Genomic DNA, 60948 nt, shown 5'->3' with positions numbered 1-60948 from the left:
TGGTGAATTTCCATTGCTGATGGTCTGTGACATAACAACAGGAAATCTCAGAATAGAGACAGTTCTGGCTGGCGGGAGGAGTCCAAAGCAACAAAAGGTGTTAATCGGATATGATAAGGGGAGAGGTTGCTGCTCAATCTTTAAAATTCTTCAAGCATTGTGTAGGCATGTGTATACAACTAGCACAATGCCTTGATGGGTGAAGTCCCTCTGAAGACTTCTTGGAACCTAAATTACACTTCAGGACATTTCAAATCAAGTTTTGCTTTGGTAGATCTATTGTCCCTAGGTTATCAAGCCTAATTTCATCCAACTACTTCACACTACTTCTTTTCAAAATCATACTGGGAAATGTCCTTCAAAACATGGCTGAGAGTAAAACATAAATATCTGCAGATACCATGGTTGAAGTAAAAACACAACGCTGGAGAAACTAAGCAGGTCAAACAGTGGACTTAATATAGCAAAGATAAAGATACATAACCAACATTTCAGGCTTGAGACCTTGATCAAAGTTTAACAAAATATGGACAGGCTCCCAAACAAAATGGTAGGGGGAGGGAAAAGGAGAAAAACAGTCATTGATGCTGTCAGGAGGTAACCGGTGGATAAAAGAGGAAGGGCATGTCTGCAAGCAGGGGGAGCGGGAAGGGTAAGGGGGGGGGGGTGGCTGGCTCTATGAATGGAGGGAGAAGGGGGTAAATTGATGGAAGAAAGAATGCATAAGGAATGGGAAAGCAGCAAGAACAGGGTGTAGGGTAGTGGAAAATGAAGAAAACAAATGTTAATACCGTCCAACTGGAGAGTGTTCATGGCTGGGCTTTTTCAATTGGCAAACTTGCAAATGGAACATTGCTACAAATGGTAAACAACAATAAGTGTGGGTTGCCAGTAAAGTTCTACCTCTCTGTTCCTAAATCTCCTTATATCTTCACCCTTCATGCTCCCAGCAATGAGCACACCACCACTCGGTTCCTTTATCCCTCTGTCACTTGATCTCATTGTGAACCGGCTTTATTTTGCTTGCCTCCAATTAAACTTGGCCCCTTTTGGAAAGCCTATTGAACCCAACAATCAACAGTAAGCAGCTTCAAATAAATGTTTCTATTTGTGTAGAATTATTTGAGAATAATTATGTTATCCAATGCGTACCAAAATATAAGTAATGCCAGAGGACCAATGATATAAAGAAACAATATGAAGGGTCATTTCTGAGAATACCTGTGTCTAAATCCCAAATCCTTAAAGCAAGTTGCAGCTCCATTTCTTAAAGTTCCCCTGTCTGATGCTCAGAATATATTTGAAACAAAAGTATATTGTCCTACTTTTTATATAATTTAGATATATAGTCAAAGGAATAATTCATTCAGTCTGGGTTTGCCCTCATCTTTATGCTGCAGTAGGAGTGGTCACGTTAGAACACACATGTCAAACTCAGGCCCGCGGGCCAAATTTGGCCCGTGATATAATTATATTTGGCCCTCAAGATCATATCAAATATGTATTAGAGCTGACCCACTAGCCGCCGTGCCAGTATAGCGCATGCACAGCGAATACTACAAATCCCAGAATCCTTTGCAAATGTGTTGGCGTCAGCCCGCTAATCGCCCCCACCTCCTCTCTTTACTTTCATTAGCACCTGCGACCTGTCACCCAACTCACATGTAATAAACCCCTTACGAAAAATGGCCAAACGAAAGACAGAAAACAGGACCTTTCAAGACAGGTGGGAGGCAGACTATATGTTCATCATTTTAAAAGACAAACCTGTTTGTCATTGAAGCAAGTTGTTATGTTTTTGACTTGTTGGCTTGTGGAAAAAAAATACATTTAAAAGGAGCTTAAAGGCTATAGAGAAATATTATTTATTGAATATTTTATTTCTCATTTGTTAATGCTTCTTCTGGAAAGAGTTTAACCAAAACTATTATTAAACATTTATTTTAATAAGAAAAAGTTTAACATTACATATGTTGAAAGAAGAGAAAACATGCAGATGTTGTTGAAAATTTTCAATAAATATTTAGTTTGGCCCTCGACTTAGTCCAAGTTTTTAATTTTGGCCCTCTGTCAATTTGAGTTTGACACCCCTGGGTTAGAATAATCAACAAATGCAGTGCGGTTTCTAAATATCGATGGACACGTAGGTGTTCGGTTCCACATTCAGACAGATTTGTGAAATAGGACCAGTAGGGCACAAGTTTTTAGTTCTGTTGCATTTCAATAAATTGAATGCATTGGATGGCTCTCGGTGTCCCCATAAACTCGCAGCAGCGAGGTCAGATTGGTCTCTTCGATTTATGCCGGCAGGACTGTGATTCTGGGATATTTTATTTCATTTTTATTCCAGCCCGAATAAAATTCTCCATTAAATCATTCAAGTTTGTCCGAATTTTATTTTTTTTCAATTCACTCAATTCGAAAATAAAATTACATAAACACATATGTGAAAAGACTTTTAAAAATCTCCATTGGTTGAACAGTTTCTCGGCTGATTGGAAGAGGATGGATTTGACTCGTGTGGCTGGTATCGAGGCTGGTACGTGATGGAAGTGGAGATTGTAAATGTGCGCTGTCTTCACAGCGTTGCCTCACACCCGATGGAAGTGATGTAGACAGCATCAATGACAGAAACAATCTTCTGAATCGCGTCGTTCCAGTAATGCAACGTCATTGAGTTCCCTCGGTCTTAATGCTGGCCTGAGCATCATTTAAAAACTTGGCAGCCTTTTAGGAAGGTATTTAATTCTAATTCCATGGACACTTAAGTCGAATAATTAAACATTAAGATAATATTTGAACAGTTGACTTCCAGCGTGGCATATTTACTGTTGGGTAGAATTTACCTGGAACAGGCTCAACATGCTGCATTTAGAAGGTCTTCTGAAAAAATAAGTCAAATATATAACCCCCTTTCCCAAAGAAGATACAGTAAACCTAGTCGTATATGAACTAAACAGCGTCGTTCAGTAGTACAGTAGAAATTTAGATAAGTGTATTTAAGTCTTTCGGCTTTAAAAGCTCTTAGTCACCATAGACTAATGGAGTTCACTTTTTGCTAAAAAAAATAGAACCATTCGTGCATGGGCAAAAATAATTTATGATATTGTTCACAACTACAGTTGAGCCTTCTTGCAGGTGAGCAAGGGTACTTGAGTGACTCTGTACCCCTTCATCCAAAGAGATTGAAACAAGTCCTCCCGCGAAGCGAGGCTTTTCCTCAAGATCACACATCGTGAACGTGGCTATAATTTCACAGCAGAAGTGTTGGCAACTCAAGTTCAGAGCGAATCATGGCACAACAATTACACGTCATTTTTTGTGGGGTTAAATGAGCGCTTTTGTGGTAAACTCTATGAGCTCACACGGCGATGTCAGAAATTGCCAAAGATAACTTTCGGGGAAGGGGTTTCTTTGTTAAAGTTGCTAAAACAATTCAATATATTTCGAAGAGTTCAGCACAGTCCCCGCAAATGATCACCCTGGGGTGGGGTGGGGTGGGGTTGGGGGGGGGGGGGGTCGAAACTAATAGCCTGTGCCTGGAATGAATAGATGGCTGGGTGGGCTCCAACTCTACTTTGGATTGGTCTGAAAGTTTTTTTCTAAACCTCCACTTCGTCCTCAAATTCAGATTATTTTAGACGATTATTCGCACAACCAAGGGAGAATATTATTACAGAATGATATCGCTTCAGTTCGAAGGGTAAATGCCAACGGGTTTGAAGTTATTTATTTAGATACATATCGTTCCAAAAGCGTAGACAAACTTTGAAGGCACTGTTGCTATGTTTAACCAATTCATTAACTGGAGGGTGGGGTTCATACCTCATCTTTTGCTGATGACTCTCCTTCCTACCTAATTGGACGAAGTCGCAGCCAATCAACCAATCAAATGTCGCCGAGATTAAAGGTCAGTCATGATCTTGTCGAATAGGGTGCAGGCACACTTGGCCCATTGGATACTTTTCCGCCCGCCTGTTTATTGTGTTTCAAGAATTGAAGAGATTTTTGCACTGCTTTCTCCTCAGATACGGCATGATCCTACTGAGTGTTTCTGGTTTTTTTTCAGACTTCCGGCATCTGCAGTCAAATGTTCTGATGAGGAATCTATTCTCGACGGAAATTTTGTTTTCAGGAGTAGAAGGTGCCGATTAAGTCAAGCCGATTCCTGCTTCCTTAATTAAACGAAAGTAAAACTGCAAAGTCAGCACATAAACTTGCGGCAACTGTTACACTCTCCAATTGGGGAATGAACCCACACTTCAATGTCATTAGCTTCTTGTTAACTGTGTGGTCTGAAATCGTGTTACATTGTGGGTGTGGGGGGATCTCGAATGCGCCACATCTAAAGTGATCGCACCATCTGCAACAGATGGGCCACGTTGATGGTACTGCGGGAAACCCTTTTACAATTTGACCGTCAATATTTGGGAGTCAGGATGATTATATTTGCATCCGCGAAATAGGGTTCAGTGCACACACGAAGCAAGGCCCGATATCTTCTTGTTAATGCACTCTTTTGGCTTGCACATTTGGCGCTGCCTTTTTATTAACCTAAATAAAGAGATTATGACAATCTAATACTCTTGGGGCCCCATAACGTTATCTTAATAACTCAGAAATCAGGACACATCTTGAATGTGTTTGAGTCTTAATCTTTCCCTCCCTGCCACTATGAGCACAGGTTGAATTTGCCGTGTATGATTTCTGGGACGCAGTTGCACGCAGCGTTGAATGGCTGAAGCAGAGCGATTGCGAGTAAGACGGCGAAATGGACTTCGCTGATCTCCCTTCTCTCCGTGAAAAGGCTTTCAAATAGGCCATTTTCATCATAACCGTTATCCAGGACAGGACCGAGTTATGAATTGCTATTTAAAACGGAATATTACATGAAAGGAACAAGCCATATATTCTTGTGACAAGTGGCTGTGAAATAACATGTGATTTCAAATCAACTGTAGCGGATTTTTTTTTGGGGGGGGGGTGTTGAGATGAAGGAGGATATTTATTTCTCGCTATTCCTTTACACATACCTCATCTGGCTTGTGCTGTACAAATCCAAAGCCTGTGCATGCACATTTGCTTGATTGTGAGAGCAAGGAAGACCTACACATTCCTTCACTAACACAATGAATCAATCTGTCTGATCTTAGGTTGGCTAGGAGTTAAGATCCGATCTCGTCAAGCCGAAATAGATGAACGTGAAAGAAATTGTGCGGCGGAGACAGAAAGGCTACGTTCGGCGGCGGATTGGCTTTCAACGTGTTTACGTTGAGTCGTGGTACCGTGTCCCCCCCCCCCACCTCACTCAAAATCAGAAAAAAAATCTGCTTGATTTGAAGTCACGGCTTATTTCACATCCGGTTTACAGACGGGCATATGAGTATTGGCTTGGTGGAGTAAAGCTTCCTGGAACCTGCAGTCCCCCATCCTGTAGATACAGTGTAGATGAAATAATTCGCCGCTTCTCCTTCCACACAAGAAGGCAGGGAGACTGTGACGGCTTCAGCGGGGGGTGGGTGGCTGATCACAGCCTGGAGAGATCGAATCGTTGTGTTTGCTACTTCTGATTGAAATGTTGGTCCCCTCGCTCCAAAATAAGGGAGAGAAACAAAAGCCATCCAGCCGTAAGACCTGGGCATTTTGAATTTCAACTCAACAATTTAGGAACTCGGAAGAGAAGTTTATTCAGTATCCCAATCTTTGAAGGTGAGAAGTGGGGGGGGGGGGGGGGGTGGGTCCAATGATCGAAAAAGCCACGTTAAGGTGCCTTTTAAAATGATGCTAAGATGTTGTTGCATTCGACGATCCTCTATTTCTTTGTTTTTGCATTCAATTAGTCATTCACACTTGAAACTTTCCAGGCTGATAATCGATGTTGTAAGAAGGGTATTACAAAATCTACCTCTGTAGACATTTAACTCATTCAGTGCTGCACAGCTTTATCCTGCATGTCCTCCAAACCAGTTCTTGGGTTTCGTGGGAATATTGTAATCACAGTGTATTCTGTTGCGATCTCCTTTGGTCCACGACTGCAAGATACAAGGTGCTGTGAACGGCGTTAATTGTTAGGAGCTCTTGCCGCATCTACTTTACGTTCAGAAAACTCGTATATTCAATTGGTGATGTGTCGGAAGAATCCAGTAATAATCACCATTTAACTTCTCTAATTTACATGTTCTGTAAACATCTTTTTAAGATGATATTTTGGTGCTGTTTGACTATTCACCTGATGGACATTGATCCGTTTGCCTGGATCTTTAATCTGAATTACGGGTTTTGTGTCCAATATTTGAGCCCATGACCCTTCCATTGTTTATTGTAACATAGTAACGTTGTGGCGCAACCAGAAGCAACTGATGGACCATCACCTCATCCAGGTGTTTCGTCCATTCACCGAAGGGAGGCAATTGCGTTATTGTGGCTGTTTCAGTCGGCTGTGCAAAGTCAGGCGGCCAAATGCTACAAGGGTTAAACCATTCAGTATTACAGATTGTCTTCGTCCTCAGCCCGCAAAGTAATGCCAATATGTGGAAATGCAGATTTGTGATGCTTTTCTGGGCGAAGCAACACGGGCTTGCGACATTCTCCCCGCCCATAATACTCACGGCAATCTTGTGATCTAGATTTTGAAGTATGTCTTCTGAATATTTCATTTCTGTCGGAAATAAGTATGGCGATATTCGGTTACAGTTACTTGTGGACTCAAAATGGTAACTTTATGTGCTTGCATGGTTTTGCCTATATTATTTATGCCTGTGTTATTTATTTATCAGTGTGCTTGCTTGGTGGACCTGCTGCTATGGAGCGCGTTGCTACCCTCGGTAGCTGCGTATCAGCAACATTCTGCCTTCTCCTTCTAAACACAGCGATTCGCCCAAGGTGAGTAGCCCATCTTGTTGCTTTGCGTCTTCCAAACTTGTCTGTTGTAAACGAGTTCGAATGACTGTATTTCTTTCTTTGTGGACGATTCATGATGGCCCTTCGAGTCTGTAATTCGTGGTCGTGATGTTGCGCTAGATGATTTGAGTTGTGTTACATTCCAATTGCAGATTTTAGCCAGAAGGAGAGAGAATGTGTATGTGTGAACAATTAATTTCATAAACTCTTTCTCTCCAAGTTTCACCCTAGAAAACGACGCCACATCCTTTCTTATCTAAGTGACAGAACAATAAATTTATTAAAAACATATCACCACACATGCTATATGCTCCATTTCTGCACGTGGAGTGGGTTGTTTCCTCTCTTAAAACCAATGGGCACTGCATCAAACGAGTTGGTGATCAAGATGTCCATTATATCCAGAAACCTTGAACAAGAATGAATGGTTGCTAAAATTAAAACTGTCCGCAGGTAATTTACTGACAACGTAGATGGGAGGGCATTTTAATGCCAGGAATAGGTGTCGGATTTCTTCGAGTAAATTTCTTTCGCTTGTAACATGAGTTGCCAGTTTTGCTTTCAAAGTATAGTTTTGCCTGTGCCTACCCCGTCCCCATCCTCAGCCACACACTCAGACACAAAGACACATGGATAGAGATGCATACACACGCACATACTTAAAGAGAACTGAAGTTCTGATGTCGGAAGGCTAAACCAGTATTAATCTGTGTAAATATGCAATAAGTTTTTTTTGGGGGGTGGGGGTCTATAATTTATACGAGCTCTTTATTTCGTTGTCACTGTACGCGTGGCCTGTAGATGGAGTTGGTGTACAGTATTCCACAAAAAAATAAAGGTCTTTCTGGAGTCTAAAAAAAATCGTTACACTCTATAATCCAGACCAGATTAGATCTCATCCCGTACTCTAATAAAGTGTTGTACCAGCTCAGGAGGGAACAAAAAAACAAACATTCAGCTGATAGGTTTGTGATGTTGGTCCTGAGACTTTCGAACGCCAGCCTCTTCACTCAGTGATGTCACTTTAAAATATTATTCGTGGCTGGGTTTTGCACGACTTTGTTCAGTCCATGGAACAATAATGTATCCTAGCGTACGGCTAATGCAAATAAGGCACGTGAACCATTCTCCTTGTGAAAGGTCATTGGATTTGTCAATTTCCCTTACACCGCTCTTAAACAATAACCGGCTTCTGTATAAAATATTCTTGTACACACAAAACACTGGCCATCATTTCCATTTACTTTGAATATTATATTTACAATTCTCTATTTTACCTTTAAAAATATAATTGACGTAAGGTATGATTATTCAAACTTTCTCCTACGATGAATATTCATTGCAAGCATATAATCGAATAAAAACGATGCGATATACTTTAGTATGAAGGCATGAAATGTTTTCTTAAGTATGTATTTCATTTCTAGATTGATGGCAATCGGCATAGTTTCGAACATTGCCCTTTCTTTTATATTCTATAACCAGAATATATTTTCATTGGGCGTTTCCATTTCTAACCAACCCATTTAAAAAAATCTAGGTTTTTTTTTAGTGGTGTAACATCGCCGGCATTAGTTCAGGCAAATGTTGCAAAATAGTTTCAATCCTCCAGAAGAATGCAAATTAGCATATTTTTTAAGACGAGTTGTGAATTATGTAAATAGAGTTGATCATACAATGTAGAAGATTGTTCAGTGAACAACGGAGAGGGTGCAACCTTGTCAGAGGATCCGCCTCTGGGAATTAAGACTGTGTCTTCGGAGACGACAAAATATGCTTCTACACTCTGAAAAGCCCTTAATAATACTTAACCGAACACTTGCCGGATTATTTTGTCACAGGTTTCTTTACTATTTGAGCTCTTGAAAAAAATGATTTTGTGGGTTTACGATATTAAATAAAAGAAGCAAATATTGACTTAAAGCAAAACTTATTAGGAATCTTGGTGTATTAATTCAGTAAGCACCTTTACTTATTTGCTTCACTGCTTTGTTTTGCTCAAAGATTACGCCTGTTGATATTTACATTGATACCACAATGTTTTATAAGAGGCCCCAAGAGTTTGCACGTCCGTCAAGATATAGCAACGCAGAGGATAATGGATAACCAATGCAAATCGGAACACAAATCTCATCATTAATATATTTAATAAGCACGTTTCTTTATATAAAAAAAGGAAAGACTTGTAGGAACTAAACTGGGATGGGGGGGGGGGGGGAATTCCGTTCTTCTGTTTTCTGGAAGAATAATGACGCCTGATCATAGTTGTTCAGTGTAAGTCCAAGATGTTCTAAATACCTTCACAAAGAGTTATTGCTTTAATGTAGGAAAAACAACACTTTAAAGTTATAATTCAGGAATCCTGAATTTGAGAAAAAATAATGCTTAAAAGTATATTTATTAAACTCTTTACCTTAATGCCTGAAAATTGATACTTATCATCTTCTCAATCTTATTTCAAAATACAATTTCAATACAACTTTTGCAACATTCCTTTTCTGAAATGCAAAGGGATTTATCTTTGACAATTCTGATAAATTCTGAATTTAACAAGTTTTGGACAGTAATCCAAAATCTGATTGAAAAATACTTGATTTGACTCTGAAATAAAGTCATGAGATAAGTAATAAATGATAGTCATTTTTATAGCATTAGGGCCAAAATTAGGTAAACTAGAATGTTTATAAGACATCAAGGCAGACTCGTGTTTCGCAAAGGTGTAGAGGTATATGGATTGAATGTGGGCAAATGGGAGTTGCTCAGGAAAGCAGCTTGATTGGCATGGATGAGTCAACAAAAGGGCCCAATTCCATCCCAATCAAGCTGCTTTCCTGAGCAACTCCCATTTGCCTACATTCAATCCATGTACCTCAACACCTTTGCGATACACGAGCCTGCCTTGATGTCCTTTAAACATTCCAGTTTACCTACCTCTGGAGCTGAAGGAACTGGTACCTGGTTTCCTCCACTGGCCTTTTTCTGTGTGAAAATCTTGCCTCTTGATTCACCTTTATTATCTTTCCTCTCTCACCTGAAACCTATGACTTCTAGTTTAGTCTCTGCATATCCTGGAAAAAAAATCCAGAATGTGATATTTAGCTTATCTATGTTACTCTTGATTTCAAAAATCTTTCTAATATCACCTCTCAGCCTTCTTTGATCCAGGAAACAAGTCTCTGCCTATTCAGTCTCTCCATGTAACTCAAGCCTTCTATTCCAGGAATCATTCTTGTGAATCTGTTCTGAAACTTCTGGAGCTTAATCAAATTCTTCCTATATGGCAAGCAGAACTGCACATAAATATTCAAGGAACTGCCTCACCAATGTGTTGAGCAGCTGTAACATGACATCCCAACTCATTGCTCTGTCCCATGAAGGCAAGCATGCTAGATATCTTCTTTGCCACCTTGTCTACTTGTATCACCTCTTTTAGGGAATTATACATATGTAGCCCTGGCCTTTGTTCTCAGAAACTTCCGAGGGTCCTATTATTTACTGGACATATTCTGGTCTGACTTAACTAAAAAAAAAATCACCACTTTACACTTGAATGAGTTGAATTCCATTTGCCATTATGGTTTGCTCAGAGTGGTAGATTTGTGGTCTGTGGAAGCAGGCCAAGAATCCAATGATATTTGAATATTTAATATAATATGTCTTTTGTTTTATTCCTGCTCAACATCACCTCCACCATCACAGCTTTCAGATGTCTGATGAAGCCAAGAACAACATCACAATCTTCACTAGAATACTTGACAGTCTTCTGGATGGCTATGATAACCGGCTGAGACCAGGTTTGGGAGGTCTGTATTGCGGCATGACTGTAAATGAAACTTATCTGCATTAGAGTACTGTTACTTGTAGTGTAACGCATACACATAGGTAGTTGTTGCCACTAACATTCAGAAAATCAAGCCTCATCCTACAAGTGTCAGTTACTGAATGTTGAAAATAAGAATAAAAACTCCACTGGCACTCAATCCTGGAAAGAACTTTTATAAATTCTTTGGGTTTTACCTCTTTTAGAACTGGAGTAACATTTGTTGTTATGAAATAGCATGGAAAATGTCATTTGACATGGCAAGTGTAAACTGTGACTATAACAGAATAGTCGCATGCAAGTGGTTAGTGGATGGAGCGAGAAAACTGAAAATGAGGTTAATTTGCTGCGCAGCAATCAAACACACAGATAAACAATACATTACACTGCTTGGGTTGAGGGCCTCATGGTCAAAGTCGAATACTTCTGTCAGATGCTGCCTTGAATGTTTAATTTGGCAGTTGGTTATTGAGATACATGCAAAATGCTCTAAGTACACTCACAAGGCAAATAGCTCAGGTCAAACTATCAAAATATGGGAAAAGACTAAAAATGGGCACTCCACTTTAAATATATGGTTATGGAGATGTTGAATTTGTCCTTACCACCAACCATTTCCTTCATCTGAAACTTTCAAGATTGTTCCATATACTTATCTAATCCACCACCCCCACCCCCCCCCCCTCAAATCTTTAAAAGTCTCTTTTGATTAACCACCTGCCTTCTACTGTCTAAAGAGCACCTTTGGTTTATCAAACACATATGATAATTTAATTGATTCCACACATTTGAACTTTGTAAAGTGCACTGATATGTCATTGCCACTGATTTCTCTTTTAGATTGCAAATATAAAATAATGGATACAGGCTATTTTGTTTTTAGATTAATCAAAATGGGAGATGTTTGATATTTTGGTGATTATCCTGACTTAATCTTTCAAAAGCAACAGAACAGCCTCTTCAGGATAGCATCCTTAGTCACTTGAAGCAAATCAGATAATTGCTCATCTGGTCAATTTTCAGAGCGTATAACACAAGTCAAGACTGATATCTATGTAACGAGTTTTGGACCGGTCTCAGACACAGACATGGTAAGTTGCAAATTTTTCTCAATTTGGATAAAACTCACCGCCGGCAATTATCAGTACATAAATAAATGTTACCATGTTAATCTATTCATATTTTTGTTTGATAGTTCAATGTGCAACCTCCAATTAAACTGCATTCTCAAACAGATTTTGCTTTCTCGATGTTTAGTAGAAAACATGATCTTTTATCATATTCACGTTATGTAATTATTATGAGTGAGCCTGAACTGATGCAACGTATCAGCTTTTTGGGAAGAATATAAATTTATTTTGTGTACATTTGATATGCTTCAGTGTTTCCACCAAGGGTGATGGAAAGTAATCACTCATAGATCATTAACCCAGTCAATGGAATGCATGGAGATAATATGTTCATTTATAATATATAACACATTTACTAATTAACAGACTGGCAAAATATTCCATGAAGAACAACAAGGCAATGTACAAGAAATGAGTCTTAAAAATTCACAAAGAATATTACATTGTCCTTCTCAAGGAAATTCCTGCTATTGGGAATGGATTATGTTGTCTGCTGTGCAGTGTTTATATCACCCCAGGAATTGCACAAGTTTTCTCTTGTAATGTTCTGCTAGACCCAAAAATGATGACTTCATTGATGATTTCTGCAGGAATATACAATAGACGTGTTTTTTCGTCAGAGCTGGGAAGACGAAAGGTTGAAATTCAAAGGGCCAATGACCATTCTACGTTTAAACAATTTAATGGCCAGTAGAATATGGACCCCGGATACCTTTTTTCACAATGGGAAAAAGTCAGTGGCACATAACATGACCATGCCCAATAAACTACTGAGGATAACTGAAGATGGAACACTTTTATACACAATGAGGTGAGTAAATACATTATTCTGACACAAGATTAACTTCAGGAAAACATTACTGGTGGTACTTTTGGATGTATTCCAATAAAGTCTGCAGACACTGGGGTTGAGTGCAACAGACTAAAGTTCTGGAGAAACTCAGCAGATCATGCAGCATCGACAGGATGTAAAAGACATCCAGCATTTAGGGCTTGAGCAAAAAGCAGGAAGGGTCTGAGTAATTTTTAAAAAAGTGGTGGGGAAGAAAGGAAGGAAGGGAGGGAGGGAATATGAGGTCATATATGGATACAACTGGGAGGATAAAGATAAAAATGCTGAGAAGTGATCAGAGAGAGGGTAGTTCTCCAATAGGAGAGGGATGGGAAAGTATTGGGGGTGTGTTCTTTTTGATATGCATGGCTAAACAAGTGACTGGCGTATTTAAAAAAAAATAAAAAATTATGTTGTGCTCCTCCCTGGGAATGTAATAGGCAAGGTGGGGAACGACGGAATTAGCGTCCTAATAATAATCATGAATTAATTCAATTATTTTGCAACATCCTCTCTACCATCACTATTTAATAGAAGATTCTAGAGATTCTGAAAGAATAGATTTTCCCACGGGTTCCATCTTTACTATTGTTCAACAATGCAATTCAAATGTATTTCACCTAGAAAGGCAGTTTTGAATGTATTTAAAATAACCAATTTAGCACACTGAGAATGTGCTCCAATTTAATAGAAATCTGATTCTTCTGACCTGTTTTGTTTTATAAATTGATACAATTGCCAATCTTTGCAGTGGCTTATTGTTATTCTGCTAAACAGCTGTTGGGCTATTTTGAGAGTTGACAACCCAGCTCTTCCAGAGACTTGACTGAATATGCAACAGGTGTCACTGACTTCATCAAGACCTGTGTGGATGAGTGTGTCCATGGGGAATTGCTGAGTGTTCACCAACCAGAAGGCCTGGATGAATCAGAGAATCCGCAACCTGGAGAGGGCGAGAACAAGAGCGTTTAAGGCCGGGGATCGAGATCTTTACAAGAAGTCCAGATACGACCTGCGGAAGGCCATCTCCGAAGCAAAAGGGTAATTCTAAAGGAAGCTAGAGACCAAGATAGATACACACCAGCTTTGGCAGGGAGTGCAGGCCATTACAGCCTACAAAGTGAAGGTGAACACCATAGATGGCTGCGACGCTTCACTACCCGATGAGCTGAATATCTTCTATGCCTGCTTTGAGAAGGAGAACCAAACAGTACCTGCTAGAATCCCTGCAAAGGCTGAGGACAGAGATATCTGGTTCTGAGAACAATGTCAGAACATCATTCAAGAGGGTGAATCCTCGCAAGGCGTTAGGTCCTGATGGTGTACCTGGAAAGGTACTGAAATTCTGTGCTAACCAACTAGCTGGAGTATTCTCGGATATTTTCAACCTCTCATTGCTACAGTCAGAGGTTCCCATCTGCTTCAAAAGCGCATCAATCATCCCAATGCCCAGGAAAAGCAGTGTGATTATCCAGTTGCACTAACTTCTACTGTGAAGAAAAGCTTTGAGTGGCTAGTCATGGCCAGAATTAACACATATTAACATGCAATTTGCCCGTCATCACAATTGCTCCACAGCAGATGCAATATCGACGGCTCTCCACTCAGCTTTGGATCACCTTGAAAACAGAAGTGTACTGCTGTTCATTGACTACAGCTCATTTTTCAACACCATTATTCCCTCAATGCTAGTCAAGGAGCTACAAACTCTGGGTCTCTGCACATCACTCCCCCACCCCACAACTGGATCTTTGAATTCCTCATTTGGAAGACTAAAGTCAGTACAAATTGGAAACATTGTCATCTCCTCACTGATCATCAACACAGGTGCATCCCAAGGATGTGTGCTTACCTACTCGTTATACACCCACAAATGTGTGGCCAGGCACAATTCCAATGGCATCTACAAGTTTGCCCATGACACCACAGTTGTCAGCAGAATCTCAAACAGCAGTGAGCAAGCGTACAAAAGAGAGATAGATCAGCTCATTGAAAGATGTAATGACAACAACCTTTCGTTCAACATCAGCAAAATCAAGGGGATCATTGTGAATTTCAGGAGGAAGTCAGGGGAATACAACCCAGTTCTCATCGAGGACTCAATAGTGGATAGGGTCAAGAACTTCAAATTCCTGCATGTCAATATCTCTGAGGATCTATCCTGGAACCTCCATGTTGATGCAATCACAAAGAAGGCTCACCAGAGGCTATACTTCGTAAGGTGTCTGAGGAGATTCGGTATGTCACTGAAGACTCCCATAAAGGTTTATGAGTTTATCGTGGAGAACATTCTGGCTGGTTGCGTCACTGCCTGGTTTGGAGGTGCCAACTGTCAGGACAAGAATAAACTCCAGAGGATTATTAACTCAGCCTGCGACATCAGAGACACCAGACTTCATTGCATCAAGAAAATCTACATGCAGGAGGGAGGGGGGAGGGAGAAAAAGTCACTGTAAATGTGTGGAAAAGAAAAAGTGTATACCATGGCTATTGTGATTTATGGTGTGAAAAATAAAAAATTTATAAAAAAAAAAAAAAAAAAAAAAAAAAAGAAAATCTACATGCAGCGGTATTTTTAAAAAGTAGCCTCTATCCTCAAAGACCTCCGCCACCCAGGTCATACCCTCTTCACTTTGCTACCATTAGGAAAAAGGTACAGGAGCTTAAAGACGAGCACTCAATGACATAAGGACAGTTTCTTCTCTGCTGCCATCAGATTCCTGAATAATCAATGAACCAAAGACACTGCCTTACTTTTCATGCACTGTTATTATTTTTTTTATATAGTAATGTCAATATAGTTATAATATGTATGTTTGCTCTATGATGCTGCAGCAAAGCATGGAATTTCATGGCGTTCCTGACAATAAATCTTGATTTTGACTCTGATTCATTGTACATTCAGATAGCAGTCTTTAAATAAAATATCAAAATATTCCAATATCTGGTTTTTATACAGGAGTCAGTGAAGACTAGGATTACCTCAAATATAAAGCAATGACACCCCCCCATAAATCAACGCCATTCAAAATGTTATGAGCCCAGAGGACCCCAAAATCCAGCAGCAATAGATATTCACCAAGACAAATGGTTACTTAAACAAAATTGCTTTTAATTATCTTTAAACATGAAAAAAAATCACATTTTAACTTATCACTATTAACTTAACTAACCTAACTTAACCCCCTTCTAATTCTAAGCACATGTGTGTGTAAGTTTAGAAAAGTTCTTTGATTCACAGTCCAATCTCACTTCTCATTTCTCCAAGTTTACTGGTTGCAGGCAATTCTTATAATATGCACAGAATTTAACATTTATGAATTTTCACCAAGCTCTGGTGCTTAAAGGTAATTGGTGACCACTCAGGAAAGTTCTTGTTGGTTTCAGAGTTCTTTCATCTGTTGATTTTCAAAACAACAATCCATTAGTGAAGACTCTTGGGCACTCTCCAAAGCTTTTGCAAAGGTTTTTGGAGCCGTCCTGTCTGGCTTGAGCAGAGCTCCAGTGTTTTAAATGGGATTTGTTTTGAAGTGTTTGTATGTGACCTACACTAAAAAACCTGCCCCAATTTATCTCCTAAAAACCTAACTATAATCTGTCACAAAATAAAATAAATTGATTTTCTTTTGCCTCTATCCCTACTACGATGAAAATTGTTTTGGGCTGCTTCTGAGAAACATTATATAAATATCAGGTCAGTGAAGTTGTGGGCATAAAATGTTCTCATCTGTCATGAAAATGTTGCTTCATGAAAGTATGGTTTTATGGAGTTGTCTATCTTCAGCCTGGTCTGTTTAAATTAGATCATTATAATGAATGGGAAGGACTCGGTTTCCTTAAAGCTCAGCAATGAAATAAATAGGAATTTGACAAATTCCTATATGCAGAATTAAAATACATAAGAAGGAGACTTTTAATTTGAATTCAACTCAGTGGAAGATACAAAGTGAAATTTTACCTAGGTATAGAGCTTAAAAATTTCATATCTATATGAATATCATATTCGCATTGGGAGACATCTTCAAAGATCGATGATTTGCTGTTTTAGTCTCTTGCTTCACTGAGCTCTCAAATTTAGCCACACAGTAAAGTCATTGAAGAGAGGAAAGGGTAGGTAAGGTGTAATTTTCACGTCGACAGCATCGAGTCCACGCTGCTGAAGATCCAGCTGCGCTGGATGGGTCACGTCTCCAGAATGGAGGACCATCGCCTTCCCAAGATCGTGTTATATGGCGAGCTCTCCACTGGCCACCGTGACAGAGGTGCACCAAAGAAAAGGTACAAGGACTGCCTAAAGAAATCTCTTGGTGCCTGCCACATTGACCACCGCCAGTGGGCTGATAACGCCTCAAACCGTGCATCTTGGCGCCTCACAGTTTGGCAGGCAGCAACCTTCTTTGAAGAAGACCGCAGAGCCCACCTCACTGACAAAAGGCAAAGGAGGAAAAACCCAACACCCAACCCCAACCAACCAATTTTCCCCTGCAGCCGCTGCAACCGTGTCTGCCTGTCCCGCATCGGACTTGTCAGCCACAAACGAGCCTGCAGCTGACGTGGACTTTTTACCCCCTCCATAAATCTTCGTCCGCGAAGCCAAGCCAAAGTGCCTCCTATCTCCTAATCAGTGATGAAGAGAAATGTGCTTGGTGAAATTTGTTTGTGGCATTTGAATAATGATTGCTCAGTTTGATACCATTATGAAGAGTTAGAGGACATGTTTTTCTTTAATCAGTATTCAATTTAGAATATGTATGCAGAGAGGATTCCTTTGGGGTATGCAGCAATACTAAGACAATAATAAAATGGGTGGTTCACTCTGTTCCGTGTGCTTCCCATTTTGTGAGGTGTCTTGGAATATTTTGGAATATATATTATTACATTAACTCTTACATATAATACTAATACACTGGTATGGCTTGGCTCAGTTGATTCTATGTTGTGTTTCTGAGTCAGATGGTCGCAGGATAACAAGGAAATTTGCAAATACAGTGATTGCTCACCTAATGGAGGGAAAATGTGCCCCTGTTCTAATAATCGTAGCAAAATTTCAACATGTAACTTAGAATTCAGATTTATTTTCAGAGAGCATACACACATCACATAAAACACTTAATTTTTCCTGCAGGTGATGCAGAATTATCACTTATTTGTATCGCAAAAATAAACTGTACACAATGTATACAAACTGGAATGCAGAGAGGAAAAAAAAATCAATAAAATGCAAAAGTAAGAGACCTTACATGAGTCTCTGATTGAATTTATTGTCAAGGAGTCTGATAGTTGAGGGATAGCAGCTGTTCCTGAATCTGGTGGTGTGAGTTTTGTGGCACCTGTACCTCTTTCCTGATGGTAGCAATGAGAAAAGAACATGAGATAAGTGATGTGGATAGCTTGATAACTGCTGTTGATCTCCAACAGCAGTGTTTAGCAGAGTATTTCATGTCTTGGTCTATAATCTATTTTATTTTTGTGATGCAGCTGGGTAACAGGCCCTTCCGACCACAAGCTCAATTACACCCATGTGACCAATTAAACTATTCCAGAGGATTCCCATAAAGACACGGGAAGTATATGGAGACAGTGGCGGATTCGAACTCTGGCACTGAATCTGTAATTTACCGTGCCACTCAAATTTTTCCCCATAATATCACTGAAACATTATCTTATCGTGAACATTGTTTGTAGGAGTCTGCTGTGTACAAACTGGCTGCTGTGCTTCCTTTATTACAGCAGGGAATGCATCTCAAGTTAGGTTAAGTCAAGTACAGTTTATTGTCATCTGATTGTACAAGTACAACCCGATGAAATATTGTTTTCCAGTCCTTGGTGCAAAAACATGCAGACATACAGCCAGGCATTCACACACACACACACACACACACACACACACACACACACACACACACACACACACACACACACACACACACACACACACACACACACACACAGGGCAAGCATTTTAGCTATAAAAATAAACAAATAAATATTGTTTTATACAAATGAGAGTCTTGGAAGTTTAGTGTGAGCAGTTCCTTTGGTCATTCAGCACTCTCACTGCCAGTGGGAAGAGCTGTTCCTTAGCCTAGTGGTGTTGGCTCTGTACCTCTTCCCCAAAAGGAGAAACTGAAAGATGCTGTGTGCAGGGTGGGAAGGGGTCCTCAATGATTTTGCATGCCCTCTTCAGACCCCACTAGATCACGTCGATTGTGGCGGGGGGGGGGGGGGGTGGGAGGAAGGAAGGAAGACTCCAGTGATCCTCCCTGCTACTCTTTTGGTCCTCTGGATTGATCTCTGATCCATTCTTTGCAGCAATCTTACCACACTGTGATGCAACCTGGCAGGATGCTCTAGATAGAGCTTCTATAGAAGGATGACATAATGGTGGCCTGTAGCCTTGCCTGCTCCAGTCTTCTCAGGAAGTGCAGTCGCTTTTATGCTATCCTGACAAGTGAGGAGATGTTGACAGTCCATGATTGGTCACTAGTTAAGTGAACTCCAAGGAACTTGGTGCTCTCCACTCTCTCTACAACAATTATTGATGTGTAGTGGAGGGTAGTTGTTCCTGGTCCTCCTGAAGTTCACGATCATCTCCTTTGCCTTGTCTATGCTGATACTCAGGTTACTACTCTTGCATCATTTTATGAGATTTTCCACTTCTTCTCTGCAGTGGGACTCATTGTTGTTGCTGATGAGGCCGACTACTGTTGTGTTATCTGAAAGCTTGATGAAACTGTTGGAGTGGGTCAGTAGCATGAACAGGAGTGGGCTGAACATACAGTCCTTAGGTGCACAATGTTCTGTTACCGACCTTGACAGACTGCAATCTTTCCATTAGGAAGTCCAGGATCAAATTACAGGGAGGGGTATTGAGTCCCAGCAAGGACAGCTTCTCCACCAGCCTCTGGGGACTGATCATATTAAATGCCAAGATGAAGTCAATGAACAGCAGCCTGGCATATGAGGTGTCATTCTCCAGATGGGCCAGGGCGGAGTGAAGCAACAAGGCTATAGCATCATTTGTGGAACGGTTTCTTCTATAGGTGAATATAAATGGGCCTTGGATCTCTGGTAGGTGTGTTTTGATGCATTCCATCACTAGACACTTGAAGCATTTCATAATGGTGGAAATCTCTGAGGCCTGTTATTCTCGCCCTCTTGGGTGCCGGTATGATGTTGTCTGTCTTGAACCCTACGGGAACGATGGACTGCTGCAGTGAGGTGCAGCCAGGTATATTATCTGGTCCCACCGCCTTGTGTGGGTTCACCTTGGATAGGGCTCTCCTCCCCTCGGCTGCAGCTATGCGGATGTCCTGTTTGTCAGGGGGACTTTCTTTGGCATCAACCTGCTCTTCTCATTAAACATTGTTCTTAATTCGCAAGGTTGTCTTGTGATCCATAATAGTCTTGATTCCTTGCCACATGCACATTTTGTCGCCAGTGGCATACATTAAGTTTATTGGCTGAAAATTGATTTGGGTATCCCAATGTTTTGAATATTTCCATAAAATTGTCAAGCTTATCTTTTTCATTTGCTCTTAAATTACAAAACAGCTAGAGTGAGATTTCAGAAAGAAAATGGAAATGTCACTTTAGTTGCTGCATAATTTTGGCTTTAAATCTAATATTTAAACCATACATAATTGCCACAAAGCCCACTTTCAGGAGACATGGGTTTATCATATAATTAAGTCCTGCAATGGAATGCATAGATCCTATATATAGGATCTGATCAACATCATTAAAAAGTATCATGTAATGTGCTTTTAGAATCAGTGTCCTGAACCTGGGTCTAATGGAGTCCCACTTAAATAGAGAGAATTTAGATTCTCAACTAGAAAACATATCTTGATTCAACATCAATTTTGTGTAATTATTAAGTAAAGGACAGCTGGAAAAGAAATGTCCAAGATATTATGATTATGCATTTAAAAAGATGACCAAACGATTGTATTACATTCTTCCCAACAAGTTGGTAAATTTGTGTGAACCAAACTTACTTCTGTAAAATTCATAAGATTTCATTTGGTGCTTTACCCATATAGTCCACTCATAAAAGGATGGATCAGAGGACCCTGGGACTTGGACCTCCTCACAATGTAAATGGCCTGTATTGGTCCAGTGCCCTGCAGAGAGATTTATTTGATTCACTGGTATTTGAAGAAGGAATGAGTAAGAAAGCCACAATTGAAAGCTGATTGATTAAAAAAAAAAGAATGTGATTAAAATATTGAGAGGTTAAGCAGAAATATCATTGTAGAAGTATTTTTGGGGATCCAGTCAGAGAAATTATAAGCATAGACAATTAGCCTAAGGTTAGTATGTGGTGTTAACGAGGATCTACAAGGTTCAACTGTGCTCTCGGAAAAATCCAGGAGCGTGAAGATAAGAAATTGGACCAAAATGAGCCATCTAACAGCTGCCACTGCATTGATTACAGTGAATATTACTATATTGTTTTTACTTCAGTGAAGTTGAAAATGATTTTTGTGTAGCTATGGCTGGCTTGAAGCAAGAAAAATTTGCAAAAACAGGTATTAGGCCATTTTGTGACGTACCCCTAAATGGACAATCCTGCTTCAAACGAAGGTACATTTGACCTAATTTTTTTACCAAATGTTGAGCAGTGCAATTTTTGACCGAAGCATATAGTCTCTGACAGAATTTTGGTAATCAAATGGTACCTGTAGTATTCACACACATGCTTAGGATTCCAAGTTTGTGCCTTTTGTAGTACATGCAACTCCTCCTCAATAAGGCCCTTCAGACATTGCGTTCTCTGATATAAAATAAGTTTCCCACATATAATGATAACTTCTTCAAAAGTACACCTTTTAGTTTTAATTTCCTGCAGTTAACTACATACCTTATTTTTGGCAATTAATCATAATTTTGCGTATTGCAGACTTTTTTAAAAATGATTTTTGGGTAATATTGCCATTTTCACTGCCAAATTCAAAAATCATTGAGCTTCATTGTATGTAATATAAACATGAAAAGTATTGACAGTTAAACATTGAGCACCAAAGGTTCACACATTGTTGAAGCTAGTAGATGAACAGGACAATGATAGATGGAGATTTAAATATTGATACCCTTAACCTGTTAATTGATAAAATAGAGCCTGATTCATTTCTATTTAAGTGCAATGTAAATGGTACTTTAAGCATTATGAACAGTAATTGACTTCTCTGGCATTGTCAGGTGAGAGTAAGCTGTAAAGTTGATATCGTAGGTGTAATTTTGGGTTTTATTATTGCTGATTCCTCTCTATTTTTACCAATTTGTCTACAATTTTGCATCTTGTGTGTCTGTCATATTATTTAAACTATATTGGATTTTTAGGACCATATTTGGAAGTCAGTAGCATGTCTGATTTATGTATCTTGCAAGTCTGCAGAGTCAGAAAATTTTGACATTAACGCTCACACAGTAATGATTTAGCACCATAATTAGAACATTACACCTCAATCCCCCGGGTAATGTTATGTGCAAATTCTATATGAAAAAATTGGAATTTTGCAACAAGGAGAATCCCCATCACCCTCTTTAAAGATTTATCAAATATAAACATATGTTCTGGTGATTAATTAGTATGAAATTTAGTTGTGCTGGGTAAGGGTGAATTTTTGTCAAGGTTGGTGCTATGCCCATATCACAGCTTAAAAGTGTTTGCTACCTGTTATAGAGGCTTGGTGCCCATTTCATTTATACAGCATAATTGGAGAGCACAGGAGTGCTCTCAGAGTTATTCTACTTTTAAAATAGGGAGGAGGCCAATCATGAGGTAGCCAGTCCAACACAGGTCCTGAAGGGAATAGTTCTGGCACATCATTTGAATGATATATAAAAATAGCTGCACATCCTGAAATGGTGTCCTTTGAAATCTGCCTTAAGTTGCAGTAGCATTGCATTTTGGCAGACGAAACAGGAGCCACTTGGAAACAATGGTTTTCCTCTGAACACCTGGTTCCTAACACACACAAGCAGAGAATATGCATGATTCTACCACTATATATAGTGCCCTCGAGAATGTTTGGGATGGACACTTTTTATTTTCCCCCTGTGCTTTAAATATGTAATCAAACAACTCAGATGTGATTAAGGTGCACATTCCTGATTTTATTCAAGGTTATTTGGATACATTTTGGTTTGACCATGTAGAAATTGTAGCACTTTTTATACAAAGTCTCCTCATTTCGGGGCACCATAATATTTGGGAAATAGCAATGACATGTATATTAAAGTAGTTATATTTAGTACTTTGTTGTAATGTCTGCTTGAAGTCTGTGCTGAGTGCTGAGCATCTTCTCTGCTGATCCTCTGCCAGGCCTCTACTGCAACCATTTTCAGCTGCTGCTTGTTTCAGAGACTTGTCCCTTTAAGTTTCTTCTTCAGCATATTGGAAGGCCATGCTCAATTGGATTTAGATTGGACACTGACTTGGCCATTCAAGAATTTTCCCATTTTTAACCTTGAAAAATTCCGTCATTACTTTAGGAGTATGTTTGAGATCATTGCCCTGTTGTAGGATGAAGCACTTTGGAGGCATTTGCTCGAACTTGAGCAGGTAAGATGTTTCTATACACCTCAGAATTCATTTGTTACTGTCATCAGGTGTTACATCATCGATGAAGATAAAAATGAGAGTACCTGTGGCAGCCATACATGCCCAGGGCATAATACCCTGCCACCACATATCACAGATGAGGTGGTATGCTCTGGATCTTATGCATTTGCTTTACGTCTTCACCCATTGCTCTTGCCATCACTTTGATCCACATTAATCTTAGTCTCATCTGTCCACAAGACCTTTTTCTAGAATTATGCAGACTCTTTTAAATATTTATTGGCAAACTGTAATCTGACCATCCTGTTTCCATGGCTAACTAGTGGTTTACATCTTGCAGTATAGCCTCCATATTTCTGTTCATGAAGTGTTCTGTGCAGTGGCAGATGATTCATTAGGTTGAGTAGGCTGAAGTCTAGGGGCCAGGAAGGTAAGGGGGCCTGTCTGTTATTTGATTGATCGCCTGATAGGCCAATGAAGCGCTGCCATGGAGGAGATGATGTACGGCCAATGAAAGTAGATGTTGGGGAGTGCGGGAGCGGTAACATCATGCAGCTGATGACACAAATAGAAATTGGTAGCAACTGTTGTTGCCTTGAGAATAACCGCCGTAGTCACGGTAGCCAAGGAGACCATTACACATCAACAGCTTGGGTCCAGAACAAGGTCACAGTCCTGGAGTGGGTGCCTCCGCTGTGGGTGGGAACAGCGGTGGTGTCCGTGGTACGTCAGAAGCCATGTGCTGCCCCACACTGTGTTTACTATGTCTGCTGTAGAATGGCAGGTGATCCTGGCTGGGACACATCAGCCCCATTGGAGGCCTAACTCGCAGCCACCATCTTCATGTATAACTGGCCACTGCTTGTGCCTAGTGGCTGTGGATTGGAGTACAGGGATGGTGTGTAACAATGGGGGAGAGGGTGCAGCGAGCTGACCTGCCCTGCCACTGTGTTGGTTGCATTAGAAACTGGGTGGCCAACTACTTCTAGAGTAGAGAACCAAGATGGCTTGGATGGCAGCAGAGGGATAGGCGATGCTTTGGGCCGAGACCCTCAACCAGGACATCAGAATTATCCTCCTCCTCCTCCTTTCATTTTATTTAATGAAGGGTGGGGGGCATGGGGCAGGGGAGCAAGGCTGACCTTGATTGAGATCAAGGCTTGGTTGATAGTTAATCTGCCACTGGTTCTGTGAACAGTAGTCATTAACACATCCACACCTGCCTCCTGAAGAGTGTTTCTAATCTGTTGGACAGGTATTTGGGGATTTTTCTTCATCATGATGAGAATTCTTCTGTCATCAGCAGTGGAGATCTTCGTTGGCCTATCAGTCAGTCTCTTTGTGATTACTGAGCTCACCAGTACACACTTTCTTTTTAATGATGTTCCAAACAACTGATTTTGGTAATCTTGAGGTTTGGGCGATGTCTCTTACTGTTCTATCCTTGTTTTTCAGCCTCATAATGGCTACTTTGACACTCATTGGCACAACTCTGGCCCTCAGGTTGAAAAATGGCAACTGAAGACTTCAAAGGTGAACAAAAGCTAAGAAGCAAGCCTATCTTTCTTATACCTGCACCAACGAAGAAATTAAACATATCTGAGTACTCACAAACACCTGTGAAGCGAAATGTTCCAAACATTATGATGCCCTGAAATGCATGAGCTATGTATAAAAAGTGCTGTAATTTCCACATGGTCAAACCAAAATGTACACAAATAACCTTGAATAAAATCTGGAATGTGCACATGTGACTTGTTTGATTACAAATTTAAAACTGGAGCTCAATGGCAAATAAACAAAAAAAGTGTCTTTGTTCCAAACATTATGAAGGGCACTGTGGATAAGTCTGGTGAAATTTTGCAAGAGCCTAGAAATCTGATCTCCAAATAAATCCTTGGTTTCTGCATATTCCACCAACAGGCAATGCAACTGCTAATTCATTGTCTGATAGATAGAGAATGTTGGGAGTGAGTGATGAGTTTGTTGTCATGTAGTTGATGAGAGTTTGGGTTTGATAATATATTGAGAGGCAATACATGTTTGCTTTCTATCATGGCCTTTTTTCATGACTCGTGATTGACCTGATTACTGCCTCCTCCCACAGTCATGAACCTTATGCAGAGATCTTTACTATCTCCTACTCCTCTTCACCTCAGCACCAAGATATCTGGAATCGCAATAGAAACTTAGGGCATCTGCTGTCATTGAGAACTCTACCTACTTCAAGTATTAATCAATGCTGGAGATCGCAAATATGTAACATTTTTGCTTTAAGCTCCTTTTTTCTCTCACACTTAATCCAACCTTTCATTTTCTCACTTTTTCTGTACCAGACATGGTAATAAGTTCACCACCTCTAATTTACATTTCATTATTAACTTAATTGTTCTTCACCTCAAAAAGATACACCACTTATTCAACTGTTCACTTGGGTTTCCTTTTGCTTCTTTATCAGTTGAAGGTGCTTGGCATTAAATAAACTGAACATGTTATTCTTAACATACCGAAAATCAAAATTTAAATAATTATAATTCAAAATAATATGGATAATAATGGACCTTGTTTCTATTCTTAACATATAAAATGTATAATTTGTCCTCATTTTTTATCCTCTAAAAGGAATATTAATATGAAGCTGGCATAATCTTTCATTACAATATAAAATTAATATTCACCTATAGTTTGTTTAAGGCCTTTTTAAAAATGTTAGTATCGATTTACAACCTTTGTTTTTCTCCAGGTTGACAGTCCGAGCTGAGTGTCCGATGCATTTGGAAGATTTTCCAATGGATGCACATGCATGTCCTCTTAAATTTGGCAGTTGTAAGTAGAAGGAAGTTTAATCATTTTAGATGTTCACTTGACTGTAATTATAGATGTAAAACTGTTTATTAACCAAAATGATGACAGAAATATAGACAATGGCACATGGACAATCACTAGTCAGTTTAAGATTTAGCATCAATACATTTTTAAGAACAGTATTTAAACATACTGCATGCTAACAGGCCCTTCCAGCCCACAAGCCCGAGCTGCCCAAATAGCCCAAATGACTTATACCCCTGGTACATTTTGAAGGGTGGGAGGAAACCAGAGCACCTGAAAGAATCCCATGCAGACACAGGGAGAACCTACAGACTCCTTACAGAGAGCGCCGGATTCAAACCCGGCTCGATGGTGCTGTAACAGTGTTGCACTAACTGTTAAGTTAACCATGCTGCTCATTTAACATCACAAATTCAAATAATAGATTTAAATAAGTTCTTCCTTCAGTAGTCTTTTGAAAGGAGGTGTGATCACTATTTAAACTTTTTTTCAATAAAGAAGTAATCTCTCGTTTGATTTCTTTGAAAGAAAATTTACATGGTTATGATTATATTTTACATTCCATCATTGATTTGGCAGATTATTTTCAGTCTTCATTAAAGGAATTTTGGACACTTTGAAACCAGTGAATGCATACATTTATTACCAAGTCTTCCTCAATACTTTGGCAATATATGGGGTAGTCACATATAAGTTTTGAAGACAATAATTGCCTGAATTTTTAATTTGTACCAGGTTGTCAGCCACGAACAGTTAATTAATACCAAAGTTTATGCTACTTGTATAGTATATATTATTTACTAGGTCTTTAATTTTGTGTAATTAAATGCTATGAGACACAGAATTTTAGGGTAACATAAAGTGACTACATGAAACAATAATTGTATGAGTGTAAAACAGTCTGCAGACATTGGTTCTTACCAACATAATTCTTAACTCCTGAATAAACTCGGGCCCTAATTTCAGATCAAAAGATGTTAAATTTTAAATTTTAATTGACACAAAAGTATCTTTATTGGTACTCCTGATATCATTATCATAACTTACCTTTCCCGTGTTTAACTGATATTACCTCAATATAGATAAAGGTTAAAGTGCACACTTTTAGCGATTATGTGACTAGCCAATAAACTGAGTGACCACAGTTTTGTATTCTGTAGGTTTTTTTTACATTACAGTGAAACATCATAATCAATTTCACCATCTCTCTTCCAATAGATGCTTACACAATATCAGAGGTTGTATACACATGGACTCATGGAGCATCCCAGTCAGTAGTTGTGGCTGAAGATGGTTCTCGGCTAAATCAGTATGACTTAATGGGACAAAGTGTGGGGAAAGTAATTATTAAATCCAGCACAGGTTTGTAATTTCTTTTTGATGTTGGTAGAAAATGTGAGACTTGGTGTAAATTTACAGTCAGTATTAGAATAGAAAATCACAAATAGCATCTCCATCAACTTATCTCGGGACAACCAATCGGCAATGAGATCCTTACAGGATTTTTTTTATCATACAATAATCATAATACATTTAGTAACAATGTGCAAACTTTCAAACTCCTCACAATAATATTAAATAATGAACATTACACAAATGCTTAGAAATCTTCTTGATCAAGTTCAGAATATTCCCCATAACCATGATGTATTAAGTATCTGATACAATAGAGATAAATTCCAGCTCTTCAACTTACCCACCCACCTGTTCCTGTATTCTTTCATCTCATTGAATCATGTAGGTACTGCTAGGACACAAATGAGGAGGAAATGTTGTCAGACCATAAAAGATATAGATATTACAGATGTAGAAAGCATTTATTTTGCATTTTATAATAATGGATGGTTTTCAATCAAAATCACAAACTCAAATTGTCACTAACCACCAAGATGATTATATTTCCTAGTACGATTGAACCAAAGAAAACAACTTGTGATGGATTATATTTTATATTATATATAAATATGTTTTTAAAAGTGATAGATTTGGGGGGGGGGTGGTGTGGGGTTAGTGTGTAGGTCACTTCACAGAGAAACACTTCACAAAAGAGATCTCATTTGAAATGCAAGGGGTATACATAAGGGGAGACTTCATGCCCACAGTGATTGCAGGAACTTTGAAGAATGCCTATGGAGGCTTCACAAGTAAGTGTTCATTGGACTGATGCTGTGGACTAAATACACTATTGTCTTTAAAGCAACAGATGGCCAGGCTCAAGGAACTGATTCCGGTGCCGGCAATCTGTCTTATTATATTTTGCTGTTCTGAGAGCGGTCATTTGGTTTTGCAACCAGAGAGAGAGAAAAACGTGATTCTTTGGAGAGAGAAGGAGAGAATTCAGTTCAACAGCAGGGACTGGAACATGATAAGCTGGAAAGCCTGTTGAAGCCCCATTTTGCAGACAGATTGTGAGTTCTGAGTTCAGCCTATTGAAAACCCTTGTGGTCCTTACAAGAGGAAATGGCTGGCTAGAGGGTTTATCCTGAAATGAGGGAAACAAGAGGAATTCCGTGGTGACCTGGAAGAAGAGGTTATCATTTGTAAAATCCATGATGGGGCAAGTTTCTTCAGCAAGACACTGAAGTGGCAGATCGGAGGGAATCAGTTTGTGTGTGTCCAACGAGCAACAAATTTCTCTCTCTGAAACCAACAAGAACTTTCCTGAGTGGTCAACAATGACCTTTAAGCACCAGAGCTTGGCGAAAATTCATAAATGTTAAATTCTGTGCACAGTATAAGAATTGCCTGATACCAATGAACTTGGTGGAGTGTGAAGTGAGATTGGACTGTGAATCAAAAAACTTTCCTGAACATGTACACGTTACATACATGTGCACTTAGAATTAGAAGGGGGTTAAGTTAAGTTAATAATAATAAGTTAAAGTTTGATCCTGTTTTTATGTTTAAAGCAAATTAAAAGCAACTTTTGTTTAAGTAGCCATTTATCTTGGTGAATTTCTATTGCTGCTAGGTTTTGGGGTCCTCTAGGCTCATAACAAACTGAACAGTACAGAGCAGAATCAAACAATTTATTACATTTCAAGAAGAAAATATTTTACAGTTGCTTCCATTGTACCCTTAGCTGGACATTGGAATTGAGTTGTAGTGTCTAAGCAGCACAAGAAATTTTATCTAAAGCTCATGTTTAAAAATTCAAAGAGCAAATACTGAATTCTATTTGCTTTATTCTGGATAATCTATTTTGATATCAACATAATAAATAAACAATGCTTTAAAATGTTGCATTCTTTCGTAGTCATATTGAGTAGAAACTTGAATGTATTAGAACAGTAGGAGATGGTTGATTATAATCAAAAGAAATACAGAGGTATTGAGTATAAGATTTGAATGAAATATATCAGCATGCTTAATTAACAATTTGAAATCAAATATCACTAGTTTACATAATATTTTTGGGCATACTAAGTATGTAAATTCTACTGAAATTGGGACATGTAATACCATGTTTTGGAGTGTCATATAATATGGTTCTAATGGAAAGGTAAAAGAAAACCAGGACTTTTTGTCTCAGCACTTGGTCTGCGATTTTCCCTGTTGAGCTATCTAACCTGTAAATGAATGAATTAACCTGCACGTACTTGGTGGCATTGAACTATACATTTTTATTACTGTGTGACCCACAGTTGGTATTGTGGAAGTAGATTTCCGCAGTGAGGCCTGCTTCAGCATTACAGAAAGAAAACCTGAGGAAGCCCAGACCGTGAAATGCTGAGGATCCTAATCATTAATTTAGAACAACAGAATAGGGAAAGAAAATATAACTACAGTGGAAGTTACCGTAATATTTTCAATTTTCAATGCTTTTAAAGAGTTTTCACTGTGATGAAGTGCAGTAATCAATTTGTTTTCATGGTTAATGTACCTGTTTTGTTAGTAGCAATGAATATGCTATTAATCATTTAGAGTAAGACCTGCTCTGCTAGTCAATATAATAATTGTTGATCCTCTCTCTCAGTCCTGCTCTTTTCCATATCCTTTAATGTTTTTTTGTGACAAGAAATGTATCTATCAGCTTCTTTAATATTCTTGGCCTCCACCACCACTATAGTCAAGAATTATACAGATTCACCCCTTTTCAGTGAGGAAAAAAAATTATAAATGTCATCAATGTTGTATCCAGCATCCAGATTATGTGATTTCCTTAGGCCAGGGTAAACATTCTCCTAACTCAGAATTTTGTCCATTTCAATTTTTTCATTGCTCTAAATTCTGTTATGAAGAATTTGTTAATGGGACATTTAGGATATCAGTGTGATTAAATGTGAATTTATTAAGGATAAATCATATTTGACAATCGTATTGGAGTCTTTTTTTAAGATTTAAGGGAGAGTGAGGGGATGTGGCACATTTGGTGGGCAGTGTGTCAAATTTAACGCTATGGGGTTAGAGATACTATATTGATAATCAGTTGACAGATAGAAAACAGCAGGAATAAAGATCTTTGTTGAGATGGCAAGTAGTGATGAGTCCAGTATCACTAGGTTCACTAGTGCTTGGCCCTCAGCTATTGCAAATGTGTCAATTAATTGAATGAGGCAACAAAATATAACATTCCAAGATTTGCTGATGTAATGAAGCTGGGTGGGATTGGAAGCTTGCAGAGAATGCAAAGAATTCACAAGGGTGTCTGCACAAGTTGAATATGTGGGCAGCAGTATTGGAGTTGCAACATAACTTCAAGAGATCTTTGAGGGATATTGAGGATCTGGTTCAGAAGAAGAAAGAGGTGTATAGCAGGTATAGGCAACATGGAACAAATTAGGAACTAGAGAAGTATAAAAGTGAAAGAAAAACCTCAAGAAGGAAATCAGGAAGGCCATAAGGTTCCTTTATGATATGGTAAATAAATACATAAGGTTCCTTTGGGAGGCAATGTGAAGGAAAATCCTAAGGGTTTATACAGGTATATGAAGAGCAAAAGGTTAGTAAGGGACAAAATTGGTCCCCTTGAAAGTCAGAGAGGTCAACTTTGTATGGAGCCAAAAGAGATGGGAGCGATTTTAAATGTTTTTTTTTCCATTAGTATTCACTCAGAAAAAAGGGCACAGAGTCATGGGAAGTAAGGAAAACAAGCAGTGAGGTCATGGAACTTATACGGATTAAAGAGGAGGAAATGCTTGCTGTCTTAAAGCAAATAAGGGTGGATAAATCCCCAGAACCTGTCAAGATATTGCCTCAGATCCTGAGGGAGGCTAGTTTAGAAATTGAAGGTGCTCTCGCAGAAATATTTAAAATGTCCTTAGCGACTGGTGTGATGCCATAGAATTGGAGGGTAGCTCACATTGTTCTGCTGTTTAAAAATGCTCCTAAAGTAACCCTGGAAATTATAGGTCCGTGAGCCTGATGTCAATGGTAAGAAAATTATTGGAAGGTTTTCTAAGAGATAGCCAGAAACTCATTAGGGATAGTCAACATGATGTGTGATCATGTTTAACCAATCTTATAGAGTTTTTTGAGGAGGTTATCAGGAAAGTTGGTGAAGGAAAGGCTGTGGATGTTGTCTATATGACAAAATCCCACATGGGAGGTGAGTCAGGAAGTTCAGATGCTAGGTATTTCTGGTGTAGTAGTGACATGCATTCGACAATGGATGGACGGGAGAAGCTAAAGAGTAATGCTGGATAATTTTTTTCTCAGATTGGAGGCCTGTGACCTGTGGTGTGCCTCAGGGATTGGAGTGGACCATTGTTGTTTGTCATCTATATTAATGATCTGGATGAAATGTGGTAAATTTGATTAACGTTTGTAGATGACACTAAGATTGAAGGCATTGTAGACAGTGAAGAAAGTTTTCAAAGCTTGCAGAGGGATCTGGGCCAGCTGGAAAAATGGGCTGTAAAATGGCAAATGGAATTTAATGCAGACAAGTGTGAAGTATTGCATTTTGGAAGGACAAACCAAAGAGAGCTTTTGGCATATTGGCTATCATAAATCAAAGTGTTGAGTATAGGAGCTGGGATGTTATGGTAAAGTTTATAAGACATCAGTGAGGACAAATTTGGAGTATTTTGTGCAGTTTTGGTCACTTCACTACAGGAAAGATATCAATAAGATAGAAAGAATGCAGAGAAGATTTACTAGGTTGTTGCCCAGACTTCAGAAACTGAGTCACAGGGAAAGGTTAAACAGGTTAGGATTTTATTCCTTGGTGAATGAGGGAAGATTTAATAGAGGCATTTAAAATTATGAAGGGGATAGACAGAGTAAATGTAGATAGGATTTTTCCATTGAGGGTAGGTGAGATACAAACCAGAGGTCATGGGTTATGGGTGATAGGGGAAAGGTTTAGTGGGAACTTCTTCACACAGAGTGATGGGAGTGTGGAATGAGCTGCCAGCTAAAATGGGTAATGCAGGCTAAATTTTAACATTGAAGAAGAATTTGGATAGGATGGGAAATGTATGGAGGGCTATGGATGGGTGCACGTCAGTCAGACTAGGCAAAACAAAATGGTTTAGCTCAGACTAGAATTGCCAAACAGGCCTGTTTCTGTGCTGTAATGTTCTATGGATCAATGGTAATATAGATGAATATTAAATTATATAGTTTTGTAGAAAAATCAGAAAGATATAATATTATTTCAACAGTGAGAAATGTTAATGTGCAGAAGAAAACCAGGTGTTCTTGTGCACCACTCACTCACTGAAAGAGATCTGTAGGTAAAGCAGTCAGATAAAAAGGCTCATTGTAATTTGGTCTTCGTTGCATGAGGTTTTGAGTAATGTTTGATGGTTGACATTTAGAAAACAGGAAGATCTGTTTCAGATGTAGAGACACTGCTAAGGCCACACCTGCACAGTTTTGATCCATTTATTTAAGAAAGAATATACTGACATTGGAAGCAGTAAAATAGAGATTGATGAGGCTAATTCCCGGGGAATATGGTATTAAGATGGAAGTTCAGTCAAAAGGTGGAGCAGGCTTGGAATGCCGAATGACTTACTTATCTTCTAGTCGCAATTTCTAATCTGTTTTTACTGATAAATATTAATCATGGTGTGAGAACAACTCTTCTGTATTTTTGAAAAAAAATGTGAAATTTTAAGCAATCACATGAGGGGGAAGAGAGATCCTCAGTGTATCACCTCTTCCAAAAGATGGAACATTTATTTGAGAAGTGGCCACTCAGTGCTACACTGAATTGCTAGCCAAATGCACATGCTCAACTCTCTTTATAATTAAACCCAAAAACTGTTGAGTACAACTACTCAGATACAAGTGTCATGTGGGATGTATACAAGAGAATACATGTCAAATGTAATTGCAATGCATTAATTGTAATATTTTCTGCAATGAGTTTTCCTGTTTTATTTTTATTGAAAAGAAACAAGGTGTAAAAGTTTATGTATATTTATAGGGCAAATGTTTATGTTGTTAGAATCAGTAGTGTGGAATGGAGGAGTGAATCTTTATTCATCACATAATTCCTGAGTTCAGTGGGTTCAGAGTCAGCACCTTATTATTTGACAGACTGCTGGTAAATTTCTGTCGCAGTGTTGCAACGTCTCTCATTATTAACATTGTAATTTCATCCTATTCTATCCCAGTAACAAGACTAGATATTTAGCTAAAACAAATCATTATTTTCCTTTGATAAACTTTCACTAGGGCTATTTGTTTTTTGGAATTTTAAAAAAAATAAATATACATAACAACATTTTCCATTTTTAAAATATATAAATATACAACTTTCTTTTTTTCTTACAGAACAAAACAAAACACAACAACCCATTCCCTCCCACCCTCTTCCCAGTGTAAATCTGTACAGGGCTTCCAATTGGTTTAAAAAAGAAAATCCTCATTGGGAAAGTCACTTATATTTTATAATAATTGCAACTTTTTATATTTGTGGCCCTATATAGTCCAGATATGGTTGCCATATTTTTATAAATATGTCCGATTTATTTTTTAGATTTCATGTAATTTTTTTTCATAGGAATACAATTATTCACCTCTGTCTTCCGCCGTGCTATCTGTAGAAGGAAGTCTGACTTCCAAGTAATCGCAACACATTTTTCTTTTACCACAGCTCAAGCTATTTTAACAAATTAAATTTGGAATTTATTTAGTTTATCACTTATTTTAATAGAATTGCCCAAAAGATAAAGCTCTGGGTCATCCTCGAAGTCCACCCCTGTTATCCTTGTTGGTATTTCAGTAATATCATTCCAGAAAGGTCTCATCTTCACACACAACCACGTAGCATACAAGAATATTCCTATTTCTATCTCTAAAACCTAAAACCCATTTCCAATATTTCAGATTTTGATTTATGCAACTTCTGTGGTGTGAGATATAACAGGTGTTGGAAATTATATTGTACTAATCTGTATCTTGCATTTATAATTGATGTCATGCTATCCAAACACCAATCAGACCAACATCTTTCCATTATTGCGACTCCCAGGTTCGATTAATCTCTGTAAACCTGGGTTTTTACTTTCATTTTGGAGAATAAAGTACATTCTAGATATAAATTTAGGTGTATTTCCCAGCCAAATTGTTTGTTCCATCTCACTAACTTCAGGTGGTGCGAAGTTTGGTCCCCGTCTTTCTCTTAAGAATGATCTTAACTGGAGAAAGCAGAAAAATGTCCCATTCGCTTCTCCAGACTTATTTCTTAGTTGTCCAAAAGACATAAAAGATTCTTCCATTTAACAATCATCAACATATCTTATTCCTTTGTCATACCATATATTCAATATTTTGTTATCCAGATTCATAGGCATTGTTACGTGATGGGGTTCTCCTTGATACACCTGCTTTTTTTTTCCAATTCATTCATTTATTTCTTGCCATATTCTAATCATGTGTATTAATATAGGATTATCTGTTTTTATTGTTATTGACTTGACATTCAACTTATAAACAAAGTCCTTCCTCTTTTATTGAATTCAGTCTCATTCAAATCCACAAAGGGGGACTATTTCCATCAAAGAAAGATGATAAAATTCTTGCTTGTGCAGGTAGATAATACTTCTTAAAATCCGGAAGTCCAAGTCCTCCCAGTTTATAGTCTCAAGTTAACTTTTCCAGTGCAATTCTTGCTACTTTGTTATTCAATAGGAATTGTCTTATATATTTATAATAATTTAAAGAAAGTTTTAGTTAGTACAATAGGCAATGATTGAAAACGATACTGTAGTCTTGGCATCACTTTCAATTTATACAATTTACCCTTCCTATAAATGTAATCTGCAGATCTTTTCATTTCTGTAGATCTTTTCTATTTTTCTAGTTGAAGGGTATGATTAATCTTATATAAGTTCTGTATATTATTATCTATCATTATTCCCAAATGTTTAATTCCATTTAAATCTACTATATTTTTGGCATCTTTCATAATCAAAATTCTATAATAGCATCATTTCACTTTTATCCATATTTATTTTATATCCTGATATTCTTCCATATTTTTCTAATATTGTTTGTAATCTTATCAGTGATTCAGCTGGGTCAGACATATTATAGCAGATCATCAACAAATAAACTAATTTTATGTTCTTCCTGTCCAACTTTGAAGCCCTTAATATCTGGATCTCTTCTTACAGTCTCTGTCAGAGGTTCAATAGCTAGTATAAATAATGTTGCAGCTAGGGGACACCCCTGTCTACTCAATCTACTCAAGGGAGAAATAGATACCATTTGGTTATTAGTTATAATTTTAGCTTGTGGCTATGATATTCTCCCCCTTAAACTGGAATCTCCACCCTGCTACTACTTTTTCCAGATTTTTATTTCCTCCTTTTAGTGAGCTCTCCATGAACACTTCTATACCTTTTACATTTAAGCAATAAAATTTTAGCAAAAATAAAAATACACCTTTACTACTTTTGCTTAATTCCACAATCTTCTCCCTTGGCAACCTCAATATTTTTTTTAATCAAACCACTGAAAATCTTCCACTTCATTCTTGGTCTTGAAAAATAACTGGTTCCATTTTGTTACTACCATCAAAGTCGCAGGTATATCATTGAAAATTTCAAATTTTTAGCACGTAATTGTCTTTTCATGTCTTCAAATTCTTTTCTTTGTTTAATTAAGGTCAGGCTAAAGTCTTGATCAACCTCAGGAGGCCCATTATTCTGTTTAGAGTAGCCATACACTGCTTACAGTATTATCTCCCGTTCTCGGTAGCTTAAAAGCCTCTCCAGAACTGGTCTTTGTCTCTGGTCATTGGCTCTTCTGTGTCCAGATGTTTGGTGAGCTCTCTCCATATGCAGTTTTTCTCCAAATTTGTCTTCTTCCAACACTTGCGGAATCTATTTTTGAAAAAATGTTCACTGGTTTGCTTTCCTCGATTACTTCCTTTAGTCCGATAATTCGAAAATTGTTCCATCGATTGAAGTTCTCCATATGTCAAGCAGTTCTTGTTTATCTGACTCCCATTCTTTGGCTTTTTTTTCCCCCCAAGCTTCAAGTTTTTTCATGCATTTTTATCAATTCAACTTCTGCTCGACCCATTCTCTCCATCAGACCTTCAACGATCTCTTTTATTTCGTTCATTTTTTTTCAGTCATAACTCTCATCACCGTTTCAACGCTAATGGATTGGTTACACACATTCTACATTTTTTTTCAGGATAATGCTCAGCTTTTGACCAAACTCCCCAGTTTTACCTGGTTCTGCCAGTCCCGTCATCATTTTTGCACCACTTTCTCCTGAAGTTCCCAGTTGATGAGGGGCTTCTTCAGACTTTGCTCTCAGTTGTCTTGGCTTATTTTTGCTAGTTTTTATCCATTTTTGATGAAGAAAATCTCATTTTTCAAGTTTTATTCATCTATTTAGCACTCTTCATGGAGGGCTCAACCAAAACACATCTGTCTAGGTCTGCAGATTACATTTATAGGAAGGGTAAATTGTATAAATTGAAAGTGATGCCAAGACTACAGTATTGTTTTCAATCATTGCCTATTGTACTAACTAAAACTTTCTTTAAATTATTACATAAATGTATAAAACAATTCCTACTGAATAACAAAGTAGCAAGAATTGCACTGGAAAAGTTAACTTGGGACTATAAACTGGTGTCCTTTGCATGGCCACCCCCCTTCCCCCACTAGGCTACACTTAAAATATGTCGGAATGTAATTATTGCCAACTCTTAACTGAAATGTTGGACTGAATAGTGTTGACTGATTGCTGGTACTTCCAAAAGGAATTGTTGACTGTCATCCTTGTGTGACCATAGAAATCTTGGGCTCCCCCCTGCATGAGGTTAAAGGTAAAAATCTATGACAAGCTGGATGTCAGAACACAATCTTCTCAGCTTTCCCTTGAGGTCAAAGTTGACTGACTTCTATCTGCAATCTGTAGGGTCTGAGGTTAATAGTCTGTCTGAATATATGTTTAGTTGCTGAACTTGATGTTGGGTAATAGATCAGGGACTGGTGGTAAAAGATTTGAATGTACTTCACATTAGCCTTTAAGTTTACAAGTGAGAGGAGTACGGAGAAAGATTAAGGAGACTAGGACTTTATTCATTGGAACGTAGATGGGTGAGAGGGGATTTGATAGAGGTATTTAAAATTATGAAGGGAATAGATAGACTAGACATGAGTAGACTTTCTCCTGAGGGCAGGGGAGGTTGGAACAAGAGGGCATAAGTTAAGGGTAAGGGGGAAAAACTTTAGGAGAAATGTTAGAGGATGCTTCTTCACTCAGAGAGTGGTGGCAGAATGGAATGATCTTCCAGAGGAGATGGTTGCAGCAGGGTCCCTTCTGTCATTTAAGAGAAGGTTGGATGTGTACATGGATGTGAGGCGGTTGTTCAAGTGAACTGGCATGGTCTCAAAGGGCCGAATGGCCTGTTTCCGCGCTGTAAACAGTTATATGGTTATATATGACTTTTGTGGGATTAGCTAGCTGATTCATTTGATCCTCTGGAAAAAGGTAAGTACAACTAAATGCTTTGCTTCCTCCATTTTAATGTTTTAAATGATGTTTTAATATGCTTTGTATTACCTTTATTTATAATTTTGATTGTTTTAATAATTTAAGTCTCCACGAATAATTTTAAATGTCTCTGGGTGAGATGTATCTAAAATAAATCATAAACTGCTGGCAAGTTGAAAAAGACTGTTAGGATGTATATACCTGCATATGTTGTCTTAAGCTTGCTGACCATCTTGATCCATCTCCACTATGTCAGTCACAGGTCAGCTGTGGATATGTCAAATTGTAAGGCTCTGTACATGCAGGTAATAATGCAGGAGTAACTCTGTCAATGGCCCAAGTTGAGGAAATCTCTCTCACTGATGATGCCTGACTTGGGAACCATTTCCACCAATTCTGCTTTAATTCTACTTTACAGCATTCACATTTTTGGTTTTGTATTGCATTCACTCTTAATTCTGTAATGCATAGAGTTTATTTAACTGAAAACCTATATTCTCTTTCTGCTCTATTCAATTCATAGTGTTCACAAATGAATTATATTGTTGCAAATTCTGAATTGTTGATTCTATATCTGAACAACTGTAATCATTTGTAAGATGTTTTGATCTAATAGTCTTTGTGAATCTCCAGGTGAATACGTGGTTATGACTGCTCACTTTCACTTGAAGAGAAAAATTGGATACTTTGTAATTCAGACTTACTTGCCATGTATTATGACAGTCATTCTCTCACAAGTGTCATTCTGGTTAAATCGAGAATCAGTCCCAGCAAGAACAGTCTTTGGTGAGTTGTTTGAAAAATCCTGTTGGCAGCCATGTTTGAACATTGTCCTGATTTTTTTTTTAAAGTTGCGTCAAGATAAATGTAACTCTGTTTTATCTTTTTGTTTGCCCTGATCTGCAAAATAAAGTAATTTTGCATAGGATTTCTTGCCAATTGTGACACATTTCAGATGCAGTGTTTTATGTAGTATTAGCACATTGTCTAACCTTACCACCTGAAGAGCAATTCTATTTCTAATATTGATGTGCTCCGTGATAATGATATTCACTGTGAATTATTATGTTGTGATATTTTTATTGTTCTGCATTAAAGCAATTCAGGAGAAAACATTAAGAAGCTGGAGGGACTCAGCAGGTCAGACAACAACCTCGGAGAGAAATGGTCAATGAACATTTCAGTTCAGGTCTCTTTATTGAGACTGATATCGTGATTGTCCATTTCAAGCTGCCTGACCCATTGAGTCCCTCCAGCTTCTCACTGAGTGTCTGCAGTTCTTGTATTTTGATGAGACATCATAACTAGATATCCTCAAATTTAATTTAATTCTCACTCAATACCTGAACCAAAATCCAGCATCAAATTATTGAATTAGTTTCTCAAAACTTTCTCTAAGTTTGGGTGATTTCAATTTAATGAAGGTTCAATACATTTTAATGTGACACATTAATATAAACTCTCACGATCAAATGAGACTCGTTGGTGGTTATGTAAATGGAAAATACACTATTGCTCTAGAAGGGATTATTTCTCAAAGTGCTAAAGCAATGCATTGGCAAAGCTTATCAAGTTTTATTTGGACCTGACCATTAATGGGTTACCCATTGGATTATCCACATCTAAAACTGGAGAGTCAGAGATACTTGCCTGGTGGTGATGTATAAAGCAAAAGCAGCAAATGTGGTTTCCTTGATTTACTTGAATAAAGGACGTGCACTTCCTAACAGTTAGGAGTTAGTTTGCAAGACCTGCGATTATTAGTGAAAACTTGGAAAAGGAATACTTACAAAGGATGCTTGGTAAAACATACACACTGAAATATCACTCTTGCCTTTGTCAATCAAATTATAGTCAAATAAATGACATTAAAATATCGATGAAGTATTTGAATGAAAAACTCCTATATTTTATGATTTCATACAATTCAACGTAAATATATGAAATATGAAGTGAGAAAGATACTTATGATAGGAAAATCAGACTTGCCTAATATGGACATAATGGGCACACAATAGCCTCTGCCCCATAGATGATTAACTATCCAGCAATTCTCTGACAGACAAATATATCCTTGGAATTATTGTGTGTGGCAATTTATTGATCTGACTTGAAGATAAACAGAATTAAAGAGATTGTGAGAAATGTCAAATCTGCCTTCTGTTTGTGTAATTTATGCAGCAAACAGCTGACAAGAGATTATTACTGCTCTCTCCATTTGGAATTGGATGAAAACAGTAAGCAAAATAGTGGGTGAAATCAGTAATTGCAAAAAAAAATCCTACTGTACATCTAGGGACTAGGAGATATAAAACATTCCAGTGAATCTTAATGTAAACTGTTACAGATAGCCATCTAATGTACACAAATTTAATCCCAGAATGTTGTCTAAAATAGGGCTCCTTTGCCATAATATAAAGATAATAAATTGAAGGCAATTCTGCATGTCTGATGTGTTTAAGGAGAAGGTATGCCAATTGTATGCCACAACTCACCCATGTATTGTAAATTAGTAACATACATTGTTATTACACATAATATTGAGTGTCTTATAAATTGAGGGCATTATATTGTCATCATATAAAAAGTTTCCAGAATCTATTAGGTATAATGCTGGCTGGAAATTCTTGTGTATGCAACTTGAGAGAATATTGACCTTTCACATAAAAGTTGTTGGCAAATGTGAGTGGAAAGTTCCCAATGGTCTCTTTTGACTCTGCAACATGATTCATTTGAAATCCTTTTGCATTCCATTATTTATAGAACTATCAAAGGAAACAAAGTTGAATATATTGCATAAAATTATTCTATTAACATGATTCTTATTGTACTTTATTCAGGTGTCACAACAGTTCTGACAATGACAACTTTAAGTATTAGTGCCAGGAACTCACTCCCTAAAGTTGCATATGCAACCGCTATGGATTGGTTCATTGCCGTTTGTTATGCTTTTGTGTTTTCTGCACTAATTGAATTTGCTACAGTGAATTACTTCACAAAGAGGAGCTGGGCTTGGGATGGAAAAAGCTTAGTTCCCGAAAAGGTAAAAAGTACACTTGTATTTTTGTTCTATCAGTATTAACAAAGTTGTACTAAACTTGTTTATAAAATGAGTCATGGTTGAATTATGGAAAGCATGGAGAAATCTTGTTTGTGCATATTTTAATTTAGCATATTATTTGCTGTTTACCATTACAAAAACAGAAATATTATACAAGGACAGGATTAATGCTATCAGATCTTGTTCACTGGAAGCAGTCAAGGCCCCATGCATGTTGATGTTGAATATTGATGATGAGGGGCATTTGCATGCCATGAATGTTAAATATTGTTGGATCATGTTGGATAATTGCCAGGACTGGTTAGAAGTGAGAATTGGGAATTTCATTATTGGTGAATCTGTGACAAAATTTCCCCACTTCTGACTTTGTCATGAAGAGAATGTCGTTGATGAATACATGGTTCTTCAGAATTTGTATCAGCTTGTAACATTTTCCCTTGTCCAAAACATGACTTTACCCGATAGGCAAATTTCCCCTGATTCCCACTGACTTCAGTTTTCTCAGGCTCCAGGATGCTATATTCAGTTGAGTGCTGCTTTGATGCCACAGGGAGTTGATCTCATTTCACCACTAACAATCAAATCTTTTGTTCACACTTGGAATGATTCCGGTAAAACCCAAACTAAGCAATGAAAGGTACATCTGCTTGACCGTAGAATAAACAAATTAATTTAATAAGCCCAGGATGGTATAAGGATTAGAAAAGTGAAAGCTCATGGGATTTGCCCATGGGAAAATGACACATTGCATGTAAAATTAGCTGAATGGCAGATAGGGTAGGAGAATGGTCAACAGGAAGCAAAGTGACTGGATGAGTTTAATGCATGGGGTTCCATAGGAGTATGTTCTAGATGCTTTGCTATTTCTGGAAGGTAACAATGATTTGGATGGAACTGTAGAGCTATGATTGCAGATCACACCAAAGATAACTTTCTGATTATTTGGGAGAAAGTATGATATAGATTGTGAAAGTTGCCAAATATCTGGTTAAAGAGGGGCATTTTTAAATTATTCCGGATGAATGTAAATCAACTAAAGAAGGCAAGCACAGATACTCAAGTAGTACTGTTTGATTCAGTGTTGAGCAAATAAAGATCAATAACAATCGGTAAATATATGGGAGAAATGTGACAATAAATGGGAAGAGTCATGATCTGTGGTTTATATCCTAATTTATATGGAACAGTCGAATGAATATTTATTTAATGATGATCATTGATATTTTGTTTCCAGAAAAAGATGAGAGAGAGCGAGGCTCTTTTGAAAAAAAACAACACCTACACAGCCACGTCAGCGAACTTTGCTCCAAATATTGCAAAGGATGCAGGTCTGGCCACCATTGCGAAGAGTGCTGGTGCAGAATCTAAAGAGCCCAAACCAGAACAAAAACCTCCAGAACCTAAGAAGACCTTCAATAGTGTCAGTAAAATTGATAGACTAGCCAGAATAGCATTTCCATTAATGTTTGGGATTTTCAACCTGGTTTATTGGGCTACTTACTTGAATAGAGAGCCAGTTATCAAAGGTGATGATGAACATAATTAGAAAATATTAAAAGAACAGTTCCTCAATAGTAATAGTATTTTATTGTGGGGTAGGCTTGATGGGCTGAATAGTCTATTTCTGCTCCCATGTCTTATGTCTTATATACTGGATAATTCTGTGAAAGTTCCAACAGATTTGATATCCCCTACTCAATTTGATGCATACACTGTATTCCATTTGCCTTTGTCTTAAACAAAATCCTAATTATTTTCTCTGATAACATCAAAAAGAAAGAAAATGCTCAAACTTTCTCTATAAATATATAAAACATGATAACACTGTCATTAAGCCATTTCTAGTTTTGTGTTACAGCTGACATACTGAATTACTATTGATCTTTTTTCTTTTTGTAAAGATTTTCTTTTAATAGCATGCCCATGAACAGAAGAAACCTCATTTTAAACATTCTCACAATAGAGTCAGTAACAATTTTAAAATGGTCGTAAATATTACCAAGACTTTCTAAATTTTAGGTAAGACCACTTTTGACATTTCTGGATGCTGCAGACTTCATGGACTATTTAGAAGAAAGAAATTTCACATGCATTTCCCTAATTGATCATGCAAAGACAGGATATGTTTTTCCAATATTTTCTTCTAAGTTGTATAGATATTCTGGCAAAATGATTTTAAATTTAATTGGTTATCATGCACTAAGAATGGATAGGTGTGCTCCAGGATGGGAACAGACATAATAATCCATTTGGCCAGTAACCAAGGTAACTCATTACTGAATGACAAGATCTTAATATAAAAATATATGGTATCAGCTTGTATGTAATTATTTCTTGCCTGGATAAGTGAAGTGCACTTTTCACAAAGATTTATAAAATATCCCAGTCCCACTTCTTGTAAAAAGTCTTTAAAAAGATCATGTACTATTTTCTAGGTTTAAATGAAAAGATAATTTAAAGTATAATATTTAGAAATCTTGTATAGTTATATCTGTTTGTGATGCCCAAGCAGGTACCTGTAATTTCAAGTTTCAGAAATACCAATAAGATAGGTTATTCCTTTTATTTGAACAGAGGACGGTTATCAGTGAAGATGGTTGTAGTGGATAGAGTTGAATAAATATGCTGGTTCTTTTGGAAAAACTCAAGTGTTCACAAGATAAACATCTTTTGATGACAGTTTAGTGAATATCATATCTTGATTTTTCCTGCTCCACCACTAATTTAGTTTAATGAAATACTATTTCATTTCAACTGCTGTTCTTACTCGACACTACAGTGTTTCCTTGCACAAGCCCAATCTTGTTGGTATTTAAATGAAATGATTTCAAGGTAATAATGTGGTTTTTTTTTGGTTGCTTTTGCTCTTTTCTAAGACGAGGATTATGCTGCTTTACCCACTAAAACTAATTACAAGAGATGACATATCTTTATCACAGTGATCTGAAAAGAATGTTTGGTGCCAGGGCATCCTAAATACTTTAACAAACATTTTAAGAGTTTCTACAATTATGCAGCAGTATCTAATGGATTCTGACTACAATGGGGCCACACGGTGCTACATAGCTTCAACTTTCTGTCAATAACAGAAGAGCTTAAATCATGTTCTGGACCATGACATGTTAAGCAACATTTGAAATGCCAACAGATGTAAAAAAACATTATATAATCATACCTTTGAAGTAATACCAGTCTGTACATGCCTGATCGAACCTGCATTAATTTTAAACCAGGATATATTGAAAATATGTATGTTCAGTTTTGGACACAACAATTGATGTGAATGGAGGATATTTTTTTGAGTTAGATTTTTATTGAGATTGAACTTTCTTGTGTGGATACAAGAGAAAATTGCAATTACAAATATATTTTAGCATCTGAGCAAGGGAGAAGAAAAAAGGTTGTCAACATTTGCCTATCAAGTATTTTTGGATGTTATCTTACTCAGTTATATCTCTGTTCCCATTGGGCAAATTTCCCCGGCCCCAAAAATGTCTGCCGAAGATTACTGCTGAGACTTAGAAAAAACAAATTCAGTTTGGAAATGTTGTATGGGACAGGCACCTGTCTCCCAGCTCAGACCTGAATTGTTCACAAAGGAATCTTCCCGTGATTCCAAGCTCTTTCAAGAAAGAGTTCAGGGGCCAGCTGATTTTTGGGTTAGCAGATGGCACTTACGACTATGATCTAGGAAGCACCAGTAATGAGACATCATATGTGATCTGCTAGATTACCTTTGTGGTTCAAGCCAAATTGTAATTTCCTGAGACAGCCTCATGTATTTTTAAGGTATACTTGGTCTCCAGCTTCTAGCCAGGCTTCTCCTTTGGCTGCCATATTGGCTGGCGGTTTGCTTTGATCAAGGCATGTGTGACTTTGGGTAAACTCCGTTGCTCTTAATAAATGTCTGTTCCCGATATCATAAAAGTACCTGGAATAAAGTAAGCCAAGTTAATTATATAAGCATGAATGACAGAGCATGAAGAAATATTTGCACTTAAGATTTGTACTGCAGGCTTATCAGGCACTGTAACAATCATAAAGAAAATGAGTTCTTCTCCTCAAGTCATGTTGATACATGATTCATATAAATAAACCCTGGTCATAGCATGATGCAAGGTTTCCACAAGATTACATCAATGGGTGCTGCTTTTATGGCCTTTGGATTGGTCCATTCCCCAGCCTTTGATGGTTATTGGTAAAATTAGTTTCCTGAATCAAAATCACGTAGGACATTATAGTTTACTATTAGTGGAGGGAAATCCTGTGTGATACAGAAATGTTGCTACAATGAGAAGGAAGCTGTTTAAAATGAAGGCACAGCAGAGAATTGTTAATAGATTAGTTATTAAATAAGCTGCATGAGAGTATAATTTATTTCTTAAACTGCAGGTGAGAAATGAGGAAGGCTGTTATCAGAGACAATAACTACATTTTGATAAAATGCAGAATATTTGCTTCTTTTTCTCGACCTCCACTTTCTGCTTTTTTTTTCAAATCAATTTTAGTGACCAGTTTGTTTAATCTGTGATTATCAAGCTGAAAATCTTTTAAAGTTGTGAATGTATTTGTTAGAAATATGTTTTAAAATCATCCATATTGGGTCCCCATGCACCAAACAGAACTGCAAGAATCTTTGAGGTCCAGCATAAAAAAAATGCTTTAATTTGATTCAAAAATTCCCCTTTTATTTGCATCCAAACATGAGAATATCATTAATTGACAATTCAAGTTACTAGATTGATTCATTTTAGAGATCATATTCAACCAAAAAAGAGTTGGTCTTGTGCATTTTGAGGAAAGAGAGCTTTCTTTTGGAAAAACACCAAACAATAAAAGTTATCAATAAGAAAATGGCACAAATAAAAATATGTACTGTACTCATTTTAATCATAGCATCTTTTAAAATCAAATGATAAACTAACTCTAATTTCACCCTGTCAGTTTAAAGTGAATGAAGAAAACTGTACCGTTGAATTGCCTCAACATTTCTAAGTGATCCAAAGAAACTTTTTATACTTATTGGTATTCCTGATCTTTTGACACTGTTGCTTAGAGAAAGCCTTGGAAAACATAATTTTGTGTAAACTTCACTTTGTAGTAACCTTCCTAGAAGCATAAGGCGATGGCAGGCAGTTTAACTTAATGATGGTAACAAAACAGAGGTTTACAGTTATGCTTTGAAGAGAACTGCATAAAATGCCATTCTTCCAGGCTGACTTTGATCAGTAACTGTAAAGCTGAGAGGCACTGACGGATCTAAAGGCATTTACTTTCAAGTAATATAGTGCAAGTTCAAAATATATCTGTTCCTTTAAATTAAATCCAGTATTTATCCAAGTATTGATTTACAAACAATGTATCAATGTAGTTAAAAAAAAGCAGTGTTGAAGGAGGACTTAGAAGTATAACAGTGTTATCTTAACAAAATCAAGCTGACAAATCCCTCATCTTCATAACTGCCTTGTATTTTAGCAATATTGCTGTAAGAAAAAAAATATACTTCAAATGTAAGGGCTTCTAGTATCTGTGGAAATATAACTTTAAATAATGTGTAGATAAAAACTGTATAGAGTTTTATTTTTGGGGACTCCCCCATCTTTCTCATAAATGCTTCTTTACTATCTATCTTTCAAGCTTTTATTTGTATATACTTTTATCTGAAAAGAATTCTATTGTTTTTGATCCACTGCTTACATAAATGTTACTGCCCGGAGTCTTCATGCGTTTTTTGCACATTGTTGTGATAACTAATGAAATTAGTCAACTTTTTTTGCTATGCAATAACTGCTTTATATCACTTCTTGGTTCTCACTTTGTAGATGTAAATGTGATAAATAATGTATAGAGTAAAATACACTTTACCAAATTGAAGTATCCTAACTGAGCTTTTTATAAAGAGCTTTGCTAAATCAGTTATTTAGGGGTTTTGTCCAATTACGAACAAAATCCAATCTTTAAAACTGAATTTAAAATGGGTTGTCAGGACAGGAAGGAGCTGACAGAGTTAAGGGTTTTGGAACTGTGGAAATAAATTTATATTTGATGTAGTAAATATGTTTAAATTGCAGCTTGTGTAACATTGTGGAGCTTTTTACAGATTTGAAGGAACAGAGAAAACATTGAAAATTCAAGTTTTTTTTAAAGATTGCATTTTTTTAAAACAAAATAATTGGACAGAACCCCCCATTTTCTGAAATCAGTTTGTCTTCCTTGTTGGTTACAATACACTTTATTGGAAGGCTGCTATAATTACTTTGGGAGAGTGATAGAAAGTACTAAGCTAAGGTGTCAAATGACATTTGCACATTTGTCTAATGATGAGAGATTATAATATACCCAGATGCAATAAATCATGTTAAAGATGTGGTATTCCTCAAGGACCTACTTAGGCTTCATTTAGCATTACTATGACCTGTTTTTGTTTTTAAGTTAGTCTTTTTCTCTTAACTGTATGAATTTACTGTACTTGACACACTACTCTCTCATGTACCAAAAATAACATTTAAAGGATTTTGAAAGCGGATGTATAAATGATGTATAAACATAGAAGAAAAAGAACAACTAGTCCATTAAGTCTGTTACGTGAAAACTGGAAGAACATACCAGTGACTTTGTGTGATTTATTACAGTTTTATAATTGCCTTGTTTGGTCTGAGGGGAATATACTGCAACTTTAAACTTTGGTGAAGATTTATTGGGGTTTGACAAGAAGATATTTTATTGGATTATAGAGTTTATCACAAGTTCTTGAATATATTTCGGTCTCTAATAGATGCTACTGAATTAGCTGATGATAATAAACCCAAATTATTGGTCAACCTGTGTGTGCAGCATTGCTTTTGAAACACTCTGAATGGAAATTGTTACTATGTTTTCTTTCATCACTGAGGTTCGTGAGAATCAAGTTGATAATTATTTCTGAAATAAACTTGAAGCAACAATGATAAAATTGTTTTCCTGTAGTCTAAGTGATATTGCCCATAAATTACATGAAACACACTGACTGATTACAGTTATCCATTACGAGCATAAAAGCAGAACAAAGCTTTAATAGCCACACCTTTTACATCTAACCAATACCCCTCTGCCCTTTTCTCAACAGCAGGCATTACCTTGTGTTGCATATCATATGACCATATAACAATTACAGCATGGAAACAGGCCAATTTGGCCCTTCCAGTCCACACTGATCCAGGTAACCTCCTCTAATCCCACTTACTCTGCCCATATCCCTCCATCCCCCCTCCCATCCATATACTTATCCACCTCTTTCTTAAATGACAAAATTGACCCTGCCTCCACCACCTTTCCCGGAAGCCCATTCCACACAGTAACCACTCTCTGAGTAAGGAAGTTCCCCTTCATGTTACTCCTAAACCTTTGCCCGTCAACTCTCAACCCATGACCTCTTGTATCCCTCTCTCCTACTCTCAATGGGAAAAGCCTTTCCATATCAACTCTCTCTATCTCTCTCATTCTCTTAAACACCTCTATCCAACCCCCCTCTCAGCCTTCTACATTCCAAGGAATGAAGACCTAATTTGCTCATTACTCCTTTTATTCCAGATGGTGAAACCCAGGCAACATTTTTGTCATTCTTCTCTGCACCCTCTCTATCTTGTCGATATCCTTCCTATAAATTGGTGACCAGAACTGCATGCAGTCCTCTAAATTTGGCCTCACCAATGCCTTGTACAGTTTCATCATTACTTCCCAACTCCTATATTCTATGCACTGATTTATATAGGCAAGCATACTAAAGGCCTTCTTCATCACCCTATCACTGAAGATAGAGACATCAGATGAACATATGAATTGGGAGAAGAATAGGAAGTTAGGCCTTTAATTCCCCCCCCACCCCCCCCTGCCATTCAATAGGCAGTTAGGCCCTTAATCCCCCCTCCTTTGCCACTCAATAGGCAGTTAGGCCCTTAATTCCCCCCCCTTTGCCACTCAATAGGCAGTTAGGCCCTTAATCCCCCCCCCCCCTGCCACTCAATAAGATCATGAGTGATCTGATTCAAACTGCAACTTAGAGTCATGAGTTTTACAGCAACAGAAATGGTCTCCAGTTCAACTTGTCTTTGCTGACGAGGCAAGTCCCATTTGCCTGTGTTTGGCTCATTCCTTCTAAAACTTTCTTATCCATGTGCCTATCTAACTGTCTTTTAACAACTGTCCCCAGATTTACCAGTTTTTCTGGCAGCTTGTTCGATGTAAAGAAAGAAGCAATCCAGTCCTTACAAATCTTCCCCTTCTCAATTTAAATGCACACCTTCTAGTTTTAGATTCTTCTAGGGAAAAAGCCAATGGGTGTTTACCTTATTAATGCCACTCATGATTTTATAAACCTCTATTGGGTCTCTGCTTAGCCTCTTATCCTCTAGGGAATATGGTAGACCACTCTATATAGTTTTGGATGTACTAGGACATGCCCCTTACTCATTGTGCCTGAGGTTCCTCCTTCTGGCCCCTGAGTAATGGTGACTGTGCCACCTCAGTTCAGGGCAGCCGACCAGTGTGGATGGACATCCATTCTGTAGTTAATAACCCTAAAGATAGCAGAGTTTCCTCTGATATACTCAATTCCACAAAAATGAAATGAAAGAAAATGCCAGTTCACATTTTACTATTGGAATTATTCAACAATTCCAAAGCAAAAACCTTGCTTTTTTTTAATATGTAGGAGGATGTCATTCTTCAGATTCTTTCCATGACCACATACAGTTAAATTAATTTTCAACTAATTTTCATTTCTTTCCAGTCAAGTTTTTATGATGTTAAAAGTCTCCCTGTAATTTAAAACCTCAAATTCACAAACTATATTATTTTATTATTCTACATTATTTTTAATTGTGCTAGGATAGAAAATATTTAATTCCTTTGTTAGAAAAGTGTTTCTTCCTCACTGACTAGAATAGGAGATTGTTAACATTATGGATAGAAATTGGCAAAAGCCATGTTTTTAGGAGTTATTGTAATCCATGACAATTCACCATGTGAAAGTGGAAAATCATAGAAATGCTGGGAATCTGAATGTTTTTTAAAAATAGAGAAATGCTGGAACACTCAGCAGGTCAGGCAGCATCTGCCGAATGAAATATAGGGTTAATGTTTCGGGTTGAGAAGCCTTCATTAGAGCTGGGAAAGAAACACTTTTCTAATTCTGATAAAGCGTCTTTGACATGAAATGTTAGATTCAACCTGAGCTGATGTTTCTAGCATTTTCTGTTTCCTTCAGATAAGCAGACTTATTATTTTTGTTCATTTTTTGAGCGAGAGATCATCAATTAAGTATCTCTGGAAAATACAAGATTTTCTGTTCATCAAAATAAGGGTACTGTGTGAAAATGCAAGGAGTATTAGGAATAAAGTAGATAACCTTGTTGTACAGTAACAGATTGAAAGATATGACATTGTAGCCATCACCGAGACATGGCTTAATGATGGATGGCATTGGGAGCTGAATGACCAAGGGTACACATTTATAGGAAAGATAGGCAGATAGGTAGAGGGGATGGTGCTGCTCTGATGGTAAGCAATGATATTAAATCACTAGAGAGAAGAGACATAGGGTCAAAAGGGGTAGAATTCTTATGGGTTGAGTTGAGAAATGGCAAGGTTAAAAGGACCCTAATTGCAGTTATATACAGACCCCCAAACAGCAGCCGGGAATTGGACTACAAGTTACAGTTGGAAATAGAAGAAACATGTCAGAAGGAAAATGTCAAAATAATTATGGGGAATTTTAACATGAAAGGGGATTGGGAAAGTCAGGAAGGTACTGTATCAGGAAATACAGGAAGATATCAAAAAGTTGGCTTTTTGGAGTAGCTTGTTGATAAGCCTACTAGGGGATCAGCAGGTTTGGATGGGTGATGTGTAATGAACCTGAGGTGATTAGGGAATTAAAGGTAATGGAACACTTAGGAAGTAATGATCATAACATGATAGAGTTCAATTTCAAATTTGAAAAGGAAAATGTGTCAATATTTCAGTGGAACAAAGGAAATTACAGTGATATGAGAGAGGAACTGGCCCAGGTTGACTATAAAAATAAACAATGGAGGGATGGCAGAGCAAAATTGGATGATATTTCTACAAGAAATAAAGAAAGTGCAGGATAAATATATTCCAAGAATAAAGAAAATTATGAATAGATAAAAAAGCACAAATATGTCAAACAAGAGAGGTTAAGACTCAAATAAAAGCAAAAGAGAGGGCAAACAAGGATGCAAAAATTAGTGGAAAAGCAGAACTGGGAAACTTTTAAAAGCTTACAGAGACAAAGAAAGTCATTAGGAAAGAAAAGATGAATTATGAAAGGAAGTTTGCAAATAACGTACAAAAGGATACTAAGAGTTTTAAAAATATATATACAAAGTAAAAGAGAGACACAGGATTGATTGATTGATTGATGCTGGAGAAATTATAATGGATAACAATGAGATGGCAGAGGAACTAAATGAGTATTTGCATCAGTCTTCACTGAGGGAGACAATAGCAATATACTTGATGGTCAGAGGTCTCAGGGAATAGAATTAAGTACAGTCAGGATTCTCGAGAGATGGTGCTTAGTAAGATGAATGGACTAAAGTTAGATAAGTTTCCCGGACCAGATAAGATGCACCCTTGGGTTCTGAAGGAGGTGGCTTTGGAGATTGTGGAGGCATTGGAATTGATTTTCCAGAAATCAATAGACTCTGGCATGGTTCCAGAGGATTGGAAGGTCGCAAATGTAGTTCGGCTGTTTAAGAAAGGAAGGAGGCAGAAAAAATGAAATTATAGGCCTATTAAACTGATGTCAGTAGCTGCAAAATTATTGGAGTCAATCCTCAAGGACAAGGTTTTGAAATACCTCGTGATGCATGGCATGATAGGACCAAGCCAGAATGGTTTCATGAACGAAAGATCCTGTCTGACCAACCTATCAAGAAACGATGGACAAGGGAGAAGCTGTAGATTTTGTGTATTTTCATTTTCAAAAGGCATTTGATAAGGAGCTGCATACAAGGCTGCTTAATGAGTTGAGAGCCCATGGAATTACAGGAAAGATATTAGATTAGGTGTAGCATTGGCTGATAGGCAAAAAGCAAAGGATGTGAATAAAGGGATCCTGTTCTGGTTAGTTACCAGTTACTAGTGGTGATCTGCTGCTAGTTACGAGCATTGGGGCTGCTTCTTTTTACAATGTATGTTGATGATTAGATTAATGATTGAATGGTTTTGTGGTTAAGTTTGCAGATGACACCAAGATAGGTAGTGGAGTAGGAAGTCTTGAAGAAACTGAAAGGTTGTAGAGAGTCTCAGACAGCTTAGGAGAGTGGGCAAAAAAATGGCAGATGAGATCCAATGTTAAGAAATGTATGGTTGTGCATTTTGGAAGAGGAAATAAACAGGCAGATTAATATTTGGATGGGGAGAAAATTCAAAATTTGGAACTGCAAGGCTACTTGGGGAGTCCTCGTGCAGGATAACCTAAAGGCTAATCACCAGTTTGGATCGGCAGTAAAGAAAGCAAATGCTATGTGGGAATTCATTTCAAGAGGAATAGTGTATAAGAGTAAAAGAGGTGTTGATAAGACTCTATGGGGCATTGGTGAGACCTCTTTTGGAGTACTGTGTTCAGTTTTTGGCTCTACATCTTAGAAGGGATATAATAATGTTGAAAAAATACAAAGAAGATTTACCAGGATGATTCCTGGAAGGCAAGGGTTAACATATAAGCAGCGTTTAGACTGTATTCATTGGAGTATAAAAGAATGAGAGAGGATCTCATAGAAACATCTCAAATGCTGAAAGGATTGGACAAAATAGATGTGAATAAGATGTTTCTCTTGATGGGTGAATCCAGGACAAGATGGCACAGTCTTAGATTTAGAAGGTACCCATTTAAAACAGAGTTGAGGACAAATTTCTTTAGCCAGAGGGTCATGAATTTGTGGAATTAATTGCCACATACAGCTGTGGAGGCCCGATCATTGGTGGAGCTTAAGGGGGTGACTGATGAGTATCTAATTAAACAGGGTATCCAGGGGAATAGGGAAAAGACCAAAAATTGTAACTAGATGTATGAATGGTTTAGATCATGGTGGAGTGGCAGAGCAGACTTGATGGGCCAGATGGCCTACTTCTGTTCCTTTATCTTGTGAATTGTTGACAAAAAATCTTGTGTGCATATAAGGGGAAGGGAATTGATGAGCAACAAAAATGAAATGATGCTTTTGTGGAATATAAAGAGGGCATACATCACTGTGATTGAAAGTTCTTTTCCTGTGCTACAGGTTCTCTTTTATTTTCAGACAACTTTAAATCAATCGTCAATGATCTCAGATATGGCTGGAAATTGAAATAGTTAACAAATTATTTGCACATTGTACACTTCTAAAATCTACCAGCTTGTTCTTTCACAAGCACGAATTTTTAAATCATTTTGAATAGACTCCAGATGTTAAATTAGTTCAAGTACACAGATCATTGGTTGGCTGATTACATTTCATATAACTGTCCTGGACTGACATGTTAATAATCGAGGGAAGAAATAACACGAGTTTCAATTTAGCTGTATCAACAATTTTCAGGTTATAATCTTAACAGGATAATTCAGGATCTCAACAGACTAACTGAAAGTTTACTCTCATCAAATAAACAATGATCAGAATAGCTGTAAATTTGATTTAAACGCTGACCTTGCAAGAAAAGCAACAACCTTTATCCAGAAATATGGCAGATAATTTAAAGGAGATGACCCAACTCTCAGATTTCTTTAAGATCTCACATTTCAATTCAGATTAAGGCCAAATGCCAATCATAAGACCGGCAGAATAGTTTGGAGTAATTAATTGGTTAAAAGTATGAAACAAATGAATTACAATAACATTAAAGATAAACTATTTTGAATTAATTACAGTTTTGATATGAGTTGCAAAATTAAAGATGTAACTTATCATTTCAAACAATTGCACATTTGTGAAATTATGGCATGCGACATAAGAATAGAAGGGGGTTGGCTATCTAGCACCTCGAACCTGCTCCACCATTCATTAAGATAATGGCTGAATTGACTATATGGACTCAGCTCCACCTAGCTGGCTTTTCCCAAAAACTCTTAATTCCTTTACCATACAAAAATGGATCTAACTGTGTTTTAAATATCCGTAATGAGGCAATCTATTCTGCTTCCTTGGATAGAGGATTCCACAGATCCACTGCTCTCTGGGAAAAGCAGTTCCTCCTCATCTCCATTCTAAATTTATTCCCTGAATCTTGAAGCTGTGTCCCCTAGTTCTAGACTCACCAACAAGTGGAAACAATTTTCCTGTCCCCATCTTATCTATCCCTTTTATAATTTTAAATGTCTCCCTCAGATCGTTGTTCAGAAACAGAATTGTTGAATTTTACAGCAAATGAAGGCCTATGTTAGCCCTAACATGCTGGAATTTTTACAAAAATAAGAAACATTTTCCTAGATGCCCACTAAATTTCTATGTACACAAGAGGGATGGGGTCAGTAGGTCAATGACCACATAGGTGTATTTGGGCAGCATGGGCTCATGCTGCATTTCTAAATTAAATTTAAAATGTAGCTACTTCATTCTCTATCGAAACAGTCAGCTACTTCTTCAATAAATCACCATTAATTTGACAAAGCATGGGAGAGGGGTGGAAACAAATTCACTGATAAAATTTTAAAAATGTCTAGGTGAACACTTGAATTGGCTAGACATGAAAGGTTATAAGCAAAGTGCTGAAAGATGAGATTAATAGTCTGGTAGTGATGGGCCAAATAGCCAAATAGCCTGTTTCCTTGCTGTGTGACTCTATGGCTTGCTTAATGTTTCTGTGCTGGTTGTCCACAATGATCCTTTAAATTTTAAATGCCATTTTATTTTTAGACATACAGCATGGTAACAGGCCTTTTCGGCCCACGAGCATGTGCCACCCAATTGCACCCAATTGACCTAAACGCCCATTACATAAAACATAGATCATGGAACACAAGAGCACAGTCAGGCCCTTTGACCCTCAATGATTTACAGTCCTATATATTCCCACCAAAATAAAAAAAACTAAATCGTTCCTACCTCATAATTCTACATTTTTCTTTCATTCATGTTCCTGTCTAAGAGTCTCTTAAACACCTGCAGTGTTTCAGCCTCCACATTGTTCTAAGAACATTGATAAGAACTATAAGAGCTGAGAAATGCAGGGCAGCAAGACACATTGAGCAGGCTGGGATGTACCGATGAAGAGAGAAAAACCGAACCAATACCACAAGATTTGCACCACCAGGTTCAGGAACAGCTGCTCCCCCTCCACCATCAGATTCCTAACAATAAACTCAATCAGGGACTCATTTAAGGACTCTTACTTTTGCACATTATATTTTTTCCCTCTCTGCATTGCACAGTCAGTTTGTTTACATTTCTTTATTTGATTACATGTATGTTGTATGCAATTTTTTGGCATAACCAATAAGTGGGAATTCTGCCTCGCCCATAAGAAAAAGAATCTCAGGGTTGTATGTGATGTCATGTATGTACTCTTACAATACATCTGTAGTCTCAAAATCGCAATGAAGTTAATGCTATCAATAAAATCCAAACCTCAGTGCTGAGTATTTACTCCGTTTATCTTAGACCATCTACTACCAGCTCTCACACGCAACCTCTCCACACTGGGGAAATCTTAGCTGGATTCAATCCAGCTCTCAAGGATACAAACTTCTTGATACAGCAGTGAGCAGTAACGGTAGTGGCAGTGGTTAGTGCTCCTGTCCCTTGCAAAGGAACATGAGCTTAGAGTGATAAACCAATGTCTAGACCAGCCATTCTCAACCTTTTTTGGCTATAGCCACTTTAGAACCCTGCTCAAAGTTATGGGCCCTCTTCCCTGTGAAACATTTGTTTTGTTGGTTTCTTCTGAATTTCTCTTCTACTAACTACATAATAAACATAAAAAATATTTAGGTTTTCAGTCAGTGGTCCCCCCTTAAAGGTGCTATGGCCAACAGGGGGTCTTAAGACCCCCGTAGTAGAGAATGACTGGTCTCAACAATGAAGTCAAAGAACAATCTGCATCTGTGACAATACTCTGCCTCATACTTTTCCACAGTTCTTCCATCCTAATAAAATAATGCTCTCATTCGATGTGTGTAAAATTTTATGATTTTATCAGCTTGGCACAATCGCCTTCGTGAAGGATAATTTGAGAAACCTGCTTCTTAACTGGCAAAAGAGAAAAGCTGCAAGTCACATTTATCATGATGAGACCACATGAGTAATGAAACAGTATCTTTCTGTGATTTATTCTCTTTCTGCCTTTAAAAATAAATGCAAAGAGAATTCCCACTTCTCCGCCCAGATTGTGTGTGCACTTTAAAGTAGTAACCCTCCATTGGTGCCGCAGTTAAAAAAAGAAATAAATTTGACATCCCTGCTTTTTGGTGAATATTGAGGATGTCAGAAGAGAAACAGGTTTGTGGAGGTTACAGATCCCAATAATTGAATAGCCATGAATAGCTTCGGCAGGTTGCTATAGCAACAGAGTGCCCACAGTGCTACTATGAATACTAAACGGAAAATCTCAGTGAAATCAAGTTGATGTTAAAAAATCCAAGCTATATGTGGTATAATGTTACAGTTTACAATCTAATTAGGGAAATAGTGTTGTGTATAAATTAAAACATATAGTGAAGCTTTCCCTCATCTTAATCTAAATATTGGCTTTATATATTCTCTTGTGTCACACTTAGGATAGCTAACTGTGTCACAGTTAGCATGGCGGTTAGACCGTTAGCACAACACTGTTACAACACCAGTAACCCAGGTTTGAATCTGGCTCAGTCTGTAAGGAGTTTGTATGTTCTACCCGTGTCTCCATGGGTTTCCTCCAGGTGCTCTATTTTCCTCCCACAGTTCAAAAACATATGAAGTTGTTGGTCAATTAGGTGGCATGGCCTGTTACTGTGCCATATGTCTAAACTTAAATCATTAAAATATAAAAAATTATATAATAAACAATGACCTTGTTCACATTATTAGCTGTTTTATTGCTTCCTTGTACTAAGTCCCACACTCCTATTACATTCAACCTTTTCCCATTCCATTGAATCTTTGTTTCCTTGTGAATCACTTTAAAACCCTCATCTTCATTTCTTTCCATGGTATCTCCCTTCCTCTATGATCTTCCGCCATGTTAACCTGCATACATCCACTCAATTTGCTGAGTCAAGACATACACAGAATTGTTAGATTTGAGTTAAGTGTTGCATGCTTACTTCTTAAAAAAATTTAGTCCAACAGCACAGTAACAGGCCCTTTCAGCCCAATGAGTCCGTGCCACCCAATTTACACCCCATTAACCTACACTCCCTGTCTGTTTTGAATGGTGGGAGGAAAATGGAGCCCCCCTGCCTGGAGAAAACCCACACAGTCACAGGGAGAATGTACAAACTCCTTACAGCCAGCATGGGATTTGAACCCTGGTCTGGCCCCAGTCCATCTAGTGCTGTAAAGGCATTGTGCCTAACAGCTATGCCAACCGTGCCTTCCTTATGTTCATTCATGGCTGGCAAATGGTATTGGTCATTGTCCTCACCAATCAACTGCTGTAAAAAGAGTTATTCATCTATTCATTTGATCCTAGTTGAGTATCATCTTTCAAAACACAGTTTCTATGCACCTATTTGTGGTGAATCAGTTCTGTGATGAATAAGGGCCACATCAGGCCATTGCTGTATCTCTTTGTGAGTCTATGACCTTGAAGTTATGTGACATAAAAATAGAAGGAAGTTTCCCATTGCAAACTCTTACAATTGATAAATTATTTTTAATGGAAATATATTAATATTTCTTATTAAGAGTTTACAGCATTAAATTGTTGAACAGATCTCAAGGTCATTTGTTTCTGAGTCATTGAAAAATGCTTTTATTTCATAATCATGTATGATTTTTATTCTCAGAAATATCCTTTTCATTAATACTCTGTAAAACAATTAATCTATTATTGTCCACACATTCAGAATGGATTCAAGTCTCTGTACGTAAAAGGAATAACATCTTTATATTATTTGAGAACTTAGGATATGACTCCATGGAAAATAAATCATGATCCTTGGGTTATTCCACATTGGCATTATTCTTCATATAACATGGAAATTATGAAAGAGGCCTGAGAATAATTGCAAAGAGATCACCTTATTTAAGCAATAATTTCAAATTTGCACTGAACCTGTATGAATGCTTCAGTTTATTGTCTTGTGTTCCTGAATGTTGTTTCCAAGCAGTCATTAACCACTTGCCAAGGCAAGGTCAGCTTTGGACCAAGCATTGGTAAGTAGGACTAGTATAACTAAGTACTATGGTCGTCAGGAACATGGTGGCTAAAGGCCTGTTTCTGTGCATTATGATTCTATGACATCATAACTCTATTGAAAATAATAGGAAACACATTATCAACTGTGTGAATAGCCATTTATTTTGTTTGAGTATCAACAATAATGCCTTACAGAGGAGGGGACATTATGTGAGAGAGAAGGAAATGGAAGAACCTGTTGGTAGATGAGATAATTAAGGCTCATGGGGAGCATAACATAAATAACATCCAATAATAAGCCAATGCATCAGCAAATGTGTCATAATTTCTATATCTTTCACTATCACCTTACAGTATTTTATATAAAACATTTAGTCTTCTCACATTATTTATAGTTATGTGTTTTTGAATAAAATTAATAATTGAGTACCGATCAATTTTGAGCTGTTGGCTGCTTTGTGTTGCGAACATGCATCTACTTGCAGCTGTATTGTAATTGCTTGATATTCACTTTGTATGCTGCTTTCAAAGCAAATTCAACCTATTCAGCAATCATTGCATGCTGTTTGAATTGTGGCTAACAACCTTATCACATTTAGTTGTAAGCTTCTCCAACATTAGATCTGAACGAAGAACAAAAAATGTAGAATACATTCAGGGGATCTGCCAATATCTGTGGGGAGGGAAACAATGCTAATTCTTTAAATTGTGGAATGATCAATTAATCTAAATAGAGTTACAGAGTGACACAGCATGGAAACAGGCTCTTTTGTCTAATTTGTCCATGCCAACCAAGGAAGCCTATCATAGCTTGAACTTTCATTTACTTGGAAATTAGAATTCAAAGATATTTAATTCATTTTTATTTTCCAAAGTAAGATAAAATAACCAATCAAAAGGTGGAAATGCATTGATATTAGATTGAAAACCAGATTAACTTGTTTGTAATAATTTTATTTCCTAATATATTATGTTCCTTTATACACCAAAGGTCAAAGGTTCCCATTGCAGATGCCCCATAAGGCTGTTCAAGATCTCCTGTCTGATTTTTTTTAAATGTCATGTGCAGACAAAGACTTTCCATTAAGAGAAAACAACCAAATTTTCAACAGCCTTTTCATACTTTCTTGATGGGGTTTAATAAAATAAAAACCAAAAAAAATATTTTGTCCAGTTTCATTTGCACAGCATTTTGTTTTCCTTACCAGGTCAACAGTGCACAGACATCTTTATGTCCTTCTAGGAGAAAAAATGAAATTGGAGTCTTGAAGACTTTATCTTCAGGTAAAAATCACATTTATTTGACAATCTGTTCATTGCATAAATGAATTAAAAATGCCAGGTGAATATACATTTAGCATTTACTGAGGATGTTCCTAAATTGATTTGTAGTAATTCCTTAAGAGTCCTCTGATTTACCCTAAAATCAGTGAGGTATTCTTTTTGCTACCCATATATCTTTTTCACATCTGCTCAGTCATATGATAGGAAATTTTCAAATGTAACGATAAGGCAGCAAGCAGTTGTGGTGAAGTGATTCTATGATGTAATAAAAGCATTGAATCATTTTTAACTGGATGGTCATGGTGTGTAAAACTAAATTATAATACTCCCCCCTCCCCCTTCAAATGGGACTGAGGAGTTAAATGGTTTGAGTATATGGCCTGCTTAATTAATTGGAGACATCCATCCTATCTGAGGGTGGTTTCCTGAATAAATTGCTGTACAGGAGGATCCAGTGGTGCAATTTAGAAAATTATAACTTGCATTCTAATTGTCAGTATTTTAGCATTGATTTCATAAGTCATTGAGGAGGAAAATGTGCGATTGCTCAAAATTACATTGCTTAAGTGGAGGAAGGAAATTTAGTTGCATAGAAATTCGATTGCTTCTGAAGAGCAGAAGTTTTCTCAGTTTCATTGAAAGGCACAACAATACTTGTGGTCTAAGCATGAACTACGCATAAAGAAATAGATTTTAAATGCAGAGATTGTATTGTGCTTGATCAAAGAGAGGGAGTTTGATGACAAATTTATTGTAAGTACAAACCTGAACTAAGCTGAATAATTTAAGGTGAAGCATTTACCTTACATAAGCATAACTTAAAATTGTACCAGAATGACTTGTATGAAAGATCCAATGAGGAAATGAACAGAAATAACATGGTTGTTTGGGATTATTGTATTGCTGCTATTAACAGTTGATGAAGAAAGGATGCCTTTTTTTTAAAGGTCAGATGGAATAAAAGGAAGAAGCGCCAAAGGAAATTGAACTCCCTCAAAGCAATATTGAAATATTTTGCCACCAATGGGGGAATCAGCTTTTCACACATGCAGAAGAGTGGCATAGCTGGGTGTGGGGCGGAGTGGTGCCTTTTTGGACAGTGTGCTCATTGCAGTCTCCTGTGATGTGCTGGGAGAGCGGTCTGGCCTTTGATATCTGGGGAGGAATAGCTCTGAAGATATTCATTTCTCCTGTAAACAGTCATAATTGAAGCACCTTCATCTTAGAATAAGTGCAAGAACATTCTTCTCATATTATGTATATACATCATGATTATACTTTTATCTC

The 60948-nt window shown here is 37.5% G+C and overlaps 1 protein-coding gene and 1 long non-coding RNA gene across 2 annotated transcripts; both read left to right on the top strand.

Moving 5' to 3' along the window:
• The first annotated feature begins 2489 nt into the window (after nt 1-2489).
• On the top strand, nt 2490-4581 carry LOC138742837 (uncharacterized). Its single transcript, XR_011344445.1, has 2 exons — nt 2490-2738; nt 4070-4581. It is a non-coding gene; the product is annotated as an uncharacterized lncRNA (long non-coding RNA).
• A 6025-nt stretch (nt 4582-10606) lies between these two features.
• On the top strand, nt 10607-42643 carry LOC138742836 (gamma-aminobutyric acid receptor subunit alpha-1-like). Its single transcript, XM_069897757.1, has 8 exons — nt 10607-10703; nt 11744-11811; nt 12441-12661; nt 25996-26078; nt 27300-27443; nt 38631-38783; nt 40838-41040; nt 42293-42643. Exons 1-8 carry the CDS (start codon nt 10607-10609, stop codon nt 42602-42604), a joined length of 1281 nt encoding a protein of 426 aa, XP_069753858.1. The 3' UTR covers nt 42605-42643.
• The last annotated feature ends 18305 nt before the right edge of the window (nt 42644-60948 follow it).

The sequence above is a fragment of the Narcine bancroftii genome, chromosome 9 (assembly GCF_036971445.1).
Source record: "Narcine bancroftii isolate sNarBan1 chromosome 9, sNarBan1.hap1, whole genome shotgun sequence".
NCBI classification, from domain to species: domain Eukaryota; kingdom Metazoa; phylum Chordata; class Chondrichthyes; order Torpediniformes; family Narcinidae; genus Narcine; species Narcine bancroftii.
The sequence above is the reverse complement of the archived record's forward strand: the minus strand, read 5'-3'. Positions and strand labels throughout refer to the sequence as shown.

Excerpts from the sequence above, each read along its gene's own strand:
- LOC138742836 (XM_069897757.1), top strand. The coding sequence starts at position 10,607 with ATGTCTGATGAAGCCAAGAACAACATCACAATCTTCACTAGAATACTT. Across the intron at positions 10,704-11,743 it reads GCTGAGACCAGGTTTGGGAG|AGCGTATAACACAAGTCAAG; the intron begins GTCTGTATTGCG and ends GTCAATTTTCAG. Across the intron at positions 38,784-40,837 it reads CCCAGCAAGAACAGTCTTTG|GTGTCACAACAGTTCTGACA; the intron begins GTGAGTTGTTTG and ends TACTTTATTCAG.